The following is a 70,116-nucleotide window of genomic DNA, read 5'->3' as shown; positions in this document are numbered from 1 at the left end:
AAGAAATCAATATGTCACCAAGAAATTGACAGGTGCCTGTTGTACTTTTTCTATCAATTTTGCATCCTGCAAAATCAGCATCTGAATATCCAATTAGATCAAATCCAGAGTCTTTAGGGTACCAAATACCAAGATTTGGTGTTCCCTTAAGATATCTGAATATTCTTTTTATAGCAATAAGATGTGATTCTTTAGGATCAGATTGAAATCTAGCACAGAGACATGTAGAAAACATAATATCTGGTCTACTAGCTGTCAAATATAAAAGAGAACCAACCATGCCTCTATAATTAGAGATGTCCACAGATTTCTCATTAGGACTTAATTCTAATTTAGTGGCTGTTGGCATGGGAGTCTTAGCTTCTTTGCAATCCAATAAATCAAACTTTTTAAGTAGATCATAAATGTACTTAGTTTGATTTATGAATATACCTTCCTTTACTTGTTTAACTTGTAAACCAAGAAAGTAGGTGAGCTCTCCCATCATGCTCATCTCATACTGACTTTTCATTAGATTAGCAAACTTCTTGCAAAGTTTTTCATCTGTAGAACCAAAGATTATATCATCTACATAAATTTGAACCAGAATAAAGGCACCATTTACATTTCTGTAAAATAGTGTTTTATCCACAGTTCCTCTGGAAAAATGATTATCTAACAAGAATTGAGACAGAGTGTCATACCATGCCCTAGGTGCTTGCTTTAGTCCATAGAGAGCTTTTAATAAAAAGTAAACATACTCTGGAAATTCTGGATCTTCAAAACCAGGAGGCTGACTGACATATACCTCCTCTTCCAGTTCACCATTTAGAAAAGCACTCTTGACATCCATTTGATAAACTTTAAAGTTTGCATGAGCAGCATAGGCCAGGAAGATTCTTATTGCTTCCAGTCTTGCAACTGGTGCAAAGGTCTCATCAAAATCAATTCCTTCAGATTGAGAGTATCCTTTAGCAACAAGCCTTGCCTTGTTCCTGGTGACAACTCCATTCTCATCCACCTTGTTTCTGAATACCCACCTTGTTCCTACAATAGTTCTGTTTTTAGGTTTGGGTACCAGCTTCCATACATTGTTTCTCTCAAATTGATTTAATTCTTCTTGCATAGCAAGAACCCAATCAGCATCTTTGAGAGCATCTTCTATGACTTTAGGTTCATCCTGTGAAAGGAATGCATTGTACAAACACTCATCTTGAGTTGCTCTCCTTGTTTGTACAGATGCATTTGCATCTCCAATAATTAGCTCAAAAGGGTGATCCCTTGTCCACTTTCTTTGTGGTGGAAGTGATTGTCTTGATGATGTGGCTTCATTATTGAAGTTCAGGTTTCCATGTTGGAAAGCTCCCCCTAAATTTGACATCTCATTATTTCTAGACTGATTGAAACTTTGAGATATTCTTTCAACTGATGATCCTTGAGGTGTTTCAACTGATCCCTCCAATGTAGTTTCAACTGATGCTTCAGTTGAATTTCCAATTGCAGTTGTTTCTTGCACCAGAGAGTCATCAGTTGGAATATTAATTCCAGGATTAATTCCAACATTTTGAATAATGTCATCATCATCATCACTGTCATACAGATCACTTTCACCTTCATTTTCAAATCTGAGATTATCATGAAATCCTTCATCTGAGAATCCTTGAATCTTCTTATCATCAAAAACCACATGGATTGATTCCATAACAATGTTGGTTCTCAGATTATATACTCTAAATGATTTTCCATCAGAGTATCCAACAAAAATAGCTTCATCTGCCTTGGCCTCAAATTTTCCAAGATTTTCACCTTGATTTCTTAGAACATAACACTTGCATCCAAACACATGAAGAAAGCTAATTGTTGGCTTCTTTCCTTTGAAGAGTTGAAAGGGAGTTAGATTATGAGGTTTGGTAATTAGTGAAATGTTTTGAGTGAAACAAGCAGTGTTCACAGCTTCAGCCCAAAAATAGGTTGGAAGTTGAGCTTCATTAATCATGGTTCTTGCAGCCTCAATAAGAGTTCTATTCTTCCTTTCAACAACACCATTTTGTTGTGGAGTTCTTGGTGCAGAGAACTCATGAATAATTCCCTCTTCTTCACAAAATTCTTTCATCACAGAGTTCTTGAATTCTGTTCCATTGTCACTTCTTATCCTTCCAACTTTGACATCTGGATTGTTGTTTAATGCCTTGATATGATTGATGATGATTTTCCCAGCTTCATCCTTAGAATGCAGGAAGAAGGTCCAAGTGAATTTTGAAAAATCATCAACAATCACTAGGCAATATTTCTTCTTTGAAATAGACATGATGTTGACTGGTCCAAACAAATCCATATGCAAGAGCTGAAGGGGCTTCACAATTGATGAAAGAGTTTTGCTTTTGAAAGAGCTTCTCTTTTGCTTTCCTAGCTGACAGGCTCCACATAATCCATCTTTGGAGAATTCCAGCTTGGGTAGACCTCTTACCAAGTCCTTCTTTACTAACTCATTCAGGGTTTTGAAATTTAGATGAGACAATCTCTTATGCCATAGCCAACTGTCATCTGAGCTTGCTTTGCTGAGAAGGCAAGTGATAGATTCAGACTTTACAGAATTGAAGTCAGCTACATACACATTTCCTTTCCTTTGTCCAATCAGAACCACACTGTTGTCATCTTCTTTGGTGACAACACAGGCTGCAGGAGTGAAATTAACTTTGTAACCTTTGTCACAGAGCTGACTGATGCTAAGCAAGTTGTGCTTAAGACCAGACACCAATGCAACTTCATCAATGATGACATTCTCTTTTGCAATCAAGCCATATCCCATAGTATATCCTTTGCTGTCATCTCCAAAGGTAATGCTAGGGCCAGCTTTCTCCACAAACTTTGTGAGCAGGGAGGAATCACCAGTCATGTGCCTGGAGCATCCACTATCCAAGTACCACAAATTCTTCTTGTGGTTTCCCTGCACACATTTCACAAACAGATCAAGTTGATTTTGGTACCCAAATTGCTTTGGGTCCAGATTTGTTAGTCTTAGCAGCCTTTTCCACTTTCTCAACCTTTTCCTTGGATTGAATTGGTTCAATCTTTGGTTTTGGTTGAGAAATTGGAACATCAACTCTGTTTTCAAACACAGGCCTTTGAGACATGCATAAATTGTTCATTCCATGCAAATTTGAATGAAATTGAGGCATGTTAAAGGCATTGAAGTAAGGATTGAACATATATGGCATGTTAGGCTGAGAGTAAGGATTGTGAGGCAATAAACCAGGCATCATATTCATAGCAGATAAATTCATGTGAGGAACAGATGTCATAGGAATAGGCAAGGATAAATTAGGAGCAACCACAGTTTTACAATTAGCAGATAAATGATTTACACTACCACACTTACTGCAGGTTTTCCTAAGAGCACTAGCATTGGGAGTATAATTGGTGTGCTTGTTAACTCCTATTTTGCCATTTCTATATCCTTTCTTCTTTTTAGTCTCCTCAGATTTATGCTCACTAGTATCCAACTTCTTCTTGTTCTTGTTACTGGAATTAAGAGTGTTATTAATACTATCACTGGTCTCAGAAGAACTATTCTCACCTTTAACAAAATTCTTTTTAACAGGACCATATTTCTTGTTAAGCTTCTTGAGAACACTCTTGTCAACTGATGAGTTTTTGTTCAACTGATGACTCTCATCAGTTGAGACTTTGCCTTTCAACTGATGATCATCATCAGTATTCTCATCACCTGAACTGTTCTCAGGTATCTCAAGCACTTTCTTATTCCTCTTCCATTCATTCTCTACAAAGGTCTCTCTACCTTGCATGTTAATAATATTGGTGGAAGCATCCCTACCAGATTTCCATTTGGCAATAATCTCTTGTTCCTTATCAAGCTGCTTTCTTATGATCTCTTCTCTTTTCAGAACAACCAAGAGATCATCCTTGGCTGTCTGACACTCAATTTTTAGCTTCTCAAACTCAATAAATTGAGCTTCTAAAACACTGTTTCTATCACTAAGAAAGGTGTTAGCTTCCTTAATTCTACTATTTTCCTTAGTGAGAGATTTTAAAGAAACATGCAAATGATACAATTCTGTAGACATTTCATTAATGGTAGCATTGCATTCATCTTTAGTTAACTCAACTAGGTTTGTAGTGAATACCTGACTACTGCTTCCAGTGTTTTCTTCTTGATCTGTGGAGTTGGCCATTAGAGCTAGATTGACAAACTCCTCCTCTTCATCAGAATCATCTCCAGCTGCCCAATCATCCTTTGTGATGAATGCTCTTTCCTTTTGTTTGAGAAGATCATAATATTTCTTTTTGTAGTCAATGTTTTCACTTGACTTCTTCTCAACTTTAGGCTTTCTGCACTCATTTGCAAAGTGACCTGCATTCCCACAGTTGAAGCACTTGAATTTTGATCTGTCTACCATGCTTCTATCAGACTTGGGATTGCCTTTAAAAGATTTTGCAGAATTAAAATTCTTTTTGAATTTCAGTTTGGAGAATCTTCTTGACAGGAAGGCTAGATGCTCATCAATTCCATCACTTTCTTCACCAGAATCAGCTACTTCTTTCTCCTTTCTTCTTCCTTTGCTTGACTCTGAGCTCTCCTCTTTGACCAACTTTTCAGTTTCTTCAACTTGAGACTTTCCCTTGTCCTTGACAGTATCCTCCAGAGATGCAACTAGAGCCACAGATGAATGCCCTTTCTTTTGGCTTTTCTCAATTTCTTCATCTTGCTCCATTTCAAGCTCATAAGTTTTTAAGGTTCCATACAGTCTCTCTAGAGTATAGTCTTTAAACTCTTGTGTATTTCTGAGAGAGACTGTCATGGGCTTCCATTCTTTAGGAAGAGCTCTTAAGAATTTCAAGTTTGAATCCTTAACTTGATATACTCTTCCAAAGAGCTTTAGACCATTTAACAGTTTTTGAAATCTGTTAAATGTATCACTCAAACTTTCACCAGCCTTGAAATGGAATGACTCATATTGTTGAATCAGAAGCTGCATCTTGTTCTCTCTCACTTGCTCATTCCCTTCACAGATGGTCCTGATGGTGTCCCAAACTTCTTTGGCACTTGTGCAGCTAATAACACTATCAATCATTTCTTGATCCAAACCATTGAACAGAAGATTCATGGTTTTCTTGTCCTTGTGCACTTCTTCAGTATCTTCTTGAGAATATTCATGGATAGGTTTTGGAATCATCTTACCTACCATGTCTTCACCATCAGCTCCCATACTTGTGCAGACCTTCATGGGGACATGAGGTCCTTTTTCAATACAGTTCACATAGCTTTCATCAATGGACAACAGATGCAGATGCATTCTCACTTTCTAGTGAAAATAGTTGTCTTTGTCAAGAACAGGAATCTTCACTCCAGCATCCTTCTTTCCCATCTTTCTCTAGCAGTGTTGATCTTTTTCCCTGTTTGTTGGGAACCTCGCTCTGATACCAATTGTTATTTTACACCAACTATGAGAAAGATTGTAGAAGGGGGGGGTTGAATACAATCTTTTACAAATTTAAAAGATTCAAGAACAATACACTAAGAACACAATAAACAGAAAAACACCAAGTATTAAAAATACGGGTGGATTGAATGATCCACCCGTGAGATTTTATATAGAAGAATCTGTGGATTGTTTTACAATTCGCACAGCTGCTGGTTCATCACTCAAAACAAGTTCTAACTCTCAGATTTTTCTCTCAAGTAATTTGAACAAGTTCAACTGATGCTACTAACTTGGTTATATACTCCAAGTTTTTACAAAGCTTTTAGCTAGATTACAAAATGCACTCTAATCTAAAAACAATGCTGCACAACTTTGTCTTATGCATGCTTTCTGAGATGTCTTCATCTTTGACCATCATCTTGATTTGATCCAGATTGCACTGCATGAGATAAGTATGTTTCTGCTTCTTCTTTATTTTCCTAATTAGGCTTCCATGTCTATTTTAGTGTAATTCGATCCATGTGATTTGTCAGACTTAAGCTCTAGTCACTTTCAACTGCTCTTTGCTTCATCAGTTGAAAGTTCTGGTTTCTTTCAACTGCTCTTGACTTTATCAGTTGAATGCCCGGCTCATCAGTTGAATGAATTACAAACTCCATCAGTTGAATGTTGTTCCAGTCTTATCAGTTGAATTTCTCAGCATCATCAGTTGAACACTTTGTCTTCAGTTGAATGCTTGATTTTCATCAGTTGAAACATCATCCAGTCTTCATCAGTTGAATAGTTACATTTCATCAGTTGAATATCCTTCACTTAGATAAAATTACATGGCATTGGATATTTACAATTAGCCATCCTATTCTACCCATCCGTTGATAATTCCCAAAGACAAGAAATATAACAATTACAACTGAAATTTGATAAAGATTCTAAGTAAGACATGTTACAAAATGTTTATGTTATCATCAAAAATTATTGATTCCTAACACGTGGGCTCTTGAATCACCTGATTTGGACTTACAGATCTCCAGATTTGGCCCAAACAGTTAATGTTGCGTAGCTGGCCTTAAAATCCGAATTTTATTCGAATTAAACTCCAATTCTTGCTATTTAAACTCCAAGCCATATTTAATTAGAATTCCTTGTATCCTACAATAAAACATTAATATTTATTAAATAAAAATCCAATTAAGTACAAAACAACTAAAATACAGGGACAATATTAAGATAAAATGCACGCTTATCAGCTATCCAATCGTGCTAGTTGTCAAACTATTGTATTTTTTTAGATATACTAACATAATCAGTATGTAATAAATGGCATAGAGGTGGAATATTTGATACTGTTTGGATATGAATAACGGTCTTTGTGATTTCATGTTATTTAGGATATCATATAGATATTAAATATGAAATAATATCTAATGTATTAAATAGATTTTTCACATAGCCTATAAATATCGTAAAAGACTATGTCATATTCACACCAACTAGAAAAGTCATCTCATATAATACACGAAAAAATTGAATAGAGATAGTAGTAACAATGGCAATAAACAGTGTCATGAAAATGATTACTATCTTTATAGTTTTGAAGTCTATGATGATTGCATCAGCTGATTATAGTAATGTTAGTTTATACGAGTCAAAAAACTTTTCACCAACATGCATCATCACTTGCACAGCAATGTGCAAGGGAAAAGGATGGCAAACACCTATTTGTTTAGCTAAATGTCTTTTAAACTGTAAAGACACCCCGACTGTATCGAATGATGTTCGTGTATGCACCTCCACTTGTGCTCAATCTACATGCTCCAAATTTATTGACTCGGGTAACAAAAAAATCTATTCAATCATTTTCAGTATTAATATGTGTGTGTGTGTGTACTGTTAATTTATTTTGAATAGGATTAACTTATATATATGTGTGTGTAATATTTTATGTATTGATGAAATCATTGTAAAAAAATGACTGATAATTTTTTTCTTTGTATTTTGCAGATTGGGATATGCTACAAAAATGTGTTATTGATCATTGCGGTCAAGAATGCATCACTCAGTCTAGATATTAAGTTTGGTTATTTTTAAAGTCTTTAATAATGTTCAAGTTTTTAAATGATGAAGTGGAAACAATTTATATTCTTTTTATGTGCTCGAACAAGTATATGTGAATCAATTAAGTAATCCTATATACTTTTGTTATGAATTATCGATTTATTTTAAATCGGTTATGATTTAATTGAGATATGGACCATAACACATAATGATGAAGGTGAAAGGCCACGAACAATACAACTTTAAATTATAATCTTTTAAAGCAGACAAAACTTGTAGTTCTAGTTTCTTCCATCAATTGATAAATCTATTTTTTCATGCAAATCATAGACTTTTTGTACGTTATCTTTGTAGGCACGCCCACATGCTTTTTTAAGAGGACCCACTTTATAATGCATCAATTGTGTAAGACGTAAATAATAAAATGTAAGCCGCACATGTATTTCTAGAAAATTATAACTAAATAGGATTATTTTCCTTCTCAAAGAACTTATATATTTAAAAATGTGTAACATAAGTTTACTTTTGTGGTTTATAAATATGGAATAAAAATATAATATTTCAATGCCATAAAAACCCACATTACAAAATTTTGATATTTTGGATAAGTTAACAGTTGTACACAATGAAGAACACCATGTATGGTTTTACTACCATAAAAGTATTATCATTCTTTTAGATACTAGAATAAATTTTTAAATTTTATTAAATATGAAAAATAAAATTAATGGATACCACAAAATTTATACATCCAATATCTATAAACTATAATTATAACACACGGGATAAAATCCAACTGCAAACTAAAACGATTAGAACTGCAATACGAACCAACACTAGAAGATTATCAATCCACTCACAAATCCAAAAAGCTCTCTGGAAGCGGATAAGAACAAAAATCAAAAGTTTCGGTGATATAGATCTAAGAATTGTCCAGAGAGGGAGATTTATTAAGAAAATCAATGAAACAAGCAAGAGCACTCAAAGAAAATGATAGTATTTTTAAAAGTGGCATAACAATCTACTTTCTACTTCTATATATAATAGCACTCGTGCTAAACCTCCCACCTGAGCAAATAAATTACCTAATTTCAAACCCGAGCCTAACTCCGAACCTACCTCCTCATCATTTATATTTTTTAAAAGTGGCATAACAATCTACTTTCTACTTCTATATATAATAGCACTCGTGCTAAACCTCCCACCTGAGCAAATAAATTACCTAATTTCAAACCCGAGCCTAACTCCGAACCTACCTCCTCATCATTTATATAAAAAATATGTTAGTGACAAGAATTGAACCCAAGACCTCTCTAATTCATGTGCACCACTTAAACCACTTGAGCTACACAAGCAATCAACATGTTATTCAAAAGCATTAACCACATACATTAAAACTGTTGTATTTATATTCTTTTCAATATCTTATTTATTTAAGATAAGTTATTATTTCAGGTAATTCTTATTAACCTCATACATTAAAGCTGTTGTATTTATATTTTTTTCAATATCTTATTTATTTAAGATAAGTTATTATTTCAGGTAATTCTCATATATTGAAAAAGAATCTGAATAATAGGGCTCGAAACCTCCCTCTTGAGCAAATAAATTACCTTATTCCGAACCCGAACCTAACTCCGAACCTACCTCCTCCTCATTTATATAAAAAAATGTTATTGACAAGAATTGAACCCAAGACCTCTCTAATTCATGTGCACCACTTACACCACTTAGCTACACAAGCAATCAACATGTTATTCAAAAGCATTAACAACATACATTAAAACTGTTGTATTTATATTCTTTTCAATATCTTATTTATTTAAGATAAGTTTTTATTTCAGGTAATTCTCATATATTGAAAAAGAATATGAATAATAGGGCTCGAATCATGATTCCACTTTCCAAAAAATGGATATAATTTATATCCGAATAAAAATGAACAAACAAATCTAACTTAATAGTTTAAACGAGTACTAATACGATATTATAGAAATTTTAAGTAATGAATGTGAGAAATAAGCTCAAAAACTAAGATTTCTATGAGCATCTCTGAAACAAAACGTTGATGGGCTTTCCACATGGACTATGTCATATTAAAATTTATTATCATAAAAGGCAATTTATAAAGAGATTACAATATTTTGGAGAAGGCTAAATAAGGTAATTAATAGAATATTCTTATTTAGAATATTTTTTATTTTAAACTTATGAATTCAGAATTGGACGTGTAACTAAATCTATTTTAAAAAAAATATAGATATAAGAATAATGTCAAAGACATCAAATTTGGTGTCAGAATATATATCTAAATGATGTAATTTTAATGATATATGATATTGAAATATTATAACTTGTGATATAAAATTGATTTTAGGGAAATTCTATATTGGTAATCAAAAGTCAATCAGATAATAATAAAAAGCGTTTACGGGACCTACTAAAAAGAATTGAGTTATAAATTTTCCTTGATTTATTTTCAAAAAAAATTACTTGGTTAAAATGAAATAACACAGAGAAATATGCTATATATATTAAAGTCCTAAAACTATAATTTTTAATATGCCATCGATCAATATATAACATACCAGTTAAAAAAATAATTCAAACTACAATTAGATTAATTAATCATTTACAAATTAATCCAAAAAATATAATTAATTTTGAATCGGATAATCTGACGCGATACGGTGAAAACTACTCCCTCCGTCCCAAAATACATGTCGATTGACTTTTTGCACGTAATTTGATGTGCAAATAAAACATGCTTCTATACATTATTTTTCAAATTTTCTTTTTCTGAATAAAAGTATAACATCCATATATTTATATAGAAAAAGAAAATTTAAAAAATAATATATAGACATATGTTTTATTTGCACATCAAATTACGTGAAAAAAGTCAAAGTGACATGTATTGTGGGACGGAGTGAGTAATATCTAATTAACAGAACTAGAATAAGAATAGTTTTTTTTCTTCATAATCCAGGATATTGGATATCAAATATTTGAATTAATCTTTAACAAATGAACATGATATGCTATATTGCTCACCCCTAAGAAATATGGGTATCAAAATATTTAAAAATTTAAATTTGCTCAAAGCTAAAAAAATAAATACACAATTAACTGAGCTAAATATTGCATGTCTTTGTGAACTTTATGGAATGTGATTTATATCTACTCTGTTTTAGCTATTTCAAATTTTAGAAAATCATTGTTTGAGATCTGGTTTATAACATTACATGAAAAATCATCAAAAGTCTTAATCATCAAGCTTAGAAAACTATTTATAAAAAATTAAAATTTAACAACAAGCCGATATTATAACAGATTGTATCAGTAATAATATTCTAAAATTTTAAATTAACAATAAAAATCTAAGACATTAAAGTACTTTACTGTTGATATGAAATTTAAAAGGTTAAACCACATTAAAGGTGTCAGAATTTTTTTGGGCACAGTTATAAGGTTATTAGTTGAAATTATACTTTTATAATAAAATCAATTCAGTTGTAGTTTTTGATGCATAAATTTTTTTTAAAAATAGTACTTATTATTATTATTATTATTATTATTATTATTATTATTATTATTATTATTATTATTATTATTATTATTATTATTATTAATGCTATTAGGTTGCTAATATAACATTTTCATATCTTACTTATTTTGTCAAAAAATAATAAATTCGTCAATATTATTTAATTTTCATATTTGCTATTAGGTTGCTCGAAACAATACGATGGCACGTCAATATTATTTAAAACACGACATAAACTAGAGGCCCAACACAACATGTTCGTGTTAAGCCTCCCTCCTCAGCAAATGTGCACCACTTAAACTAGTTGATCTACACTAGCAATCAACATGTTATTCAAAAGTATTAACCACATAAATTAAAACTGTTGTATTTATATTCTTTTCGGTATCTTATTTATTTATGATAAGTTATTATTTTAGCATTAATCATGATTCCAATTTCTATAAATAGATATAATTCATAACCGAATAAAAATGAACAAATTCAAATCTAACTTAATAGTTTAAACGAGTACCAATACGATATTATAGAAATGTTGAGTAATGAATGTGAGAAATAAGCTCAAAAACTAAGATTTCAGTGAGCATCTCTGAAACAAAAAGTTATTGGGCTTTTAACATAGACTATGTCATATTAAAAAAAATTATTATAAAAGATAATTTATAAAGAGATTACAATATTTTGGGAGAACACTAAATAAGCTAACTAAAAGTGAATATTCTTATTTAGAATATTTTTTATTTTAAACTTATGAATTCAGAATTGGACGTGTAACTAAATCTGTTTTAAAAAATATAGATATAAGAATAATGTCAAAGACATCAAATTTGGTGTCAGAATATATATCTAAATGATGTAATTTTAATGATATATAAATTTGAAATATTATAACTTCTGATATATTTACTTGATTTATTTTCAAAAAACAAATACTTGGTTAAAATAAAATAACACAGAGAAATAAGCTATATATATATATATATATTAAAGTCTTAAAACTATAATTTTTATTATGCCATCGATAATATATAACATACCGGTTAAATAAAATGATTCAAACTACAATTAAATTAATTAATCATTTACAAATTAATCTAAAAAAATATAATTAATTTTGAACTTGATAATCTGACGCGTACGGTGAAAACTAATATCTGATTAAACGGAAATTGAACAAGAATAGTTTTTTTTCATAATCCAGAATATTGGATATCGAATATATTTTTTTATTTTTTCTTTAACGTAGTAACCCGCAGCCGCTACCCTTCGGGTGCGCACAGGTAAACCCACGAGCTCACGCAATGACCTGCAAACTAACAAATAAACATGATATGCTACATTGCTCCCCCCCCCCCCCCCCTAAAAAATACGAGTATCAAAATATTTAGAAATTTAAGTTTACACGAAGCTAAAAAAATAAATACACAAATAATTGAGCTATATATTTCATGTCTTTGTGAACTTCATGGGGTGTGACTTATATCTACTATGTTTTTTCTATTTAAAATTCCTGGAAATCATTGTTTGAGATCGGGTTTATAACAATTACATGAAAAATCATTAAAAATCTTAATCATCAAGCTTAGAAAATTAATTATAAAAAATTAAAATTTAACAACAAGCCGATATTATAACAGATTGTATCAAAGTAATAATATTCTAATATTTTAAATTAACAATAAAAATCTAAGACATTAAAGTACTTTAATGTTGGTATGAAAATTAAAAGGTTAAACCACATTAAAGGTGTCAGAAATTTTTTGGGCACACTTATAAGGTTATTAGTTGAAATTATACTTTTATAATAAACTAAGGTATTGGTCTTTTTAGTTGTTACAATTTCTATTTATGCAAAATGTGTGCAGCATATGCTAAAAATGATTGTGTTAATGATCTGCCCTATCATGTGTCACTTAACTATGACGCCAAATCTACGTTCAAAAAAGAAGAAATAAATGTAAAACAATGCACGCCACACATCTTCTTCTAATGACGATTTAGGATATCGTAATTCAACATATCAAGAACAAGTTTTCATCAAAATCATGTTATGTTAGGTGAAATAATTTAATAATTTTCAAAAATAAATTACAGATACTTTTAATGAGGAATAATATATTTAAAATCTAAAATTTTCAGTATTCATGTCGAATGTAATTTTGAACATATTGATGATGATGACCTCTATATCATCATGAATTTGAATATAGAACAATTAATTCAGTTGTAGTTTTTGATACATAATTTTTTTAAAATATAGTACTTATTGTTATTGTTATTATTATTAATGTTATTAGGTTGCAAATATAACATTTTCATATTTACCTATTTTGTCAAAAAATAAAAAATTCGTCAATATTATTTAATTTTCAAATTTACTATTAGGTTGCTCGAAACAGTACAATGACACGTCAATATTATTTAAAACACGACATAAACTAGAGGCTCGTGCCTCGCACGGGCTTTTATGCTAGTTAAATTAAATTATAATGCAAATTTTGTAAGATAGATGAGAATGTTTCTTTAAATTGAGTAGATTAAAAATACTACTATCTGCTCTCCAAAGCCCCAAATGCCTCCGCGGAACTCTTCTTCAGGGGTTCTCGCACTTCATCCAACTCTTTTTCAAGCACCACCTCTTCTCTTGCTTCAGGTCATCAACAACAGCGGCATGTTCTAGCTTGAGCTTCAATATGGCAGCATTATGATCAGCTTCCATAGAGTTGAAAGAGGCCACCAAAGCGTTCAAGGATTTCTTATTAGTAGTCAAGCTCGCAACCTGTTTTTACAGTTTGGCAACCAGCTTGGCCGAATCATCATTCCTCTTTGCCAGGCCAGCAACACGCTTCTCAGCCTCTCCCTTGAGCCTCACAGCGTCCTCAACATCAAAACGCAGACGGGATATCTCCGCCTCCAAGCATTCACGAGCACTTATAGCAACAAGTCGATCATACTCTACCACAAACTGGAGAAAAAAAAAATAAACAGAAAAAAGGGGGGGCAATCAGCAAGACAAGACCAGCAAAGATTTTACACATTCACAAAAACTATGAGATTTAAAACAAAGATAAGGATGAACCTAATCAAGGTAACCCTTTACCGCAGAGCCCGCCTTTGAAATGGAAAACACCTCTTCACCTACAGGGTTCTCCGATTCCACCAAAGTTTGATGAGGTTTCAGCGCTTCACCACTGACCGACTTCATCACCAACTTAATCTTCTTGTGAGGTACAGATGAATCTTCCACTATTTCCTTCCCTAAGCACCTCCGGGTAAGTGGCTTCACAGGTACACCAACCGTAGCCTTCTTAGAACTTTCTTCAATAATCTCCAGCGACTTACCCTTGCTAGTCACAACATCATGGAGTTTGGAGGTCTCCTCAAAATCCTTATCTCCAGTCACTTCAATCCCTTTTCCCCATCATTGAAAAAGCACCTCTTTGCACTAACATTGACAGTAGAGTGTCACTTATCATCTTGCGCAGTGACTTGATCAATGCCAGCAGCTCTAGCCACCACAAGAAATAAACAAACAATCAGTCACGAGATATAACCAGTACAAGACAAATAAGAAACAAGTTCTTACAACATGAGTTTCTAAAAATTCTTCCTTAAGAAAGATCCTTAAAAGAGAATCTCTCAGCAGTTCCATGGAAAGATTTTAAGTATTATTCGGTAAAAGGTGAAGACATATGATTCAGAGAACGAAGCCAAGACTTGGAAACATCTCCCCAAGGGCCAACAGAGTTAATGTCAACCCAACCAAGGAAGACCTTTTCTCGTGCCAGCCAGTATGAGATGGCCGCACATCAACCAACCGAACACGGTTGGGCTTCTTGTTCAAGTAAAGTTGACTTCCCACATTCTTCACCCGGAAAATCGGCAACAACAAATCAACAGTCGGGACCTTTTCTAGCTCATGACAACGCACAATAACACCAGATATTTGTGTAACAACGTTTGGAGCAAGCTGAGCAACCCCACAACCCAACACCCCGAATATGGCTGCAAACTAGGGATTCATAGGAAGCCAAAAATCCAATTCAAAAAATAAAAGAGGGGATCACCCTTCCCTGACAAATGGTACTCATATTCACCATCCACATCACAGTAACCTTCAAGTTCAATTAAATTAGGAGAATTACGCTCCGACAGTTAAAAGTGGGCTTTGAACGAAACAGCTTTAACAAGTCCTTAGACATACCTACAGTCGGAGTGGAAGACGGCTCCTTCAAATTACTGACCACCCACAACACATTCTTTACAAAACTAACCACCTTTTTTTTCACTTCACAAAACTAACCACCCTAATTCATAATCACCAAGGGCGAACACCACACAAAGGTAATTTGCTGCAGGCCCCCACCAGGGGCGAACAACAAAGAAGAGAACATATATGTTCGCCCCCCACAGGGGCGAACATAGAAGGGGAATTTTAGTTCTGCAATCTTCACTTCACTTCAGTTCAATTCGAGGGAAATTGTGATATATTATTTATATTATTATATTTTATAATATTATATTATATATTACAAAATTATTTTATATAAAAATGTAATATTATTGTATATTGTAGTATTTTAATACTTAAGGTCATATTTAAGCTCATAAAAGATAAATAATATTATTATTGTTTTGTTTTTGTTAATCCGAAAACGTCCTGTAATATCTTGTCCCGAATGCATTTGATCAAACACAGCAATTTTATTCATAGAAGATATTAAAACAAACAACGATAACACAACTTAAATTGAAAAGCAGAAAACAAATCACGACGAAACTACAGACCACTTAATCGTCCTCGGACGACATTACACTATCAGAATAATAATCCGGAGTGGTGACCAATGCAAGGTATTGTTGTTCCTTAAACCGGTCCCCTTCTTCCCGAAACATCCTAGCATCATCGTATAGACTCTGACGATGCAGTCGCAGATTCATGCGATTCTCCTCTTCTCTCGCTCTGAAGAGGGCGGCCTCCAGCTGCTGCGGCGTTTCTCGAGGCATAGTACGAGCCCTTTGTTTAGGAATCGGAATCCCAGCTAGTGCACAACGTTCCATGCACACTTCATGCCTACGCACACGCCACTCCCACTCATTCAACATGGTGGTAATCGACTGAGGGGAGTATCGTAAATTAGGGTTTAAAGAGTAGGTAAAGTCATCATCACACCACCATTTTCTACCCATGGCAACAAACAGATCACCTGGTGTGTAACTCATGATTTATGATGAACTATATCTTCTGTGAGGTCTATGGTTGTGTGTGCATTGTGCATATTGTATGTGAACCTATTTATAGGCACAGCATAACATTGCAACGAAATAATGCTGATATTCACATGATCAACAGTTGTATCCCATAATGCTGATATTCACATGATCAACAGTAGTATCTCATAATGCAGAGGTTCACATGATGAACAGTATGTCATAAAGTAAAGGTTCTGCAGAAAGTAAGGCTGCATTAGACTTAAAGCCAAAGGACTTGTAAAATCCAAAATTATAATCAGATCCGGAAAGATTTTTAGCCACTTGTAAATGCATTATTTTGAAGGGGAATAACTGCATCCTTCAATAACATATCAAACTGCAAGGACTTGTCATATCAAACTTTAATTATGAGTTGTCTACTCACCCCTTTAAATTGCAGCTACTGTTCTACTGCATTACAAGTTTGACTCAAAAAGATACAAGAACTGCAGAGACTTGTCATTTCAAATATTTTAATTATTTTAATCAAATGTAATTTTATTTTCACTTTATGTAATGCTTGTGTTTCCTTTAATTTTATGTAATGCTTGTGTTCTTTTAATTTTATGTAATGCTTGTGTTTCCTTTAAATTACACATCCCTCAGTTTATGTAATGCTTGGATTAACAATAATAAAAAATAAGCACTAAAATATGTGGTTTTTTCGGTAATATGAATAATTTTGTTTAGGTTAATATAAATAGATATTGCTCATATCATTCCGATTTGCAAAAATAAAAACTGCAAATAAAAGTACATTTGATAAGTTCGAGGTCTTTAATATTCTCAATCCTGAGTTATGTCGACATAATAGTCGGAATCATAATCTTCATCATCATCTTCAGCATCAGCGGCCACCGAGGTATGCTTTTCATTGCAATCATAAAGAAAATTTGGCACATCTCCCCATACTTCCCAAAATTCAGCTTCTTCACGTGCATCAAGTTTCTTCTGCAGTGCATCACATTCTTTCGTAATTCCAGCCATGTATCGATTGTAGCGAGCATCAGAAAATGGGATACCCAACCGACGAAGTCTGTCAAAATAAAGTTGTTGAACTTCAGGATAACGTTCGGACTCGTCTAATACCTCCTGATATGTCGGCACCCAATCTTTGCCCTTTCTGATTCTCCTAGTAGTAAACTTGCGGCAAGAGTTGTTGAATTTCATCTGGGCCAGCTCTCGAGCGTGCTCTTCGGCCTGGCGACGTTTCTCCTGTAAGATCTCCTCTTTAAGGCTCATTGGAGCCCCCCCTGGATGCTGATTCGTCGCCATCCGTCCCATTGGTGGGCGACGCTTTTGTTGCACGACCGGTTGTTGGTTGTTCTGGTTGCTGCGCATTCCTCCCAACAATAGCTCCGGTTGTCTTCTCTCTTGTTTTTTTAGGTGTTTTTCATAGCCGGGGGTCATTGGTGCCTTGCCCTTATCCATTTTGGGGTGATTGAAGTGATTAAAAGAAGAAGTGTTGCAATGACAAACAATAAAATGAGTGAAGTGTATGTGTTGAATGTATGGGGAAGAACATATTTATAGGACAGCTCCACATTGAATTATTGTTGTAATATTATGTATATTCAAAAGTAGTTGCAGTTATGACATAATTCAAAATTTGTATTATGGCAACTCCCTGCACTGCTCTTCTTGCATGTTTAAAATTTCGAAATGACAAGTCTCTGCTGCATTTTTGTCTAGGGTATCTTAAAATTTTCTTCAGCTTTCTTTTGCAGGTACTTTATACAAAGCATGCATATTACTGTAGAGTTGGAGTGTGTTGTCAAGCTATCATGTCATGCTTATTGCTGTACACATGTGAACCATGTCTTTTTGCAGAACCTCTTGTATCTTTTTCAGTCAAACTTGTAATGCATGCACAGAAGAACAGTAACTGCAATTTAAAGGGGCGAGTAGACTACTCATATTTAAAGTTTGATATGACAAGTCCTTGCAGTTTGATATGTTATTGAAGGATTCATTGATTCCCTTGAAAATAATGCATTACTAGTGAACTGCAGCTTTTCTTTTTGCAGAACCTTTAATTTATGCCCTACTGTTGATCATGTGAACCTCTGCATTATCAGATACGACTGTTCTCATTAGAAAAATTTGTATCAAAAATATTACTCTATCGTTAGTGGAAATTTTGAAAATATTATATATTGAGTTTCACACATTTTTTATGAATGGTATTACATCCAAATGGAAGATTCCGAGTCCTACTATTTTTGCTAATATTTTTAGATTTTTAAAATTTTATCAACTATTTATTTTTAATTTTTTGATTGTTTTATTTGATTTAAATAAAAATAAATAGGAGAAGTTTTTATTCCGTTTATTTATCCCGTTTATTTATTGCTTTAACACCATAAGCAATAAGTTTATGTAAATGCTTCTGTTTCGTACAAGTGGTTAAAACCCCTTTTATCAAAGGAGCAATTATAACTCCTCCTGCTCATGCACAGTATACGTATAGTCACCTCCTATGCATTATTACACATGTGAAGCACCAATTATTCAACTAGCTAGCCTACTATTCATGCACAGTATGTTTCTCTTTATATGTTGCAGCTCTCCATGCACCAATTACTAAGAATTTTTGCCTAACATTAATTCCTTGGCCAGTTGCCTTATAAATTGAACTCAATTTCAACATTTCAACTACGAAAATACATCGAAAACAATATTTCTTTCATTACTTCAACTGCACCAAGATGGAAAAGGGTAAAAGGCCAATGTCCCCCGGATACGAAAAACGCCTGCAACAGCAACAACAGAGAAGACAACAACCGGAGCTATTGTTGGGAGGGATGCGCAGCAACCTAAACAACCAACGACCTGCATTAGCTCCTAAAAGCAAACCACCACAGACGTTGGAGATCAAGCGGGATCATGCGTACTATTTGCAACGTAAGTTTTCTACTAGGAGAGCTCGAAACGGCAAAGATTGGGTGCCGACAGAGCAGGAGGTTGAGGATGAGGGCAGACGTTATCCTGAAGTTGATAAACTTTTAGAAGACAGACTTCGTCCGTTGGGTGTTGCATTTTCTGATGATCGCTACAATCGATACATGGCTGGAATTGAGCAAGAATGCGATGCATTGCAGGCTAAACTTGATGCACGTGATGAAGCTGATTATTGGGCAATTTGGGGAGATGTTGACGCTGAGGACGATGATGATGAAACCGAAGAATATGGTTCCGACTATATTGTGGACATCACCAAGGATTGAGAACTTATGTCATGTTCTCATTTGAAAACAATATGTAATTTTCTTTAAGTTTATGTAAATTCAGTTTATGTAATGCTTTTGTTTCGTTTAAGTTTATGTAATGCTTCTGTTGCTTTAAGTTTATTTATGGGATAAATATCACGTTGGTGACTCGTTTCGTCCAAATGTATCAATTGAGTGACTCATTTCCAAATTGACTCAAATTGAGTGAAGTGTATGTGTTGAATGTATGGGGGAGAACATATTTATAGGACAGCTCCACATTGAATTATTGTTGTAATATTATGTATATTCAAAAGTAGTTGCAGTTATGACATAATTCAAAATTTGTATTATGGCAACTCCCTGCACTGCTCTTCTTGCATGTTTAAAATTTCGAAATGACAAGTCTCTGCTGCATTTTTGTCTAGGGTATCTTAAAATTTTCTTCAGCTTTCTTTTGCAGGTATTTTATACAAAGCATGCATATTACTGTAGAGTTGGAGTGTGTTGTCAAGCTATCATGTCATGCTTATTGCTGTACACATGTGAACCATGTATTTTTGCAGAACCTCTTGTATCTTTTTCAGTCAAACTTGTAATGCATGCACAGAAGAACAGTAACTGCAATTTAAAGGGGCGAGTAGACTACTCATATTTAAAGTTTGATATGACAAGTCCTTGCAGTTTGATATGTTATTGAAGGATTCATTGATTCCCCTTGAAAATAATGCATTACTAGTGAACTGCAGCTTTTCTTTTTGCAGAACCTTTAATTTATGCCCTACTGTTGATCATATGAACCTCTGCATTATCAGATACGACTGTTCTCATTAGAAAAATATTTGCTAATATTATTAGATTTTTAAAATTTTATCAACTATTTATTTTTAATTTTTTGATTGTTTTATTTGATTTAAATAAAAATAAATAGGAGAAGTTTTTATTCCGTTTATTTATCCCGTTTATTTATTGCTTTAACACCATAAGCAATAAGTTTATGTAAATGCTTCTGTTTCGTACGAGTGCTTGAAACCCCTTTTATCAAAGGAGCAATTATAACTCCTCCTGCTCATGCACAGTATACGTATAGTCACCTCCTATGCATTATTACACTTGTGAAGCACCAATTATTCAACTAGCTAGCCTACTATTCATGCACAGTATGTTTCTCTTTATATGTTGCAGCTCTCCATGCATATTGAATCACATCTAAACACAGCAAACCCAGTTTGAAACTCTTCAAAAATTAGAGAAGCACACAAACACCCAAAAACACACAACCACAAAAATGGCAAGCTACGTAAACGTGAACATCTTTTGGGGCGGTGAAATCGTGAAGCAAGATAACGATGTTATCTATACGGCTGATCCAAAAGAGATGAGGTTTATCGAATTCGGCACTACATTGGAAGAGTTACACGATATTGTGTATGAGGTTATGAACATAAGTAGGCATCACTGGAATTTGAAACTCAGTTTCAAATATCCTAGACTTGGTGTCGGTAACCTCGTAACAGGATATTTTGCAAAGTCCATTAGGTCGGACGACGATGTGAGGAGGATGCTAAGCATCCCCGGACGATTTTTGTATGGGATGGGAGACGTATGGATGTTTGTTGAAGCTGAGAGTGTTGCTCAGCAAAGCCAACCCTATGAAGCCCCATGGACCCAACAATCTGGGCAGTCGCATACATTTCTTGATAGCCAACAATATGATGGGAACTATGCAGGAAACTGTGGTGGGGGTTACGGTGGCGACTATGGAGGAAGCGAGTTGGGGTCTATGGCCGGATGGTCAAATAGCGTATTCCAAAGTGGCTACAACTACGGGACCGTAGGGCATACAGAAGTTGCTGAGGAGGACATACAATTGTCGCAGCCTCGTCAAACGCGAGACAGAAGTGCAGCTGTGAATCTTGCACTTCACGGGGACGAAGAAGATGAAGAAAATGCCACGGAAAGAGCATTAACTACAAGTGACGATTCGGATTGGAATCTGTCAGACGAAGAGGTTGAGGAAGAATCTGAAGACTTTTCAGAAGCCGACTCGGATGAAGTCCGAGAGGGGAATACCTCGTTGCAGACGCGCGATATGTCTGTTTATGTACCAAGGGCTGCATGGTTTGGATCTCAGCAGTACGAGACTGAGATAGTGTCCAATGTGGACACTATCATGTCCCACGGGTTCAATCCATCCGTTGATGAGTTAGGCGTCGGAGCCATGTTTCGTAACAAAGAGGTTCTAATCTCGGCGGTTAAGGAGGCACATATTAAAATGAATCGGAACTTTGTTGTGCAAAAAAGCACTACGCAAAAATACAAAGTCAAGTGTACAGTCTATGATTGTAAGTGGAAGTTAAGGGCGGCGAAGAAAAAGCAGCACGGTATGTTTGAAATCACAGAATGTCCTGAGACACACACGTGCTTGTTGGATAGGCCGACACAGGATCATAAGAAGATTTCAGCAAAAATGATAGGGTCATTGGTTGCTCCACACGTAAGTCGCACAACCTATTGTCTCTTATTGACACTGATTTTTTGTCCTTTTGATTGTTAATACTTGTTCGTTTCAACAGATTTCACAAACCCCAAATCTTAGGGTAACAAACATTATAACAATGGTGAACGATGAGTTCCAGCACATTGTTAGTTACAGCAAAGCGTGGAGGGGGAAGATGGCGGCAATGGAGACCCTTTATGGCAATTGGCAGACTACCTATAATGAGTTACCACAGTTCCTCTCTGTCATGGCAAGTACAAATCCAGGGAGCGTAATGGAGATTGATGCGGTTCCACATCAAACTGAGATTGGCAAATCTGTATTTGTTCGCGCATTCTGGTGTCTAAAGGCGATGATTGATGGATGGCAGCACGCTCGCCCAGTCATTTCAATTGATGGTACATTCCTCAAGGGAAAGTACAATGGAAAGTTGCTGGTTGCGGTGGGAGTGGACGCTAACAACCACCAATATCCAATCTGTTTTGCCCTCGTGGATGAGGAGACTACGGAGAACTGGTCCTGGTTCCTACGTCTTCTACGAATACATGTATGCCGAGAGAGACTTGGCGTTTGTATTATATCGGACCGTGCCCCCGGGATCCTCGCTGCAGTGAATGATGAGCGCAACGGCTTCACTGAACCTTTTGGTGTTCACAGATACTGCCTCCACCATGTGAGAAGCAACTTCTCCAAACATCACCCGGGAAATGACTTGAAGATGTTCATGTGGCTAGCAGGCCGAACACCACAAATAAGAAAGCACGAGGCTTACATGAAACATATTGCCCGCATTTCTCCCCAAGCGGTGACATATTTGCGGGAGATAAATCCTGCCTTGTGGACCATCTGTCATGACACAGGCCACGCTCGTTACGGCCAAGCCACTACCAACGTGACGGAGAGTTTCAATGGCAACATTCGACAAGCTCGCTTCCTACCGGTCACCGCAATGATGGAATTCCTCTTTTACAAAACTGTAAGGACGGTGAACAAGGAGAGAAACGCTGCTCTAGAAAGCATGCAAGAAGGTCATGAACTCTGCCTGCGAGCTAGGAGAATGTTGGAAACCAATACTGAGAGGGCTAACGCCCACCACGTTGAAACATTTAACCGGCAAAGTGGTTTATTCTCCGTAAAGACGCGTAGGTACAGGTTGAAAGGTGTGGAAAAGGGCGGAAACACACAAGTCGTGGACATCAGAAGGGGTACTTGCACGTGCGGGAAATGGGCCTGTCATCGCCTTCCATGTTCTCATCTGATTGCTGGGTGTAATCGTAATTCCATAAACTGGAAACAGTGGATCGGCCCTTACCACTACACTCCCGTTTTGCAAAATATGTGGGAGCCTATGATATATCCGTTACCAGCAACCGGCTATTGGGATGTGCAACTCCCATTAGCATGGCAAGGTATGGAACCGTGGTGCCGAACGAGGCCATGCGAAAGAGAAGAGCAAAGCGAGGCCAAAGGGGGCAGTCGGTGAGAATACGGACCGAGATGGACGGTTCCCGAACGGGACACAAATGTAGTCGGTGCAAGCAAGAAGGTCATACGAAGCGGAACAAGAAGTGCCCCATGTACAATGCATAATACATTGTACACATATTAGATGTTACTATGTATTATTTTGCCTCAGTGACTTAGTAAGGCAAGAAAAAGTCTTGTAACATTTCTAGTTGATTTAATGAATTTTCCCGGCTTTAAACATTTAAATCGCATTATATTATAGTTCCCAATTTTCCAACCAAATATGACTTTTATTACCAGTTTATGGGTTCGAAAAATCATAATTTGGAGTGCTTTCACCCCCAATTTTGTTGGTTAACAAAAATCAACGTAAACAAGTGTAGTTTTGTAATCATGTTTTGGAACATAATTTGATCGTTTTTTAATAGAATAAGGGCATTTTTTGAAATTCTTCAAAATGCAAAGAACTACCATTTTCCACGAATATATTGATTTTTCAGACCACTTTCACGAGTCAAAAAAACATATTTTCGGATACCATTTCTTCATGAAATTTTTTCCTACCAAAGTCTTCACACCCTATTTTGATGGGAAGCAAAAAATTTAATCAAAAAATATAGGGAAGGGAGTTTTGTAAATGCGTCAAAACGCCAAAAAATAAGCTAATTTGAGTCGAAAAATGACTTTTATGACCATTTTCTGGGGTCGAAAAATCAAGTGTAGTTTTGTAATCATGTTTTGGAACATAATCAGATCGTTTTTTAATAGAATAAGGGCATTTTTTGAAATTCTTGAAAATGCAAAGAACTACCATTTTCCACGAATATATTGATTTTTCAGACCACTTTCACGAGTCAAAAAAACATATTTTCGGATACCATTTCTTCATGAAATTTTTTCCTACCAAAGTCTTCACACCCTATTTTGATGGGAAGCAAAAAATTTAATCAAAAAATATAGGGAAGGGAGTTTTGTAAATGCGTCAAAACGCCAAAAAATAAGCTAATTTGAGTCGAAAAATGACTTTTATGACCATTTTCTGGGGTCGAAAAATCAAGTGTAGTTTTGTAATCATGTTTTGGAACATAATCAGATCGTTTTTTAATAGAATAAGGGCATTTTTTGAAATTCTTGAAAATGCAAAGAACTACCATTTTCCACGAATATATTGATTTTTCAGACCACTTTCACGAGTCAAAAAAACATATTTTCGGATACCATTTCTTCATGAAATTTTTTCCTACCAAAGTCTTCACACCCTATTTTGATGGGAAGCAAAAAATTTCATCAAAAAATATAGGGAAGGGAGTTTTGTAAATGCGTCAAAACGCCAAAAAATAAGCTAATTTGAGTCGAAAAATGACTTTTATGACCATTTTCTGGGGTCGAAAAATCATAATTTGGAGTGCTTTCACCCCCAATTTTGTTGGTTAACAAAAATCAACGTAGACAAGTGTACTTTTGTAATGCGTGAAAATGACCAAAATATGCCAGTTTTACTAAGAATGACTTTCCGGACCCGGTTTTCGGGGCCTAAAAACCATTTTTGGAACATAATTTGATCGCATAATTTGAAAGAAGCTAATTAGTTATGTTCGCCCGAAGAGAGGGCGAACATATAATGGGTTGTTTTGTAAATATTGAATTGATATTATTTTATTGATTAGTCATCAGTTGAAGTGATAATTGAGTAAATTTGTTTATATATAGTTAGAACTAAGGCCATACACATACTCGAACTTCTCATCTGCTCATACTAAAAACATCTCATGGACAAGCAGAAACAATCTAGAAAGCTTGACGACGGGATGGAAGAATGGAGTTGTACAAAAACGAGAAGACTTGTTTCAATTGCCATGGAAAGGGATGCGGAGAAGATGAAGTTTGCTACGGAGATGCGGTTGTTGGAGTATCGAGAAGCGAGACAGGGCAAACACTGGGTGCCGACTAAGGATGAGACCCATATTGAAGTTCTGCATGGAGTCGGTCGCCCGCTACGTGAATATCACTACAGAAAAGACCGGGATATAAATGATGCCTTCTTGAAAGGAAAGATCACGGATGAGGAAAGGATAGGTTTGCTGAGAGAAAGCTCGGCAGAATACGCTGCGAAGGAGAGGATTAGAGAGAGGCATGATGAAGAACTTAAATCTGTGAAGGGGAAAAAAATGGGGGAGGGTTGTTCAAAAAAGGGATAAAAGTTGATGTCCTGGCAACGTGCATGTACTGTTGTTTTTCTTATTATGTTAATCAATAATACATTGTCCATGTCCTTTCCTACTTTGCGAACTCAGTCTTATTTATTAAGTTATTTACATTTTAATATTTTAAAGTGACCTCTATGTAATTTTCGCCTATAAATAAGTTCTCCCTCATCATCTCACTTTCATCACTAGCTCAAACACATTATATCATTTATGGATTCCGCTGCTGCCGATAAGTGCTACTGTGACAAAGCCCTTGTTAAGAGGGTTTGTCGGGACAACGGTCCCGACGTTGGTAGACGGATGTTGCAATGTCCTGACGGCGCAACTGGTTGTGGTTACTTACTATGGCTAGATGATCGACTAGACAACCGTTCAACTGTGGTCATCAACAAACTTGCTGAGGAAATAAGTGACCTCAAATGGTCGCAGGCAGCGGAAGTGGCAGAAATGGAGACGAAGCATGCCGAAAGAGTAAGAAGAATGAGGAAGACCATGAAAGGTGATGGATCTCGATGGGATGCTGAGGATGTGTGATGTTATTCATGTTATGTGTTTGGCTTCCAATGCTGTTTAACTTATGCACATCTGTCTATCTATCTTTATAACTGTTCCAATTGTTGTTTGCTCGTGTTACGTTTGTAAGTGCCCACTCGTATGTTTTAGTGGAATTTTAAGTGGTATGTTGATGCGTACTATGTTTGTGTGGCTTTGTTAGCAATGACAAACAATAAAATTCATGTTCGCCCCCCAGTCGGGCGAACATACAAGGGCTTGCCTCGTATCACTTGCGTTTACACTCCTCGCTTTTTTAATTACCACAAACTCAATTATCATACTACTTGACTTGCCCATTTGGATCTTGTGACTCACCGTTTTGGATGTTTAACACGCAACTACCTGTTCTATACGCTCGATTATCTGTTTTTTCTATCGTGATTATTTTGCTAGTATTTTAAAAAAAATTCAATTTTTTTTTCAAATTTTATTTAATTGAAAATTTTAATTTATTATTTATAAATTAAATTTTTCCACACCATTTAAAATATATTTAAAAAATTTCTAAATAATTAAAAAGCTCTCGTGCCTTGCACGGGCTATAAGCTAGTATTTTAAAAAAAGGTGGTTAGTTTTGTAAAGAAGTTGTTTAGGGTGGTTAGAAATTTGAAGGAGCCTCATTTATTATGTTATGTCATTTGTTATGTTATCATGTAAACGGAAAGTGCTAACATTATACAACAATATGAGTGAACAAAAAACATAAACATAATAAAAGTACATAAACCGTTCTACCCGAATAAAAGTACATAAAGATAAACATAATGCATTATCAAATGCATAATAAAAGTGCATACACATAAACAAAGTACATACGAGGGGAAGCCAAAAAGCCTACTTCTTCGTATGCCCGAAGAAGTGACTTCCAGTGTGACATCTACGACCCTTCCCCTTCGCAGCTCTAGGTGGCTGCTGTCTCTGCTCATGCTCGGATGGCTCCTCATGGTCAGACTCATCCTCAACCTCCGACGGCTGTGCTGCTGCTCTCGGTGGACGCACAGGTGCGTACGCCCAGGGGCTACTATCCCCCGCAAATGAAGCAAAAGCGGGTAAAGGTGTGGTAAAACCCTGGCCGCTGGTGGACATCATCGGCGTGAACGTGACAGGTGGACTCCCGAATCTGTATGTACTGCTCCCAAAGGACGGCTCCTGGGTGAATGGGGGAGGTGTGTGATCCTCTAAGAATGACATGTCAGGACGATATACATATGACTCTGACAAGTGATCCTGTGACGGACCCTCATCGTCCTGTGCCTCATCATCCCCTAATCTGCTCCTTTGGGGCCATGGAACCCCCTCAGATGTAGAAGGCTGAATGAATGGAGACCAACCACCAGCCTCAAAAGTACCTGCTCCATCATGACCTGCAGAATGTGAGGTGCCTGCAAGGTGTGAGCTACCCACATGGGTGTAGTAAGTGCCCTCTTCGGGCACTACCGGTGTGACTGGTGGTCGTCCCCTACGCCCTGCAGGAGCCCGTGCCCTAGGTCTGGCAGGGGCCTGTTCCGTAGGTCGACGCTGTACACGAGTAACCATATCCTGTAAAATATGGTTTGCCAGACCCAAATCAGGAGCATAAGGGTCAATGGCACGCTGCATAGCGGATAACTGCTCCTCCTGTTTACAAACATGTATATTTAAGTCAGAACAGTGTACAAAACAAGCTGAGAACATGTATATTTAAGCATGTATATTTAAGCATGTATATTTAAGCTGTATATTTACCAGTTCCTGTGTCGAGAGCTGTGTTCCCTGGAAGGCACCCTCCTGCTGTGGCCAGTGTAAGGGGTTAATGATGATTCGACGTGTCACCCTGTGGAACCATGGCAGGTATGAGGCAGTGCAACCCTCGCCATGCATAAGTGGAGGAGATGCGAGGGCACGCTCCATGCGCGTATCCCAAAGATCAACAAATGGCTCCCTCGCGTACATCCAATCAACCTGCTCGTTGTAGTGGTTGTGCAGCTCCTGATGATTAGGGTAGGGAGAGGAATATGGTACACCCTGCATAAAACCAAACTGCCTCGTCACCCTGTCCGTGTAGCACCACTCGACGTAGGACATGTACATCATGGGGGCGGGAGCCGTCCAACGCAAGTACACAGTGGCCTCCGGGTGATGCTCTGCAGGTAAATCAGCATATGGCCTCCATCGAAACTGTCGGGGTGTCAACGCATCCAACTCATACTGTGTCATGCGGCTCTGCGCATGCGGCACCTGACAACGCCTAAGTGGCGCCTTCCACCTACAGTGGAAGTTGGCATAAGTGGTCAGAGGTTATACATGCAACAAATATGAATTGAAGTTAATCAACAGAAGGAGTGACAACATACCTCAGCGCCAGCGGGTACTCGAACAAGGGTTGACCCCTGTGCCTAGGCGCTAGTGACGGAAAGCGCTCGTAAATCCACACCTAGCGGCAAGGTTAGTATAAGTGCACATGATGAATAAATAATGCAACAATAAAGACGAGAAAGAAAGTTGTGGTTGGTTTAGTATTACCTGTACCAATGTGGCGTAGCCACAGAAATCAGTACAGTTATCCCGGCTAGAAGAACATAGCTTCTGGTATAGGAAGCCAAGAACAGCACTACCCCAGCTATACCGACGCAGCTGGTCCATGTCCCTCATTAACCATAGAAGGTCAAGCTGCACGCGGTTCCCGCTGCTGTGGGGGAACAATGATCCAATAACGCATAGTAGGTGCGCCCGAATATGGTAGGTAAGCTGTACACCATAACCTATATCCTCTGGATCCAACTGCTCCAACCGCTCACAAGACCCGAAGTTATCCACAAGCCATTTGATCTTTAAACCACCTCGGTTAACATCGTCCTTGGCTTCTGGTAATAGCCCAAGAAATTCGCGTACTAGCACGCGCCTTTCCTCCACGCTGGTACTCGCTCCACGGAGGATGAGTGGATCACCCTCAGTGGGTAACCCGAGAATGTGATGAACATCCTCAAGAGTGATAGTGGCCTCTCCGAACGGCAGGTGGAAGGTGTGCGTCTCTCCACGCCATCTCTCGATAAAGGCTGTAATCAAACCCCTGTCGTGCTTGAACTGTCCCAGCCTAAATATGCAATCAAATCCTAAATCCCTGATTGCATCCATGATCATCTGATGCGGTCTGTGGGCTCGAACTTGCTTCCAATACTCCCCAAAATTTGTCCTCAATCTGAAATCAGGGGGTGGCTGAAATAATTGTAGTGCACAAAATATTAGTCCCTATAGGCTACAGACTCATACAAATGTAAAAAAAATTGCACTAAAGAAGGAGTTTACCTCTATGTTGTCCCACACAACCTGAGACCTGTGCACAGACTGTAATGTCAACAAACTCCCGTCTAAAGGTCCGGGACCAGAACGACCGACATCCATCTGCAAAATTAAATTCAAAATATTTGTTATTAAATTTGAAATTGTTTCATTAAATCCAATATTCGAAAAAATTTTCATTTTAATTGTAATAATATAACATTGTGATTTTAATTTTAATTGTAATTATGTCTAACTAATTTTACAAATCTTGTGATATAATTCGAATTAATTTAATTTAATTAAATTTATAAAAACTCAAATTATGTTGATTATATTTATAATATTAATTGTAATCCAAAAGATTGTACTATATTTATTATTTTACATTATTACTTAATTTTAAATTCGAAATAATTATCTCTAACTATTTTTACAAATCTTATTTTTTTTATTTATTGGAATAATATAACATTGTATAATTTAAATTTTTATTCTAATCAAAAAAACGTATTTCCTAAATTTAAGGGAGTCGTTGAGTTTTATTCAAAGTCTTTCTTATCGAACTAACCCATGATTAAAGCTAACCAAGGCCAACTAACCTATTTAATTTAATGGTGTCAAGTTTACTTTACTTCGATTTAATTTAATTTCATTTAATTCGATTTAATTTAATTTAATTTAATTCGATTTAATTCGATTTAATTTAATTTAATTTAATTCAATAAAAGCTAAAATTAAATTTATTATATTTAATCTACTCCTAACGTAAATAATACAACAATCATCACCAACTACTAATCCCATGCTTAAAGCTAACCAAGGCCAACTAACCTATTTAATTTAATGGTGTCAAGTTTACTTTACTTCGATTTAATTTAATTTCATTTAATTCGATTTAATTTAATTTAATTTAATTCGATTTAATTCGATTTAATTTAATTTAATTTAATTCAATAAAAGCTAAAATTAAATTTATTATATTTAATCTACTCCTAACGTAAATAATACAACAATCATCACCAACTACTAATCCCATGCTTAAAGCTAACCAAGGCCAACTAACCTATTTAATTTAATGGTGTCAAGTTTACTTTACTTCGATTTAATTTAATTTCATTTAATTCGATTTAATTTAATTTAATTTAATTCGATTTAATTCGATTTAATTTAATTTAATTTAATTCAATTAAAGCTAAAATTAAATTTATTATATTTAATCTACTCCTAACGTAAATAATACAACAATCATCACCAACTACTTATCCCATGCTTAAAGCTAACCAAGGCCAACTAACCTATTTAATTTAATGGTGTCAAGTTTACTTTACTTCGATTTAATTTAATTTCATTTAATTCGATTTAATTTAATTTAATTTAATTCGATTTAATTCGATTTAATTTAATTTAATTTAATTCAATAAAAGCTAAAATTAAATTGATTATATTTAATCTACTCCTAACGTAAATAATACAACAATCATCACCAACTACTAATCTAAACTAAAATTATCACTAGCACTACTAATCAACAACAATCATCACCAACTACTAATCTAAACTAAAATTATCACTAACAAATACCAACTAACAAAACCCATTATAAATTATCAAACAAATTACTAATCAAGCTTGTCATATAATTTGTATCTACTAGCAACTAAGATCAATCATTATCAAATTTATAAAAATACATGCATGCATTTTAATCAGATTGAGAATGGTGGAAAAACCTCGAAAATGGGTGAAATTGATGAATTGATCCGGTGAAAGTAGCAAAGCAAGCTCCTTTTTCCCTCTTTTCTCCCTTTCTTCTACAAATTGCAGCTTGTGGTTTGTGTGTATATAAAATCTTGAAATACAAAGCTTGTGGTGTAAAATCTGAAAATGGGTGCTGCGGCGAAGTGAAGAAGAAACAGGGGGGGTGGGTTTAAGGGTTATGTTGGACACGTGGCCGCCCCTGACTGGGCCGGACACGTCAGATGTGCACAACTATGTTCGCCCGTGGCAGGGGCGAACACAGTTGCCTGAGTTCTTCCTGTTCGCCCTTCGCAGAATCTCGGCTGAAAAAAATGTTTTCTTCTGTGTTCGCCCGAGGGGTGTTGAATTAGGGTGGTTAGTTTTGTGAAACGAAAATTTGGGTGGTTAGTTTTGTAAAGAATGTGTTCCGGGTGGTCAGTAATTTGAAGGAGCCGTGGAAGACTCCATCCTTAAAGGGGTACGCTCAGACATCTCCAAGATCTCAGGATCAACTGGCTCGAGAGCATTGTAATCACTCTCCAAAGTAGCAATATTGTGAGAAGAAGAATGCAGGACTTGAACGGACTGCAAAGGGGCGAGTTCATCGAAGACAGTGTTGCCGATAGTGTCAATGATCGTTTGAGAAGAGGAAGACTGATTCATTCGCGAATGAGACATAAAATACAAGATTCAAGAAAAAAGAGATGAATACGCTACAATTGTGGGGGACATGTTGGGCCTCAACCCAGTCAAAGGAGAAAAACTCAACAAGTCCGGCCCAAATCAAAGACTTATAAACAGGGGAAAGAAAGACTAAACAGGGTTTGAAAAATTAAGAAAGGAAAAAGGACTTGTACAATGAGGGATAATTGTAACTCTCAACAAGGAGAAGTGAGTAGATCCAAAATTGGGGAAAAGTGAAGCAAACAAAAAATAAACCACCAAATTCGTCTCATAATAAGTTACGAATCAAATTATCTAACTAATCAATCGTTTCTCCCTCGCTACTCATCTCTCTCTCTCTCTCTCTCCTCGGCATGAGAAGAAGGAGAAGTGCCGCCACTCTCACGTGATTCCTCCCCACTCTCACGTGCCTCTTCTCCCCCTCATCCCTTTCACCATTCACATCTCAAACTCTTCACGTTTCAGATCCACATCACAAATTTATAGGTACGCTTCATATCGAAATTCGATACAGATCTTATTTTAATTAGTTTCCCAGCCCTAATCTTACTCTATTTCTCTACTTATATTGATTCGATTCAATCCTTGTAATGGAGGTCTCTAGTGGACCAAGCCCTAGACTCAATTCAATTTCTATAAATAATGACACACACGCTGATTTAGATCTTCAATCTCACAAAGACTTTGATCACCATCACCATTTTGCATCCAAGAGCGCGCTTGAGATTTTACGAGAAACTGTGAGGATTCTTCGGTACAATTTATCGGGTTTTATGGCGATTACAGGCGTCTTAATTTGCCCTGTTTCAGCATTGCTGTTGTCGAATTTCTTAGTGGATCATCGTCTGGTGAAGCGCATTACGATTAGGCTTTTGTTAGTTGTTAAGTCTAGTGGCCTCCCGTTGAGGCCTTTCGTTAGACAGTCGTGTCAGAAGTTCTCGGAAATGGCGATTTCGTCTACAATGTGCTTCCCTTTGTTCATCACTTTGTTGTTGATGTCGAAAGCTGCTGTCGTTTATTCGGTGGATTGTACATATGCGAGAAGAATGTTTGATGCCAACAAGTGTTATGTAATTGTTACCAAGATTTGGAAGAGAATTGTTTCTACTTACTTGTGGGCTTGTACCGTGATGGTTGGTTGCCTCATGTTGTTCCTTGTGTTTCTTGTTACTGTCAGCAGCTTGCTGTCTTTGATCGGGTTTCCCCCTGATTTCAATGTGTATTTCGCAATTTTAATCGGGCTTTTCTTTTCCATCTTTTTGGCTAATGCTATAATAATTTGTAATATTGCCACTGTGATTTCGGTTTTGGAGGATGTAGCAGGGCCTCAGGCATTGATGAGATCGAGTATACTTATTAGGGGCCAGACGCAAGTTGGACTCTTGATATTTCTTGGTTCCACCATTGGGATGTCATTTGTGGAGGGTTTGTTTGAGCATAGAGTGAAGACGCTAAGTTATGGAGACGGTTCTTCAAGGATATGGGAAGGACCACTTTTGGTGCTTATGTATTCATTTGTAGTGCTCATCGATATCATGATGAGTACAGTTTTTTACTTTAGTTGCAAATCCTACAGTTTGGAATCTTCACATGAAGAATGTCAGCCAGTTTTAGAAGCCCGGAATATTTCCCCAGCAGCACCTGAAGTTCAATAATATCAACAACGATTTGGCTAAGATTATTTATACAAGTAGAAGGCCAGGAGCTGCTTCTCTTGTTTGCAGCTCAGTGTTGAGAAGGAAGAAGTGTGGTGTTCAAACATACTTTTTATTGGCTGGTTTGAGTAGTGAATTGGAGGCTTATATTGCCCTCAAGTTTTCATTTAGCTTGACATTATGTGTTTTTGCCCCAAGTCCAAGAATGAGGAGAACGCTGGTGAGTAACTGAGACACTGATGAAAGATATTTCATTTTTTAGGAACTGGTTGAGATATCACAGCTCAATACCTTGTAGCATATTTATTATTAATAGCAATACAAATGAATCAAAGTCGATGTCTTTTTTTGTCTCTTTTATCTTTATATGGCTTACCTATGGAAATTGGCCCTTGATACGTATATGAATTGGCAATCAATGGGAACATAGATTATAATTCACAACTGCATGCTTTAAACTTGTAGATTGTATCAATTTTTATATTCAGTTGTTGAAAGCATTTTTTGTCATAAGGATTCTGATTTGGTTATTTGATTGTTTAAGCTAAAGTACCCTTGTGAGTAGCAGTACATCCGCAGACGATTGTATGTTGTTAGTATCGTAATACTTTCCTTCTCAATCCTAAACCCTAACCGTCGGCCAATTTAATTATTAAAACTTTAACGCTATACTAAAACAGAAACATACGACATGAAATTAAAATATTTACAAGATCCGTGCTATCATATATCACAAGTTCAGCATCCTATAACTAGAATGTCATCAAAAACCTACAAATATCATCATCCCCTATGTGAACCAGTACCACAGTCAGGAACCTTCTTAGCCCTCTTTGACCGTCGAACATAAAAGACGTCAAAAGGGGGTACACTAGGCTGCGTAGCAGGCTGACTAGGTTGCGTAGACGTAGCAGGCTGACTAGGCTGCGTAGACTGTGTAGACTGTGAAGAGCTGCCCAAGTCAAAAGGGGGTACCTCTGGTGTACCATGCCAAGGCCGAATCCTGTGCTGACGCTGCACAACAGGAGGAGGCTGCTCTGTACTGGTATCTGGCATCTGAGAAGTCTGCTGCTCAGGTACTGGCTGTGAAGGCAAACTTAGGCCTAGAGAAAAACTAGGCCACCAGTCACCGGCACCGGTAGTAGTAGCTGCAGCGGCAGCAGCAGCAGGGCGAATAGAAGCTTCGGCTACAGTAGCAGTAGCTGTGGCAGCAGCAGCAGAAGCATCAGCAACAGTAGCTGTAGCAGCAGTAGCAGAAGACTCTGGGCCTCGATCCTCGCCTGTACCTATATGATCCGCATGATCAGCATCATCATCCGGCTCATCAACTAATCGTCCACCGCCTCGGCCTCCATTGCCACGAGCACGGCCTCCTCTGCCACGAGCACGGCCTCTCCCGGCACCAGCACGGCCTCTCCTGCCACCACCACGGCCTCCTCTATCACCTGCATCCTCCCCTCCCCCATCCTGTCTAGCATCCTGCTCCTCAACTTGACGTGGATCAAACTTGTATGCATTCCGATCTCGGAGATGGTGCAGACTCTGAGTGTCTAGTTTGGACATATCCGGGAGGACGTCTGCTGTCCTGGCTGCTATAGTCTCTAGCACAACTCCCTGAAATACAACGAATACAAATGCAATATCAACTACTAGAACCCATCAAATAAAGCATGACGACTAATACAACTAATACCCCAACTACAGATAACGAAAACACACGACACATATCACAGAAAGTGCAGATATAATAGTCAAAAAATACTTACCAGGTGGGTATGCAGTGCACCCAACTGACTAATGAACCTCACAGTCCGAGGCAAGTACCAATCCATGTACTCTGGGACTGTAGCATGACCATCAATCAAGTCATCAGTCCAAATATGCTCCAGACGATGCTGCAAGTGTATCATACTCGGCTGATGTACGACTGCATAATCCAAGACCTTCTGGCCCCTCAGCGTCATAACGTGATGCTCATGGGAGTAGTGTGGCTGATCCGGAATACGCTGTATCATGCCAAACTGTCTAGCAACTCTGTCCGGCTGATGTGGCTCGACTATGTAAACACATATCATGGGGCCGCGAAAGCGTCAGAGATGACGGCCGGCTAAACAATAGTCTGGCAGTGTATCAAGAATCCCAGCATAAGGCTCCCAAATAAACTCATGTGGAGCAAGCGCATCCAATGCCGCCCGAGACGTAGTCACAGTGCTTCCATCACTCTCAACGAATGAATGTCCAACAAGCCACCTATAGACATCATAGGAATACAAAAAAACACATTAGTCAATTTAAAAAGACAATTCACAACTTGAAATGTACAAACCAGTAAAAACACAGTTACTATGTACCTGGCTCCATGTGGTCCTGGAAGCTGATGCTCCCAAAAAGCAACATCCTCTAATGGAACAGTGGTCCGAACAGGGGCAAGAGTGGGCAACCTCTCCCATGCCCATAGCTGCAGTAATAGAAGGCATCCAGCTACCTCCTTAATACTCGCTTTGCAACCATTGCAAAGCTCCCTGTATAGACGAGCTAGAACAGCTGGACCCCATGCATAACCTCCGAGCGCCTCCAGGTCACGAACAAAATGAACCCACGAGGAGTGTATAAGTCCACCAGAATGGTCGGTGAACAGTGACCCCCCAAACAACTGTAGCAAGTAACACTTGGCGTGAAGCCTGATCTCCTCAACGCCTGCATCATCATGTAATCTCGCTGGAGTGAGACTCTCTACCCATGTGAGCCGTAGCCTCGAGTTATTGAAAGCCTCGGGTGGAGGAATCTGTCCAAATATCTCACCAACGATGGTCTCCCATCTCTGTCCAGGTGGAGGGCCTACAGGACACATAACGGGCTCTCCGTCAATGGGTAACCCAAGCACGACACCAACATCCTGCAGTGTAATAGTACACTCTCCCATCGGCAGGTGGAATGAATGTGTCTCTGGTCGCCATCTCTCTACCAGAGCACCAAGCAAACTCCAATCAAGCTGAAGAGTGGATACACGAGCTACCCCATAAAAATCGGCTGCCTGCAGAATGGGGATCAATCGAACATCAATGTTCAAATCAGACTGGTTGGCATCACGACGCCTGAAATACTGCAAGGGCGCAGCACCAGTTCTCCAGACAGAACGAGACCTATGAGTGGCCTGTAGGTGAAGAAGGCTAGGATCACGAGGTCCCTGGTCTCTAATAATAGCCTGTGAACAAAAACAAGGAAATACAAAGTCAGCACATCATACTAACTTTAGAGAGAAACTAACTAAATTAACACAATATAAATACTACGATTCCCGCAGAATGGTATATAATAGTATCATGTAAATCCAATAACCAATAATATGATAAAATAGCATGTATATTATTCACCGATAAATCATGTCTTAATATGCTAATGTCAATTTTCATAATTAATTAGCCAGCCAAAGACATATAATAATACATAATAAAGAGAGTCATATCCTATCAATATTAATCATGCTAATAACAAAAGCAATGTATGTGTGCGCGGAAATAAGTTCCAAATAGCTAACCAATCCTAGGCCGCTAAAATGCAACAAGTACAAACGCTCGGCTCATATTACTCCTTGACCATTACTCAACAGCCCATGTGTCCATTTTACTCACCTAGCCTTACCAACCTCTCCAAGCAAAACCACAAGAATGTATACTGAATTTCAAAGCCCTCCTCACTACAAGACAGTGTGTTTGATACATGTAAATTTACGGGATTCTAGTCAATATCAGTTTTAAGAACCGTAATATTATGTATATTTGTGTGTTTCGTATTACCCTAGCCCTCGCTCTTTTTCCCCTACAAGACAGTGTGTTTCGTAATATCAGTTTTAAGAATCGCAGTAGCTCAGAGCAAACCAGGTTACCGCAGTAAGATCACTACTAATTTATAACATTTTAATATAAACAACTGTTTTGCCCCTGGATATATTATTAATTTTATTATTTTGTGTGAGAACAATAACTGTTTTATATTGTCATGCATTTTTGGAGGAGCAGTTCCAGTTCCTGCAGGGCCAACATGTGATACGGTGTTCGGAGTGAGGAAAGGGGACACTTGTTTCGACATCGCTCAGAACTTCAAGCTCTCGGCTCATGATTTTAATTGTATCAATCCTAATGTCAATTGCGCTGCATTGTTTGTGGGGCAATGGGTTTGTATTAGCTCTTGTCTGCCTATAGCCTGGAGGGGAGACCGTCTTGATTTTATGTGTGGGTCATTGCCAGCTTATAATATGCTGGGAAACTTCCTCTAATCATGCAAGTGTTATGCACATATAAATACCATCACATCCATTCTGCTGCTTATAGTGTGGTAAGCAAGATGGGGTTTCAAGGGGAGAAGGTTGCGGTGGCTGGAGGTTTAAAGGGGAGAAGGCAATCATATGAAACCTTAAAAATACACATCCATCAACAATTAATCTAGCCTATGTGAGCTGAAAGTTAGAGTAACTAACACAGAAGTTTAACACAGGAATTTAATCAAGCACATAGCAAGCATATCAAAACAGTGAAGATTAACACAGCTATGACATTAAAATCGCTCAAAGATTAAAGAACATACACTGAAATCCATGGGTAGTTGCTTCAACTCGTTGAATAATCTCGCCTCACTCGATGGTATATATCAGCTGCTTCACCTCTGCTTCACCTCTTTATAAACACTACACTCGATGGTTAGCCGTTGAGGTTAAAGTGCAGTATATATATAAAGGGAAAACGCTACAGCGTGTAGCGTTTTCATCTTTATTAAAAAAGAGTAAAACGCTACACGACGTAGCGTCTTACTATTAAACATAAACGCTACTTAGTCTGCGTCTCTAATGGTTATTATGGGCCATTTTATCAAATTCGGTTATTATGGGCATTAACACTAAAAATATGGTTATTAAGGGCCTTTTTTCTGTATGTGCGATGGTTAGATGATAAATTTTTTTAATGAAAGGAACTCTTCAGTCAAGATCTCGCCGGAGCTACCCGCTGAGATTTATTTTCATTTAAAAAAAAAAAAAACACCAACCAAATGAGCTATCATCTGCATATAGATAAATAATTTGATAACTGTTTGGAAGTTTAAATTGATAATGACCCTGTTTAGTAATTAGAAGTTAGCGGTTAGCGGATTGAATAAGATGTTTTGACTAACTGATTGAAATAGATGTTTTGATTAGCAGATTGAATTAGCAGTTTCTCGTAAAACTGTTTGGTAAATAGCTAAATGAATAATTTTTTCAGACACAAACCAAAACCTCTGACTCAAAACTCTTCAAAGTAGTTTTTTTAAAATTAACTTTTTAATCAAAAATTCTATTTCAATCCGCTAACTACTAAATAATAATATTAGCGGATTCTAGTAGTCAAACCTCTAAAACACCTCAAAACCCTAATTTTGTCCAAAACCTTTAACTTTCAAACATGGCGAATATAATATTAGCAATTATATTAATAACTAATTTTCAAAACTAATTAAGTTTTAAAAATATATATATTTTTAAATGCAACTCGTTAGCTGTTCATTTTTATCACTCTTATTATAACTATTTTTTAATTAACCCCAGCTAATATTTTTTAAAATATTTTTTAGTTCAATCGACAATTTTTGATGGCATGATTAATATAACTAGCAATCTGGCCCGTGCTTCGCACACGGGTGACTTTTATATTTTTATATTTAAATAATTGATTGTAATATATTTTAAATTATAAGTGTAGACCACACTTAATATACCTTGACCATATTTTAACATTTAGCTTTCAATGATTCTGATCAGAATTCATTGAAATTCAAATAAATAAAAAATATGATTTTCATTAATATATTTTATATTAAAATGATGAAAACGGTTCGAGATTGTGATGAGGAGATTAACATGTTCTTAATCTTATACTTTAGTTGTATTTTAACAACAAAAATATGATTAACTTGCAGATTTATAAAAAATTTATTTATTACAATTGCAATAAGAATAAACTTATGTATTTTGGAAGAAAAAAAATATTGCATTATAAAATCAAACTAAAGATATAAAGACAAATAATAACAATAAAACATATCTCAACTTTTTCCAATGAAGCCAATACATATATTGTCCTGAATAATAATTTTACATTTAAAATCAATTACAAATTTTATATTATTTTTTGAGAAACTACAAATTTATATTATTAGTTCAAATAGTGAAGAAATTTATTTATTTCGAACAGAAGCATCTGTGCATTGTTCCACTTAGTTTTTGGTATCAATCAACATTTCCTTTCTTCTTGCTAGTCAACGTGCCACTGTTCTACTTGAGAGATACAGAGATGATATAGGATGGAAGCAAGCCCTTGGATTTCTTACCACCTTAGCTGCCTCAATAATTTAGTGTATTTTGTTATATATTTTGCATCTTTCATTTCAAAAGATTGACATCAAGACCTGTGAGTAAAAGTAATCATAAACTTACCTGTTAACCTATCAAATACCAGCTAATTTTATATTAAGATGCTAATTGAAATCTAAACTTGTGAGAAAGGAATTAACTTCGCACGCGGAAATTGTTGATGTTCCATTTAATTTTTATATTTTCAACCGATTTTCGATGGTGACAAAAAAAGATATTATGATTCGAAATTACTTCTCATAAAATCCTGTAGATAATTAATATTTAAACGGGTATTAGAATTACAAACTATTTATCATAACAGTTTGCAAAAATTTAATTTGCAAATATGAAATGAATATGACTCGATGCATTATGACCTTCAGAGATCATTATATTTATGGATAGAACAATGTATAACAAACAGTGAAAATATTTTCTGAAACAAACTTTGTCGAAAATCTTTACACACACATGAATAACAAAAAAGAACGAAAATTTTGTCCATGTGACTACCCGAAGCATTAATCCAAACAATCCTGGCCTTATTGAAATGCAAAAACGATTAGAAAATATATCAAAAAAAGCGCATGACAGTTTATCCCTCACTTAGTTGAGAACTCAAATACGGATAATTGCAATCTTCCTCAATTTTTTTAAAATATAATTGGCGGTCGACGATGACAAAAAATTATATTAATTAGAGACAGAGACATATAACTCAATGATACTGTTAACTTCACAAAACACATTAAAAGTTTTATTAGGAGTAAGTTTCATATGAATAATTATAGTAATTTTTATTTTCTTTTGGTGGTAGAATAACAATTAGCAATGTTAACTGTAATTCTATTTTGTTATTGGTAAAAAATGTCAAAAATTAAGATAACTTGAAAGCTCAAGATAATAATGCTTGGCTAATATTTATCAACAATGTTTTGTTTGCAGCATTACAATTGTCCAAATTCTAAAAAATATAATGGGCCAATTCACCCACACATGTATATAATTCTTTTCACCTAAATTAAGGATAACTACTTTTTTTAAAAAAAAATATGTTTGATTAGTAAAAATTTGTGATTTTTTTTAAAAAAATTACTTTTATTATTGTTATAAATATTTGGTATTGAATTTCTCAATCACCCTGTCATAAATATAAAAATTGGTTTATGTGCAAGTTTATTGAAAACAAATATTCTGCTGTCCCTTTTACATGTTCATTTTGATTTTTAAGAAGTAAAATTCATCAATTTTTGACTAAATGTTATAAATCATCTATTCATTATTTTTAAAATCTGAAAATTTCTTATTAAAATAGCATAAATATACTTTGTAATGATATAATTTTTGTTATTATTTTCAATATATAATACACGTAAACTTTAGTCAAAATATAGTCAATTTGGCTGGTTAAAAGTAAAAACGGAGTATTTAAAACAGAGCTGCATATAGTTTTCAGTTTAAAGTATAATATTATCTTTTATATTTATCTGTGTTTTTTTAGTTCATTTATGTTTATATCTTATTTCTTTTTTTTATATTTATATCTTTGTGTGTTCACCTTTTTATGTACAATAACTTTTTAACTCTATAAGAACATTTATCTTTATATCTTTTTCTTGTTCAAAATTATATATGTTTCCTTTTTGAGAACTTTTTTTTATCCGGCCTATTTGAAACTTTTGTATACCTTTTTGTTCAGAATTTTTAGTTTTCTTCCTCTTTTTTATATTCTATAATATTTGTTTTTAATTTTTGTGCTCCTTAAGTCCTTATACATTTTTAGTTTTCTTCCTCTTTTTTATATTCTATAATATTGGTTTCTGTGATTTATTCTTTTGTTCTTTAATTTTTGTGCTCCTTAAGTCTTTATACTTCTTATATTCTTTAAATATTTAATATTTATTTTCTAATTTGTTTAATGTTATGTTCATCTCCCATAATTTCATTTGCTTAATGAAATTTTAATGAAAATGTATTAGATTCATAATTTCCTTGAAAAAAGTAATATTCCTTTATTTAGTGATTTAAAATCTTTATTACAATTCCTCCGTCCACCCTTTAGGTAAAATTGTGGAAGCAATTAATATTTAATTATTAAAATAAAAAAGTGGATAAAAAGTATTGAGTGATTAGTATTTATATCATAAAATGGCGCTAAAATTTTGAAAGATAACAGAGAGCCAACATTCAAACAGGAAACTTGATAGACTGAATGGAGTATTATAAACTTTAACCAACAGTACTCTTGCAACTTTTACACTTTCTGCTTCGCTACGGCAACAGCAAAAAAGAGACCACCAGTAGCGTAAACTAAATCTCGCAAAACAGCATAATTGTCTGTCCAAACTCTGTGTGTTCAACTCCCTCCACTTTAAGTCTTTAACCATCCACTCAAAGAATGATAAGAAACTTAGAGTCGAGCTAGAAGCGTCACAATTATGCTGTGTAGTTGTATGCATCCTGAGCAATCCTAGCAAAAAATTCTGCTTCATATGTCCTGCAATCTAAATAAATATGTCAATTTTAATTTAATCAAAGTGGAAAGAAAACAAAATATACATACATATGAAAGTGATATAGTCTCCCAGATTAAAAATTCCGGCCTAAATGAATTACATAACTAAAAAAATATATATATAACTGGTTTCTTGAATTCTCAACAAAGAATTAGGCCTTGTCCCTTCTCAGCTTACAACCAAGTGGAGTATACTTTTACAATTTATGATTAATACCAACTAAGATCATATCTACAGAACCGACAACCTAAATTTGACATCTCATTATTTGGTACCTTTCATGCCAGACATGCTCATGATATGTCTCAAGGGATGTGTTTGGGTCGATGCTGCACCACTTATGCGAACATTTCTCAGCTTGGCCGGAGGCACCATCGGATTCCCACCAGGCCACCAATTCTCCTGCCATTCACTTCCCTCACAGTTCTTTCCCCATTTGTCTGCAGTTTTCTCAAAATGCACAGATCCATCTTTCTGTAGGAAAACAAAACAGAATTGCATCAGCCATATAAATATCTGGTACATGGACTCCTTCCAAAATTTACGCCAAACATTTCCAGCAGAATCACGTCCTGATTTCTCTGAACCAAGTTCCTTGTGATCAAATTCATCAGCAGCCTCCCAATACTTCTCTTCCCATTCAACAGACCCTTCAAATATGTCAGACTCTTCCCATTCAACACCCTGGTACATCCAAGCATGTTGTAAAACCAAACTCATCTATTCTATCAAAATCATTAACATCCTAAATTAAAGTAGAGACAGAATATCATATATGCACCATGTTTTATACGCACTGCTATTTACACCATGTTTTATATGCACTGCTATTTGATTAATATACATCTAACATAATAACAATAGTGATGCCAATAAATGATGGTTCAACAGTAAAATTAAATGCTTCAACCGTTTCCATCCATGCTGCTTCATCTTGAGTACACGGATATTAGTACCCGTCGCTGGAAGCTTAAAAGTGAAACTGAAAATACACCCACAATATGTAATTGTATCGGCGGACAAATATTTAAAAACTGCAAATTTATAAGTTCCTATCACCTAATGGACCATGGCCAATGTAAAGCGCAGAAGTTTTGCATTCTAGAAAAGATATATTTTAAATCAAAAAGAATATTGTTCAGGCATGAAAAGAATAAAAAAAATGACCCAAGCTAGAATTAGTGCTGTCACAGCTACGCAAAGCTCAGGCAGTCCTTTGTCACAAAAGTTGTGGAGAAAAAAATTACACATAAACACCATACAGGGGGAAATGATGTTGAGAACATACTCTGTGCCGCAACTGATTTGTTGTTTCCAATATGGCCAGAAGCATATGATGAGTGCTATAGTCCGTGATTTACCTAAATTTACCAGTGCTTTACCTGCGGTCAAAAAATGTATACAAATCAATGTCTCTCACTATTTTGGGAATAGAAGCGCAGAACTTTACCTATATCATGTAAATCATTACCATGTCCATTGAAAAAACACCTTGGAATGTGTTCCCCGTCCAAATGTAATTGAACACATCTACTAAATATTTTAAACAACAATAAAACGCACAACCTTGTTAAATATGAACAGTTAAACACAGAAATGTTATGGAGGTGCATGGGCTACTTCATCTTATGCATTGATGTATTTAGTTTACCTGAAACTTTCTGGCTTCCTGAACCACTCGTTTTCCCAGCCTTGTTTAAAGCATGTATCAAATATTTTGGTCTGGTACTTGCTTCATCAGAATACCATGCTACAGTGGCACGAAAAAGTGAATTCAGGACGCACTTGCAACCTTTGTTAATTAAGAATACTCAAATATTATTAGCATATTTTATGGCTGTTACTAACAGATCAAATTATTAGCATATTTTACCTGTTGGTTGCGTTGACACGGCCAATTTTATTGTTGACGCTGGCATCTGGAATGGCATGCCATGATCAGCACATGTTGTACTTAATTTATGAGCCTAGAAGCCTAAAAACGATGGCTTGTACCTGTAATTTCATTCACATGTTAAGAATGTTCTATTGAGGAAATGTAATGGCCTAATGCTTTATATATGCTGTATTTCGTTGTATGCGACAATTATTAAGATGCGGACTTCACAGAGCAGATAACTTGACCTGAAGCTTGTCTTGAGTGAGAGAGTTTCTGGTTTGTTTTATCAGCAGGAGTTGGAGTCGTTAACCGTGAACCTGGATCATCTTGGCTACATGAAACAAATGAAACAAATAAGTAAAGATTGCCTGTAAAAGTTGACTGAGAAATTCTTGGAGAATCTGGATATTATGTATAAAAATATAATATAGCATGAAAAAAAGAGGCACATGCTACAAAAACAGGAGCATGGCTCAGTCAAGATGGTAGGAGAGCTTGAAGAAATAATCCAAATTGACACCCTTAATGTGAAAATTCAAAAAAATAAAACATTATAAAACGTAATAACAGATCAATGTCATTGCCTCACCTTCCAAGCATTATTAATACTCTGATCTTTGTTCTCTGCATCAAATTTGAGTGCGAGTGAACTGAGTATTTCTGCTTGTTGCATTAGTGCTATAATATTTGGGTCATCCTGCTTGAGATATATACTTTGAATCAAGTCGGTGCTGGCTGAAAATGAATTTACAAAGATAGATAATAAGCCATTATATCATGATTTTGTTCCGTCTTTGCCTATTTCCCAGTTGTTTGCATTACATTGTGTTTCCAGGTCCGTCAAAATGTTAAAAGTCTTGGACCATTACCACGAATGGTGGTCTAATTTGTTCGTCCATTTCTCTGAATTCCTCTCGCGATATTTCAGTCATATCAGAGCTGTCATTTGTTTTGAGTGACAAAAGTTGACTGTTAACAATAACAGGACCATCCTATCCTATTTTCTTAAGAAGCGGAAATACACAGGACCAGCAATACCTTATCTTCTTATGGACTCAAGTCAGTCTCAGATTTACCTGCTCCTTTACGATCAACTTTCAAATTCAAGTGTTTATTATTGTTTTCCTTAGTTAAACTCTTTCACATATCTATGAATACAGTTGCAGATTTTTATCTAAAATTACAAAGTACTCTCTATATTTGTTTCAAGTAGACACATATTTTATACCTGCACCAGGCCTTGGAGATGAAGGAACTGCAACATCACCTTGTTTATATGTCCACTTGCACTCATTTGTTGGTAAAAAATTCAAACAAATTACATATGGTGAAGATAGGATGACAAAACATATCAAGCAGCCAGCCTAAACGAACAGAAAAGTTTGAGATTTGTACTAAAAATTCAAGCAAAATTAATAAATACCATCCTTCATTCTGCGTATAAAATCAACTTCAGATTTTGGTTATAAATCAGGTCATACACTTGACCTACTTCTATTCTAGGACAAAACACGAAAAGTTAATAAAAAATTCTCTGAGAACTTATATCAAATAGTAGGTATGCAAAATCAAAATATAAACTGTAAATCAAAATATAAACTGTAAATCAGCAATAACACATCGGTCAAACACAATATCGGCATACGAAACATATGCACCAAGTGGGGTGATGCCATCACCCGAACGATCTTCACTACAAAAAACGCAGCCTGAATGTAATAAAAGAAGGTGCATACCATTAGGCGTGACAGACGTCCTCTGTGTATTTGGGTGTACGTTCTCCATGTTAAATCCTCACCATTCCCATTAGAGGGTTCTTCATTGAAGCGGCGTCACCGGATAGTGGTTAGTTTGCGTCTTCTCGGATGTGTTTTCAAGCTGATCGAAATAACTAACCATTTCAAAACTAAGCAGTTGCTTTTTGAAATGGAAGGAAGAACTGTACCCTGAAATTGTGGGTTGTCACAACTGAACAACCATTTCGAAAATAAGACTGGATCCTCCGCTGGATTTCGGATCCTCCAGCAAAACACGAAGGAAACAATTGTTTTGGTAATGGGTCAGTACCCGTTTTCACTTGGTTGCCCCATTAAGCTTGTGCAATTACGGATAAGACCTTGAAAAGTATAATGAATAGAAATTGAAAAGGGCAGAAAAGGTCATTTGTCAATTTGTTTGTATTCACAAATTAGGATTATATAGATATAGATATAGATTATTTCAGTTTTGTAATTTATTACTAGTAGTTTTTTTTTTGTCAGGCAATTTATTACTCCCTCTGTCCCATTTTAACTGATGTTTGACTTTTTAACACGTATATTGAGATGCAAAAAATCTATATCTACACTTAATAAAAAAATTCAATTTTTATATCAAATTAAAGTTTAGATTCTAAACTTTCATTTGATATACATTTTATAAAGAATGATTATGTTTAGATATGATTTTTTTAATACCTTAAAATACGTGTAAAAAAATCAAAAGCAGTTAAAATGGGACGGAGGGAGTAGTAGTTTGTTTCACCACAAAAAGATCTAGCTTGGATGTTCTGAATCACGGAAAGAGAGAGGCGAGATAGTGTGGGGAGAGAGAGAGAGGATATAGAGAGAGAATCCTCCTCTACCTCTTGATCTATTCTTCTTCTGCAATGCTTCTTCCACCATTTCTGTAAGTTGTTCACTTGAATTTATATTTATCATTGTTGTTTTCATTTCATTTTGATTTTGCATTTGTTCTTCGACTCCTCCGCATCTGCTTCATTTCTGCAACTGCTAACCATCTGTGTGAAATGCAATCCGATCATATTATTTTCAATTTATGTTTCCACTGTTTGTTTAACTGTCACTCAGAATTATATTTTAATATTTTATAGTCTAGAAAAAATGTCATGAATCTGGATTATGTATGAAGTTATAAACCTGTATGAATGTAAAACTGTGGAAAGATATTGAATCGGGTAGGGTCGGGGAAGGCGAATTTGAGATAGACTCATTAGATATGAATTTTATATAGTACTATGAATTTCAGTAGGTAGATAGTTTGGGGCACAATTTTTCATATAATGGTGCGGCTAACGATCCTGAAAGAATTATACAAAACTTGAATTGATCCCTCATTTTTGAAACTTCTATGAGACTTCCAATGCCTAAAAGAGAAAGTATTACGCGTTCCAAAAGTTTTTAATTATAGTATGAGCTTCTAGGGCTTACTACTTCTGATTAGAGGCTTAAGAAGACACTTTGGTAGATGATATTACAGTGCTTACTGCATTAAGAGCTATTTTTTGAACAATGCATAACTTATCTTTTTCACTTCCGGTCTGGCTCTTGGGTTGAGAGAGGAGGGACGCTGGGACGGAGGGTGGTAATGGCAAAAATCCATTTGTTCTTAATTTATAGAAGATAATCATAGAATTACAAGTATTAAACCCTTTCTGTCAATGACGGAGAGCTGTTTCACTGAAACAGTTACAATACTAATATCTTTTATACTTGACGAAACAATGTAATTTAATGATAAATCAATTTACTAGCGAGTCCATATATATAGGCTAATAAATTACTGAGAAAGAAATATGTGGATTGTACTTGAAACCTAAAGAAAGTAAAATATTTAGTGTTCTTTTATAATATACTCTACTCATGTGCGCATCTAGCTCTATTTAGATACCACTATATATAATTTTGGCACTTTTATTTTATATGATCTACTTACTAAATTCTACAGAAGCATATCTGTACTTTTACCTATTATCTGTTTAGGTTATGTGTCACTGTTTCTTCGTCTGTGAGTGTGAGACATTTGAAATTTACTTCTAACTACGCAACACTGCTCCAGGTTCAGTTGGAGGAATCTAAAGACCCATGGAAGTCAGAATTTCAGCTGTAGAGATTGTGGGGACCAACTGTGTATTTGATAAATTAATAAAATTTACGAGTCAGAAATTTTCAAAATACTTCAGTTGACCAATTTCTATTGATTGACGTCTTCTCTGTCACCATGTGGGGTTTCATCACAAAAGCTATTGGAAGCATTGGAGGGATCAACAAAAATTCTTTGGACCAAAGTCAAGCTTCTTTAGATATCTCAGATGATGAAACCTGCTCAAATGACAGTTCTGATGATGGACTCGAATGTCCAATATGTTGTGAATCTTTTAATATTGTGGAGAACGTGCCCTATGTCTTATGGTGTGGCCACACACTCTGCAAAAATTGTGTCCTAGGGCTTCAGTTAGCTGTTTATAAGTTCTCGAACCAAAAAGTCCAGATTCCATTCTTCATCTCATGCCCTTGGTGCCACTTGTTAACTTTACGACTGGTTTACAAAGGTAACCTCAAATTTCCTTGCAAGAACTACTTTCTCCTTTGGATGGTAGAGAGCTTAAATGGTGACAGGCTGAAGTCCCCTTCCTTAACTGTTGGGGACTCTCAACCACTCTGGTCTGCAAAAAGTGCTTCATGTACTGTAAATCATTCCACTGGTGTAAGTTTGAGGAGGTCCCATCCATCAGGACACTCGGGGTCAAATAGTGATAATGGTAATGGTATCGGTGGTTCTGTTAGTCCAGAGAGGACCCATTCCTTCCATAAATCCTTGGATTTCTTCATCAACTTAACAGCCAAGATCCCATTGGTAATCTTAGTTCTTCTGATTGTTATTTTCGCAATCCCTGCAAGTGTTGCCATCTTAGCCTTGTATTTACTTATTACTGTTCTGTTTGCGCTCCCATCTTTCCTGGTATTGTATTTCACATATCCTGCATTGGAGTGGCTCGCAAGAGAACTGGCCACATGACTGGAATTTTTTCAAGTTTGTTGGAAGTTGTAGCCCCATCACACTACTTGTGGTGATGATGTATTTTGATTGCTTTATCCTCTTGTAACAAGTCATTGTGGTTCTCTTCGAATAAATTATATTTGATAACGATTAAGTATTAGTTACTTATGTTTATTTGCTATTAATGTTAGTTTTGGAATGGTGGAAATTGTATTGTGTATATGAGTTGCATAAAGTTATGATTTCTAATTTTTTAGGCTTCGATGTCAAGACTTTGTCTGCATCAAGCACGAACTCTTACCAGTGCTAATTTAGAGGTCCTGTTATCTTTGCAACTTTGATTGTTTCCGTTTTGTCCTCTTCCAGTGAGATAGTTCTTATGTAAAGGCAGTGCATGTACTCCTATTCTTTAGACCATTGGTTAAGGGAAGAGTCGAGTCTATAAGAGCCGAGTTACATATATTTCTAAACTATTGATAACAGAATACTGTAAAATTGGTCATGTAACCTATATCTATCAGTCTTATGTAAGGTAGTGCATGTGCTCCTATTCTTTAGACCACTGGTAAAGGAAAGAGTCGTGTAGCTAAGTTACATATATTCCTAAACCATTGATAACAGGATACCGTAAAATTGTTCATGTAAACCTCAGACTTATCCAAACCTGGACAGACCATGCTTAAAGTAAACTGGCAAAATTGTAAATGCAAATGACTATAACCTATAACGTAATTACTCTGCTGAAGTCTTCCTATACTAATCATATGAAAACCGCAGTCTCTTCTGCTACTTATGAAGAAGAACAAGCAGGAGCGTCAAAACCTCTTAGGACTGCAAAGACAAAAGAATCAGGTGCAACTTTGATAGGATCAAGTGGAGAAGCAAATGCTGGGTTCAGATTTGGGATATCCATCGACTTTGTAAGCTTCAATGGTGTATCGTTCAATAACACTACTTCGCTTTGAATGTTGCCGTCTTCTGGTGTCAGATGGTACTCTTCTCTTGGTGGGAGCCTCACGGTACGTTCACTTGGGTAAAGATTTAGATCATTCCTAGTATTTACTATAAAAGTGGTAGAGTTTGACATATTTATCAGAAGCACCGTTATGTCACCTCTTTTCTGCATACATAAGTAATAACACATATCAAATTTCCCGCAAACATTGCCTTTTACCAAAAATTTGTAAAAAAATGTACCAAGCTAAGAATAAACTCACAGAATGTTTGGAACAATGCGCGTATGAACGTAGATAAGGAGATCCATCATGACTAACTTGAAGAACTCTAGTTCCCATGAGGCGATGCCACAACAACGCGCTGTTAAAAAAAAGAGAGATTGCAATTAAACATTGTCAGGATGAAGACTGAAACATATTTGTATATAAGGACTGCTTACCCATAGTAATCGGGGTTAGGGGCAAATGTAGTTGTATTAAGAAGACCATAGTTTCCTCCGATCAAAGCTTGTCTGCAGTACACCTTATGATCGAAAGTGGAGGACATTCCCAGCTGATCCAAATACCAAAAACCATTAGCAAAGGTATTGGAGACATGTTTGCCACCGCTATTGTAAGCACCTCCAGATTCCCCAACCCATGCGCCACTCCATGGCCCATATAGCTTAACTGATTCCGAAACATCTTTGAATGTTTGTGCTATTTCGTCTAGGAAATAGGGGTCTTGAACTTTATTTATAAGGTTTGCATCAACACCTGAATCCATTACTACACAGTTAGATTTCGGAATGGACAAACTTTACTATTATACATCTAAAATCATGTCTGACATGTATAGATTGTATACCTGGACCAAGATTGTAGATATGGTGAGTTAAACCATGAACAATTCCTGGTCCCGAAACCTGGAGGAATTCATTGAACCAGTCCTGATCGTAGAAGCCAGCAGGACCCAATAGCTTTGGCTGATAAGAAGAGTTGGCATACAGCCTTTTTACAAGGTTGCTAAGAACAATCATGTCTTTTCCATATTGTCGAGCCTTAACCTTTGCAGAAACCCCAGATGCAGATAGCTCATTTCCTGTATACAAGTTGCATTGATTTACACTATCAAACGTGCTAAAAACTAATCACAAATATATGTATGCACCCGGCATGTAAATACGAAGTTTGCTTTTACTGACCAAGTTCATACGAATCAATCTTGTAACCTTTGGAGATGGTGTACTTCATGAATTCCTGGGCATTTATTTTGTTCCAATCACCTACCCAAAGTGTGCTGTTCTTCTTTTCTAATTTCCTTCCACGAAGAGCATTCAGACTGAACGTCACTTTAGCCCTGCAACGATTACCAATTAAACCAGTCACTGGTATATACCAGATTTCATATATTACCAGAAAATCACACACAGAAGAAACTTACCCAGTTTCGTTGAACAAGTGGTTGAGCTCATCCCATCTTTCCATGGTGATGCAACCGTTGGAAAATCCAAAACGTCTCACATTCATCTTGTTTTTGAAATGCGGACATTTGGTGACCAATCCAATCTTGTAAACAGTCTGATCTTCCAGTGACCCTCCAATTCTTATTCTCAAGGGGTCGAATGCTTCGCGTGATTCAATTTTCATAAGTTAGACAAGCCAACAAAACAATTGTTCACCACAAGTACAAGTAAACTTCAACATCTATTCCTCACTCAAAACTCAAAGCTTGATATTTAAAATTGTTAAATTGCATGGAGAATAACAGAGTAAGGACTTACCTTTGATGGCATTAGCAAAAACCTTATTCTTCAAATCCTGAAAATCATCCACAGATTAATACAAGATATTTCAGTTATTACAGAACAGAAAAATTTGTTAATAACAAATCGAACACAAAAAGAAAGTGAAATTTACCAACTCAAGAAGGCCAACTTTAGGCCATGGACACTGATTGTAATCACACTTGGTTGAAGGCCATAAATCAATAGTTGCACAGATAAAATCTTCATCAGTTTTTGCTACAGATGTAACACTTCTTATGTTAAGTTCCACTCTCTCACTCATACAAAAGCTAGCCCATGTGAAGAAAACACACAATGCAAATGTCTTCATGGAACTCATTTTCACCCAACTCTCTAGCTGTCTCTGCAGAGCTAGGAGTATATCATTCCATGTCTTTATATATACACAAGACTTCGACTTGATAATTACTACCTTGAGATAACTATGTGACAAGTTGTTGCTGACAACTATGTGACAAATTGCTGCTATCCTGCTTTCATGCCAAGTGTTTTTCTCGCAAATGTCTTTATTTTTGTTTGTCTTTTATATATTATTCTTTTAAATTTAAATGACTAATTAATTTAATATGAGGATGCTCTTTTAACAATTAAAAGTTGAGCATATGAGGATGCTCTTTTTTTCTTTTCTTTTTTTTGTTGTTGCTAAATATGAGGATGCTCTTTTAACAATTAACAGTTGAGCATCAGCTATCAGGGCAACAAAAAATTAAGATTTCATAATATGAATATTTAGAATGTGGGATTCAATTATTCTTCATTATATTGATGAATATTTTGTATTTCTATTCCTTTTTTAAAAGCTTATTTATTTTTCTTAATCTTCTAACTTAACAAAATCACATATTAAGCACAACTCAATACTAAGTAGAACTCAATTATGACAAGAATCACATATTAAGCACAATTCATGCTAAGCAGAACTCAATTATGCAAGAATCACGTATTAAGTACAACTCAAAACCAAGCAGAACTCAATTTTGGTAAAAACTGTATCAAACACTAAATTTTCTTTCTATTATCCTGTCCTAGATCCATATAATTATACTTTAAACAAATTTTTTTTTTTTTTTGGAACGCTCTTTAAACAAAATTTAATTATAAGAAGAAGTTTATATAAATATTTCCTTAGGCATCTATGTGTTTTTAATTTTTTCTTATGAAGATTTTTTTATAATTCTGATCCTACAATTTCCAGCTATCAATTTATAATGATCAAGGATCATCGTGATTGCTTGAGTTTATCAATTTTATTAATTGAAATATTCACTAGGAATTAAGGTTATGAAAATTACATAAAATAACTTATATTCATTTTTTTGTAAAGATTAAATACTTTTTTTTGGACTAATATGCCTTATAGTCTTATAATTTGAGTATTTGTTTAAAAATATTCTTAAAGGTGGTCTGAGCATCCAATTGTGCTCAAGGATTACATAATAATCATCTCTTAAAAAGATTACAATTAAATCATCTCTTTAGTTAATCAATCAAATTATGCAAGTAAATTTAAATTAAAATAATTTAATATTTTCCTAAATATAAATCTGAATTGTAAATATAATTTTAGGTAAAATCATAAATTATATGATTTAGTTACAAATTTAATTAACGAACGAAATTTGTCCTGATTTTTTTTTTCAAGAGTGTCAATTGTAAATAAACTCAAGTATGAGTAATCAAGTGTATTTTGATCAAGTTCAAGGAAACTACATAATATATTTTTGATTTAAATTTAAATGGCTGATTTAATATAGAAAATCTCTTTTAAAAATTCACATTGCATAAAAAAGTTATGATTTTTTATAATAATTTTTTATTATCTGAAGAGTGGGGCTATATTTGATATTGTATTCTTTGTTTTTATGAAGTTGTTTTATTTTTCTTTCTCCTTGTTTTTTTTATTATTTAAAGTGTGGAGCTATATTTGATATTGTATTCTTTATTTTTATGAAGTTGTTTTATTTTTCTTTCTGCCTGTAAAAGTTTGTCCTTTATTCTCGTAACAACTCCCCAACTTAAGTCTATAAAAGGACACAACAAAAAATAGAACTAAAATAAGTCAAAAAAAATGGAGCCACATTTTAATTATATTGTCTCATTGTTTTCGTACCATCTACCAGATAAATAAAATTATATATCTTACAGAATTCAATTGAGATAAAGAGTGTACTCGAACCTAATTTTCTTTTTTTTTTTACAATTATAACTTTTTTTAATTTTTTTTGTCAGGACATTTTATTAATTATAATTATATAATTTGCCGGTTTGTAACAATCATGAATCATCGAGAAAAAATACATATAATGATCGATTTGTAAATGGGAAAATCAATTTAAACATCCTTAGACTATATAAAATTTTAATCTAAGTCCTTAAATAAAAATGATTTTTAAATCAAGTCCTTGAAACAATTATTTGTTGAAATGGTGTCCTCTTTACAATTCTTAAAAGACTACTCATTAGTTTTTGTTATGTCGCCAGAAGTTCTAGTTTGATCAAGGGGTACTGAAAATTAATGTTTACAACAAGACCTGGAACAGCCTCTCCAGTCTTCAATTCAGGTAGTATGTTCTCCTTTTGGTTTGAGTTCATTTGTGTAAAATTGGAGTGATAGCTTTACCAGCTGTTCTGCTTGGTCCAGCAAATTAGTGTTTATGGTTCTATATCTAATATGAGTCCTGGTCCCGCCCAGGATTATAACAAAATTTTAACAGGCCTAACGTTTTTTAATCGTTAAACGGGGAAACTATATGTTACTTAACCCCTTCTTGGCGATCATATGTCTGGGACCAGTACCCATCTAATATTTGTAAATAAGAGGGAACTTTGGTTCCATATAACATTATTATAGTCCCCTTGATTATGATAAATATTGTTCCATTTCAAGAACTACAACTAGAACCTGTGAACTTTGGTACGTTCCAGTTGTCCCTTGAATCAGTGGTTGGATTCCTAGCATCGTAGTTTAGTGGATATACTTCTCTCGGTAAGAAGCAGGGGTGAGCCTTCACCGAATTATGTGCATGTTAATTTACCGAATCCAAACAAAAAAAATGAACTCTTATTGAGGCTTATTACTTTAGTTACGATTATGATATTATCTCTTTCTAGAGATGAAACTATATTATCTCTTGATTTGATTTTGCAAATTTCCTAGATAATTAATCTATGTTATTGCAACGTCTTTAGAGAACTTTTGTCGGGGTCGATTTCTTCAATGTTTTCCAAGAGATATCTTCAAACATCAGAGAATTTGACAATGTTGGAGACATTGTCAAATTCTCTGATGCAACTGGCGAGCTGAAAGTAGAGTTATGACTTCTTGATTAGTAGTTGCTGCAGCATCAGTCAAAGATGGAAAGTTCATCCTTTTTTGGTTTGACAAAGCAGCCTTTTCTTTCAAGTTCCTACCTTCCAGGGTTCCATATGCCGTGCCTTTTAAAGTTCTAGGAGATGAAGCTAAGGGTTGGTTAGACACAACTAATCTTTCAAAATCTGGAAATCTTCGTATTTCAAAAGGAAACAAGGTAAATGTGCAACTAGTCAGCTGAGTATGTTGTAATGCTCTTCAGGTGACTGTGACAGACCAGTGGCAGCTTACGATGTAGGTGCTTAAGATTGGCATACACGCACTAGCTTTAAAGCGACAGTAGTGAACCACTGATCAGACTCTGATTATTCACGCACCCACAAAATGATGCTGAAAGTGTACTGAAAATGGGCAAGGGCCAGTTAGAGGGAAACCATGTGGTATGCCTACAAAATTTCACATATATTGTCCTGGAAGTAAAGAGATGAGGCTAGAGGTACATGGAATGATTCGATCAGGATATTCATAATTATTCAATCCTTTGCAGAACCCCGCCAAATTGTGCAACGTTTTTCATATTAAGTTCGTTAAAGTTTATCACAGAAAAGAAAATGGGTATGCAGAAGTGTAGATTACATGAGAACCTCTTTACTGATGAGAGTAATGTATCTAAAGCAATTGGTAGGCATATGACTGGGCATTTAAGGAGGCTAAAGAAGATAGACCGGAACAGAACTATTCTGAAAATTGGTAGATGCATGGAAATTGGTTGATTAGTTCGGTCAATAAGATGCGTGAAATGTATAACAGACCCAGAAAAAAGAGTTTTCTTAGTTCGAGAGGTTTCCTTTTTTCTGTAGCTACTGTAAACCTGCAGAAAGGTTTCCAACATTGTTTACGTGTTCATCAAACTCATAATATTAATGATCAGAGGAGATGAAAAATATGTACCTTTGCTTCCCTACTGAATTCTTGTAAAGATTATCTAGTTTGTAAACATTTACAGTAAATACAGATTTTTGCAGGTGTAGAATCACAGTTCACTCTCAGCCAAACATCTATGAAGTTTTCTCTTAACACAAAAATAATCATTTTTTGGGTCCTTATAGATAGCAAGTAAAAATACATTAAATACAAACCATAGCAGTGCATTAAGAGCACAACAAGAAATCTGAATGTCATACCACAGGTTTCAGTTCAAAAATGATTAATGGACTTGAAAACATGTAAACATATTCTAAAAAAAACGAATAGAAAAGGAAAAATTGGCAAACCGTTAACATAAGCAACAGTTGCTTATTATTGCCTTCTTAATCTCCCTTGGTTGTAGCAGAACTCATGAGTGCATGTCAAGAGACAAGTTATCAGATGATTGTTCTCCGGGTAGGAACCGTCAACCAACTATGCTGACAAGCAACTCATGCCTGATTCAATTTTAGTTATTGAACTGGTTGTCGTCATAAAACTCACCATCCACTTCGGGAGCTGGAAGATTAAGATCAATTAGACTACGTGCAGTTGGAGGTGAACTGCCAAAGTCTTCAGGAGGATCATACGTGGAATGAGTTCTTTTGTGACTACCTAAAGCCTGACCAGACTTGAAAATTTTGGAACAAAATGGACATTGATGTGCCTTAGATTTCTTTGCTCTGTCTTTCTTTTTTGCAGCAACTGGAAAATCTCTGGAAACTGGTTTCTTGTCATCAAAACGCTGACCAAGCTTCCGAATGGGTGTGGAGATGGGAGTTATGTCGTTCTCCAGGCTGTTGTCACCACTGTCGTACTCATACTGAATGGAAGGATCAGCCTTTTTGTGGCATGGTCTATGTCCTCCAAGTGCTTGGAATGAATCAAAGCTTCTGTTGCAGTTTACACACTCATATTTTTTTCTGCTGTGAACTTTCTTATCTGGTTCTACACCATCATACCGATCTCTAGCTCTTTTCTTTGAGTCCAGTTTCAGTAGCTTTCGACTTATACCAACATCATCGTACTCATTTCCCTTCAAACCCTTACTCTCATCGGTTTTATAATGTTTTACCCTGTTGTAAAATGTTGACAATTCAGCATCTTTATATCCACCATGATTAAAAAGCTCTTCAATTGATATGTCAGAATCCGCTTTTCTCACATAACCAGAAGCAGAAACACTCTCTGTAACCAAACCACTAGACTTCAGCTTCCTACTGACAACTTTCTTCCTCTGAGGAATCTCATCAGCTAAGTAGGTACCATCATCTCTAGGGTTCTTCATCTCAACCGAAGATGATTTAGTCTCAAAAACCATCGACTGATTATCTGAAGATTTCACAATCGAATTGACACCACTCCATTTCCTAGAATCCCTGGACAACATCATCAAACACGCAGCAACATCTTCGGTGTCTTCAATATCACAAACAGACGAAGAATTATTATCATTCCCATAATCAAAAGTCTCATCAACAGTTTTCTTGTACCTCTCGGCTCTGGATCTTGTTCGCCTCGTGGGATTCTCCTCCAAATCAAACCGATCATCGACTGGCTCAGACTTTTCACTCTTCCAGTAACATCTGTACTCCCTCAAAACCCTCCCTTTCTCAGAATGACAAGCCATATGACCACACAATGCCTTGAGTGATTGAAACCCTTTACCACATTGCTTGCAGACTCTTGCTTCTGATGCACCAGAACTCGAATCAACAGCTCTCGACATCTTCTTGGAAATCCGGCCATCCAAAGATCCAAACTCCTTCATAATTCCAAATGTCTTTTGTATTGATCTCCCAAAAATTTAAGAACCAAGTAAAAGAAAAAGATCAAACACCTTGTGCAACAAGCAAAAAAAAACCCACAGAACAGTGCTAGCTCAATATTCTATAAAGAAAAACCTAGATTAGGGAGAAAAACTAGCATCTGAAAAATGGGCTAGGCTGAAATCAGATCAGAGGACACAGAGATGAGAAGATGATTCTGGTTTTTAAAAGAAATCAAAGTAGAGATAAGACTGTTTTGGTAAAAATGTAGGCTTTAAATACATATCTAAGATTGCATGCAAATCTGAGCAGCAAATAGTAAAAGACTTATGCACTTACCAAAAGAAATAAAAGATTTATGACAGAGAAAGATGAGAGTTTTGGGAAAAATGGAGTCAAAAATTTCAACAGAATAATAGGGGCAGGGTGAGTATGAATTTGAAGATAAACAATAAAAACAGACACCAAGACTCTTTCCGCTATCTGTATCTGTTTCCTAGGAAGACAAATATCCATGCATGAATTATGGATATCAAAATTACACCTTGATTTGATATATCTATTTAATACTGTAAATAATTTATCTATTTTTTTGTCATAAGACTTTCACCTAAGCGGTATCGAAATATAATACCGAAAATATAAGAAGAATTTCTTTTGTATAAAAAATATTTCATCTAACTAGAAGATGGCAAGTCGAAATGTCCAAAAAAAAATTATATAAAAAATTTGATATACGAAAAAAATACCAGAATGAAAAATTAAAATCCGCGGAAGTAGAAAGAAAGGAGAGTTTTCATTTAAAAAAGTCCACTGACTCATCAAAGGTCATGCGGAGATGGTGCCAAAAATTTAGTCAATAAATTTTAATGACGGGAAAAAAATCTCGATGAAAGACAAAAATTCGCGGAAAAAAAGAAAATAAAGAGATGAAATAAAGTAAGAATCAAACCCAAAAGATATAGGGTGAAAGACATAGATAACCAATTATCACTTAAACATGTCCAAAATAACAAAAACCGGGAATGGTGCCAAAAATAACCAGAGTTACGCGCATGCATGACATGCGCACCTTGACATACGCATACGAAGGTTGCGTGTATTAACCACCTTTCATTTTTTAATCTTTTCCTTTTTAAATCTATTCATTCCTATAAGTATATCGTTGATGCCAAATCAGCCACGCATACAGCGCTTGCGTGGGGTAAACAAATCTGGCAGTATATGCATCCTCGGAATGCGAATCCAAATTATAAAGTTCCACTTTTGGAGCTCTTCTCTGGTGTCTCTATTCAACCCTAAAATGTTATTTAAGTATAAATTAATTATTTTAAAACTCAAATATGAATCCTAATATATTAACGACTGTTAATTTACGTTTCAATTATTAATTTATTAAACTGGTTACTCGGCTTTAGGGCGTCACGGCCCTGAAGTCTCGAATTAATTAGGTTTAGGCTCGAGGGTTTAGGGTCTAAGATTTCCATCCTAAACCCTAACCGTTAGTCAATTTAATTTCAAGTATAAATTAAACATTTTAAAACCCAAATATGAACCCCAAAATATTAACTCCTATTAATTTACATGAACAAAGTTCCATGTAGTCCACATATTTACTGTAGTACCGCAGACCACGTATGTTCTGCAACTTTAGAATGGAATAAAAACATTGCAAAATGGTGTTATTTTGCAAATCATGTTCTATAAACATCATTATGTTGTTAAAAATTTTGACAATCCTAAACATTCTATAAGTTAAATAGTGAAAAACACATTATTCTGCAAAACATGTTAAGTTTGCAGAACATATGTACATATTATAGAACATATGTGTTCTACTTGTCGAACATAAATGATTTTCAATATTTTTCATGAAATAGTGATATTTATAGAATGTATTTCACAAAATAACAAATTTCATACATTTTGCAATGTTTTTATGTCATTCTATAGTTGCAGAACATACGTGGTCTACGGTACTACAGTAAATATGTGGATTACATGGAACTTAACTCTAATTTACATTATCATAATTATTTTATTAAATCTAAATTATAATATTGTGGCCTTTCTTCGTTGTTTGCAGGCATATATTGAATCTTCATAAAAAAAGGGACTACGATTAATATGGATTGATCAGTATTGACTTGATGTTTGTAGACGCATTTAGAATATGCGTGAACTATTGGTTATTTTGGGCATAAATATTGACAAATGACATTTCAGGCAGATTGACTAGCAGAATATGTTGTTCTGGGCATTTTCTCAAAGATATACCAGCTACCAAAACAAAGTGATCAAAATAACACAATCATGAATTAACGATAAACAAAAACGCATTATACGATCAAAAAACCATTAACTATGACACTTTCTCAAAAGAAACACAATAATTAAAACTAAAGATACAACAATTCTAACACACAATTTGCACTATACAATCTTATAAATCTGATTATAAACGAATCACTTGTTAGCTAAAATATCATTAGTTATAGTTTAATTAAACATGTAAGGATTAATTCTCTAGTATTCGCTATAATCATTAATTATATTTTCAATATTATTATTTTTATTTAAAAATATAATATTAAATAAAATTAACTAATTTTGTTCTATATTAGAGAAACAAAATTACAAATTTAATAAAAAAAATATTTAATGATAATATTATAACATCTTTATATTTATTTCAATATTTTAAAGTAAACTTTATAAAATAAAAAATTGTTATAATTAAAACACATCTTATTATATTAGAATTTTATAAATTTAGTTTAAAATAAAATAACATTTTTGCACTCAATATATTAAACAGTATTATAATTATATAAATTAAAAATATAAATAGTACAATTAGGAACATATTTGTATGTTATAATATTATGGTTCTAAAAGGTATTTTAAATATTTTAAGTTAAATATTAAAAAATAATTTAAATTTGTATGTTATATGTCATAAATAAAATATAATATTTAGTATAAGGTTTGGTCTTAGGTTATATAAGTTCAATTTGACGGGCATAAATTTAGATTTAGATGATGACTGAAAGATTAGATGATGACTGAAAGATCATGTCTAAAATATAATTAACAGGATTTTTTGAGAGACCCATATTATTGAGAAAAGGCTTTCAGTGTCATGATTTTGACACTGAATGTTTTAGTTGTCACGATCTAAAAAAACGCCACACCGTCACTCTAAAATCAAACTTAAAACTGCATTTTGTAAAAAAACTAAAAATGAGACATGAAGTCACGTTTTAGGCTTTTAAAAGGAACAGGTAGCAGTATGTAGTATGCTTTGCTTTCCATGAAAAAAGAATAAACGTGAGTTTAACTAACGTTTCAATGATGGAAACGCCAGTTTAACACCCGTCTTCATGGAAACACACATGCGTGTGACGTTTATCTAATAAATAAATAAATATTTTTAACTGTAAACGTAAGGAGAACTTGCGTTTTATTTAAGCTGTGTTTTATAAACATACCAAAACGTGTCAGGAATTCACGTTTTACCCTAAATTGAAGTGACGCGGCCATTTTAATGGATCGTGTCTAAGAGGGCCTTAGTTATAGTCATTGTGACTAACTGGGCCAACACCCTATTTTACATGTCAGCTTCGTTTTTTTTTTATATAATGTCAGCTTTTTTTTAAAAAACTAACATGTGAGTTAAGTTATAAGTTATAGTAAGACACGTGGATATCAAATTTAGCAACAATCTTGCATTCTCACCCTCTCATATTTATCATTTCTAATGTACCACTAGTTAATATACAAAATAAGTCAACACAATAAATATGGGTAAAGATGGAAAAAAGAACAACCATCTAATACTCCTTAATACATGTGAAATGAGCAAAAGGCTCTAATTTGGGAGGGAGGGAGTGTAAGTTACAGTATGACACGTGGATATCAAATTTATATAAAAGTTTGCAAACTACAGCATTGTGCTTTTGTGTGAAGAAATTACACGTGTTGAAATGTCTGCCATTGGCAAGTACCTGCCACTCCGAAATAACATCAACTCCTCCATCTTCTTCTCCTCCTCCTCCTGTTCTCACCACACTCCCCACTCCCACCCACCACCCTGACTCCAACCAAAATGGCTTCACGCCACCTCCTCTCTCTCCCCCACCGCTCCCTCAAATCCCTCCGCCCCTTCTCCCACCACCTCCCCCGCTCCATCCACCTCTCCACCCACCCTAACTCCGACTCCCTCCCCTCGCCACCCCCTCCCAACTACATGCTCTACGACCGCCTCGCCGAACAAATCAAATCCAAGCTCGCCCGTCTCGACCACCCTGACCAAAGATTCCTCCAGCACAACTCCCCTGTCCCGTGCCGTGCTGATCACGCTTCCGCATTGTCATTCCCCGAGACAAAGATCACTACTCTGCCTAGCGGCATTCGTGTGGCTACCGAGTCGAATCTTGCTTCCCCGACTGCTACCGTTGGGGTGTGGATCGATGCGGGGAGCAGGTACGAGACGGATGAGGCCAATGGGGTGGCGCATTTTCTGGAACATATGATTTTTAAGGGGACGAAGAGTAGGAGTGTGAGGAAATTGGAGGAGGAGATTGAGAATATGGGGGGGCATTTGAATGCGTATACGACGAGAGAGCAGACGACTTATTTTACCAGGGTTATGGGGAAAGATGTGGCGAAGGCTCTGCAGATTCTGGCGGATGTTCTGCAGAACTCTGTTTTTGATGAGAATCAGATTGATCATGAACGGAATGTTATTCTACGTGAAATGGATGAGGTATTTTGGGAGTGTTGTCAAAAATTGATAAAAAAGATTTTGTTGTATAAATCAGATAACTGTTTGGTAATTTTTTATTGTTGAGGTTTGATAATGAAATATGTAACAGTTTCGCGTTTAAAAGCAGTTTTTTCCAAAAATATGGGAGGGCATGGTTTTTCAAAAAGCTACTGTAACAAATTTTTACATGTTTTTCAGTAAAAAACTATTATTGTCTGTAACAGCAATGCCAAACAGTACATAAATCGCCAAACAGTACCTAAATCAATAGAGATGTTTGTGTTTGTAGGTGGAGAAGAGCCCAGAAGAAGTTGTTTTCGACCAATTGCATGCGACTGCTTTCCAGCATAGTCCATTGGGTAGACCAATTCTTGGCCCTGTTGACAACATTAAGAAAATAACGAAAGGAGATATTCAGAAGTACATTTCAGACCACTATGCTCCTCACAGAATGGTACTCAGTATATATATTCCTTTGATGCTCTACAAATAAAGTTCTCATAATTCTCATGTCATCCCAATAAACAAAAATTTCGGTTCCTTTGTTCAGGTTGTATCTGCATCCGGGGCTGTTAAGCACGAAGAAGTTGTTCAGCAAGTAAAACAACTGTTCAATAAGCTATCAAGCAATGCTGACACCACTTGTCAGTTGGTTGCTAAGGAGCCTTCCAGATTTACTGGTTCCGAGGTGTCAGCACTGCCTTAGTTCTGTTCATGTTTATGCATATCAGACAAGTAAAATATGTTGAGGCTCCCGAAAGGGGCAACCCTGTGTCTTTATTTGTGGATACTAATCTGCTGAACATTATCTTGGTACAAAATCAGGTTCGGATTCACGATCTTGAGGATCCCCTTATACGATTTGCAGTTGCAGTCGAGGGGGCATCATGGACAGATCCCGATTCTATTGCTCTTATGGTAATGCAGAGCATGTTGGGGTCATGGAACAAAAATGCGGGAGGAGGAAAACACGTCGGGTTGGTGTTTTTTCCATGTACTTCTTACGGATCATTATAACTTTTCGTGCTGCTACTGAGTTGAATTTTACAATCAAATGTCCAATTCTTATCTGACTGAAGCTATTGTTGCAATTATTAATGACTGCAGTTCACAACTTGTAGAAAGGATAGCTATAGATGAAATTGCAGAAAGCATGATGGCTTTCAACACCAATTACAAAGATACTGGATTATTCGGCATCTATGCTGCTGCAGAGGTGAGATGATTCATATTTTTCAGGAAAATGCTTGGTGTACAGAATTGTGTACAAAATTTTGTAGTGGTGGGTTTTAATTGGAATGAGCCCTCTGTATTCATATCAACCCCAATTAAAACATTCCACATCAATTGTCATGTCATTATGTAAAAAATTTCTGTACACAATTCTGTGCACCTAGCACTTTTTGATTTTAGTACAAGGAGATGAGAGATTTTAAATACATTTCCTAATTGGTTACTCACTCTTTTTTCCAGCCAGAAAGCTGTGATGATTTAGCTTATTCGATTATGCATGCAATGACGAAATTATGCTACAAAGTTTCAGATGATGATGTTATTCGTGCATCTAATCAGGTAAAATAGTTTTATTCGCTAATTACTAACTTAGTGATGATCTGAGGTTCTTCTATGCGTATTTCTACTGATTATTCCTCACTAATCTTGCTACTTTACAGCTGAAATCATCTTTGCTTCTCCACCTTGATGGTACTAGTGGGACTGCTGAAGACATTGGCCGTCAGGTTCGTTCTTGTTTCGAATTCTCAAGCTAAAGATGGTCATGGACTAATCTGTTGCTTCATGGTACAAAAAACTACCAAATCAAGAACCGGGACCTGGTTTAATTTTTAGATATAGTTTCTTATGTAGTGCTTTTACGTGCAGCTAATTACATATGGCAGAAGAATTCCATATGCTGAATTATTTGCCAGGATTGATGCAGTGGATTCAAGCAGAGTCAAACGCGTCGCAAAACGTTTTATTGAGGACAAGGTAATCCCTCATCTGTTCTGGACTCTTGAATAAATATGTTCTTATGGGCAAATTTTGAGAGTATGCGGTGAGCCTTCCCAAGTAAATGTTTGCTATCAGTGTTAGTCCTTAAACGTGGGCACTAACCGGACCGAGTTGGAACTTGAGTTCTAATAACAAAAATTATTTGATAAGCTTATCAAGTCAAACCGAGTTTTATAATTGTTCTACTCAAACTTGAACTCGGCAAAACTCGACTCGGCTTGGTTAAGGCTAGCCTAGTTACTCTTCTACAAGATAAAAGGAGTTGTTGCAGTTCCAGCAAAGTATATAGTATGTGTTAAAAGGTCATCCAGAAGTCAAAAACTGGTTTTGTTAGTAATCTTGAGTGTTCTTTTGTTTGTTTGTTTTCTTTTTGCTAATTTTATCGTGTCTTCATATTCTTTTTGTTTGAAATTCCGTTGCTAGAAAATATTGCAATTCATCGGTGAAGAGAACTTCGTTTTGGATGTGCAGGATATCGTAATAGCAGCCACTGGGGATCCCCAGAACACTATATTACCTGATTACAACTGGTTCCGTCGCAGGACTTACTGGACACGCTATTAGTTTCCTATTTTTGGCTTGCACTTTGCCACTTTTGGCCATTCTATTCCATCAGAGGATCTGTGCATCTTTTAAATGCCTCTTACTTTTAAGCAGAGTGCATAGTGTCCTTTGGATGTGCAGGAAAAAATAAATCTTCAGTCATGGTATTCCTATAACCCTTATGAGTTTTATATATAGATAATCAAGCAACATAATCCTTTACAAAGAGCAGGATTTTATTCCCTGAGTTGTTAGAAAACAAACCAAATCATCGAATGATTTTGGCTATTTCCATCTGGTTCACCCCTGTAAACTTTTTCCAATACCAACGAGCTGTTTAATTTGTCATTATCAATATGATTTTGATTTTGATATAAGTTGCAACAATATCGATGTTTTTTCAATATAACCCTCTAATTCATGTTATCTGATATTAGGTCAAGATTTATGTAACACTGGTTTGTTTTAGATTTTAAGGATAGTTTCAGAACAGATTATGCCTTGCCAATGTTTATCAATGCGGAGAAGCACATTATATTGCAAGTTCCCGAAAAGATGGTTTTTACAATCTTTGAATGAGTGAATTTACTGATGTTTTAGGCTCAGTTGCACTAATTCGGGGCCAAGAATTTCTGGAACCAATGAACTGAGTCCTTTGCATATCTTCTAAGCTTGTCATTGTAATCAACATAGTACAGACCAAACCTTGAACTGAATCCAGCTGCCCATTCCCAGTTATCTAATAGAGACCAGGCAAAGTATCCCTTCACGTTGCATCCATCTTCTCTGCAAATTTTTAGGCGTAATCATATATATTAAGTATCCTCGTTCACGAATAACATTTAGCAGATATTACGTGTGCAGTAAGTAGTGGTAATATGTAAACTGGAAGCCTTACTTGATAGCTGCAAGCACGTTTGTCAAGTAATCATTATGGTATTTGATCCTTTTTTCATCCTTCAACGCGTCGCTAATAGAAGTAAATGGGCTATTTGCATCATCCATACCTAACAGGAACACGTGCAAAAGAGGAAGAAAATTGAAGGTAAGATTGAATGCCGCTGTGTTTTTCCAGATTGGATCTTGTTCTGCAAGTTTATCTAGCAACCACTATTACCATTTTCAGTTATTATGACCAAGGGATTCCCATATTTTGTCTTGACGTAATTCAGAAGACTTCTCATTCCCTGAGGTACTATGTACAACCATATAGAATTGGCCTGCAGTTCAAGATGATAAACACTGAAGCTAAATATTTCATTACACATATATGAACTGTAAGCTGATAAAGACAGCATAGTCTTATTGAGTTATTCATGTTCTGATGATGGAGTACTTACGCGGTCACCAATAGGTATTCCATCTTTAAATGCTGGAAAACAACATAGAACGTACTTGAGTTAATGTGTAGTCATTATAATCCGATTAAGGAAGAGATTACGTCAGTGTAGAAGTAAAAAATTAACCAACATACGTAGAGTAAGGACACCGATGTCTGCAATGGAATCATTGAGAATGCTTTCCACGGAACTGTTTGAAGCATACCATGTTGTGTAGTGATTAATGCCCAAAAAATCAAGGCTACCCTTAAGAAGAGTGGATTCAGCTTCAGAAAATTTTGGTAAGCGACTTCCTACTCTGCTTCTCATTGAACTTGGATAATCCCCAAACATCAATGGGTCGACAAACCTGCACTTTTTCAAGAGAACTTTACCACCAGATATCCACAAGATAATTTAAAGAGGTGCTTTGTGAGAATTATCTGGCCTATGCACTCCAAAATCCCTAATTCAAATTGAAATTTATAACTATCCGGTAAATACAATTTTTCTTTAACACCCTTTCCCTGGTAGCCCCTGAGACGAAAGAAGTACAAGTAAAAATTCTCACCAGCCCAAGTTGAAGTCCATTGCACGCAGGGCAGCCTCTATGTCCGCTGTATAGTTTGTTGTTGGTTCATACCAAAAAGTATCAAATGCTATTCCCACTATTCCATTTTGTTTTTTCTATCAAACAAGAGAACTCAATGTTTAGAATATTTGTATTCACACCAGAGAATCATGGATTTAATTATAAACATTGAAGGAGAGCAGAAGTGCAGAACTATTGCACTTTATTTTTGTGTCAAGCAGAATGAACTTATCACTGCACTAAAAAAGGGTTATCAGCTAATATACCTTGTACGTTTTTCTGTATATATCGGTGGCAGTTCCATGCGCAAGTAGAACATTGTGACCAACAATATAAGGCTCAGTTGCAGAATTTCCTTCCTTGCAGTACAAATGGCCAAGAAGGGAACATCTTCCTGGTGCCTCGAAACCTAAATCATAGCCTTGTATGGCAAAAGTATGGGGCTCGTTAAAAGTCATCCAGTGCTTCACCCTGTCACCAAATTCTCGGAAGCATGTCTCAGCATATGCAGCAAAGTCATTACTGCAAAAAAAAAAAAAAAAATTGTGCTCACTCCTCTGAGAGTAACACACCAGGCAAATTTGTACATGTGTTCACACTTGATGCATCATGCATGAACATCATGCTGAAATAATATAAGTTATGTACACTATTTGGGAGCTGAGCCATCCTTGGTATTTGTCATCCAGTGCTTGAGGAAGATCCCAGTGGTAGAGGGTAACATATGGTTCAATTCCTAGAAGAGAACAAGATGAGAACGAAACACTGGAATTTGTCAGTGATTGTCAATCAGAAGAGCTTTTTCTGACAATAATTGACAATAAAGCGTACCACTGGCTACTAAAGCATTGATGAAATGATTATAATGATCGACGCCAGATTGACTAATTTTGCCAGTTCCATCTGATAGACAGAAACACAGAGTAAAAAACTTTACCAGAGAACTTCCAGGGAAAATGCTTTGAACATCTGCGATGCAAATATTCACATATTGTGGAGAGAAGCTGTTAAAGATAGCTTACTGGGGAAAATTCTAGACCAGGAGATGGAAAACCTATAAGCATCCATTCCCATATTTTTCATAAGTTTAATATCTTCCTGTTGCAAGCACATCAGTATCAGTTTATTGTTCCGTTCTGCTGAAAAAAAAATTAGAGTATAAATAAACCCTTACATTGTACAGATGATACTGGTTCACAGCCACATCAGCAGTACTTCCATCACTTATCTTTCCTGCAGCAGCATTACTATCATTGTCACTTCAAGTTAGAGACATTGAACATCACAGTGTGTTATCAAAGAGCAAGAAGTCGTAGAAGAGACCAAAACCAAAGGAGATATACCAGTTAGCCTTGTACGAACTTACAAAATTATGAAAAGAAACATTTTTGAGCAGTATGCAAACTTGATCTACCAAGTGCATAAATTTACCAGGTGTATGTGCAAATTTGTCCCAGATGGTTTGTCCCCTTCCACCCTCCTTGACTGCCCCTTCATACTGAAAAGAGATAAAAACTTGGGACTTGTATAAATAAAATAAGTTCCTTAAATTCATTAAATGCTACAAGTAGTAATTATTTTCCACTGAACAGAATTATAAGCATGACAATTATACTAAACTCTCAAGTAAAATAAACAACAACAATCATGTTAAAAACATAGCCATGAATAGTCTGTCGCAGCACCACGGGCATAGTAGTCATATCCCTATTTGAACTAATATATGCATGTCAGGTGACCAGTTCCTCTAAAACCTCAAGATATTAGGAGAACGTTTGGAGTTTGTGGCTCCTCGACGAGCACAAACTCGGGTCAAAATTCATATGAACAAGAACACAAGAAAAAGGATATGTTTGAGGCAGCTAACCTGGTAGGCTGCAGAGGCAGTTCCAAAAGTAAAGCCCTTAGGAAAACTTGCTCTACCATAGATACAAGGAAACGGGTACGCTGCCACGAACCGCGATCTAGATCGTTCGTACCCGATACGGTCGGAAACGCGAACGGAAACGTTCAGGGTCGCGACCCAGATCGCCGGAAGTGACGACCCGCAAGAACACACTTCATTCTTGTTTTGAACAATAGATCCATGTCTATGTCATATGATAAGTAATTTATTTTATCAATAAATGTGTACTTTTATTTGTTATTCAATATCTTTTTCTTTATAAAAAATTATAAATGTATAAATTATCAACTAAAATTGTATATTATAATGGAATTTATATATATGATTATAGAATTCTTTTTAAAAGGACCAATCGTACCCATACGTTCCATCGTACCTATACGTTCCATCGTACCAGATTCACTAAAACTAATGTTCCACGTACCCGATTTCGTTCCCCGTTTCGAATCGAACCCAGTCCTATGTAACTATGTGCTCTACTAATATTACCAGTAGCATCACTCTTGACATGCAGTAACTGCAGATGTATGATGAGCACCAGAACTAAACCAAGTTGAACGCAACTTCTCATTCTTGCCATACTTCAGATTTCAGTGTGTAAGAATATTGGATTTTAAATGAAGAAAGTAGAAATGTTTATGAAAACTAAGTGTATGTGTATGCATGTTGTTTAGAATATACTCCTATGCAAATGTCTCGATCTTTCCCATGCGCCACCAAAATATATTAATTCACTTATTCGGCCTTACATTATTATGACTTGAGAAACTTTATATTAAGACAAAATTCTGGATTTTGGATGACAATTTTTCGTCTTATTTATTATTAATGAAAAGAATGTTCTCTCTGATTTAAAGTTTCATATTATCTTTTTTTAATGCACGTTGATTCCTCTATTTAACAATAAACTATGACTAGGATTTTAAGATAATTTGCAATTTCTATTTTTTATGCTTATTTTATCCCAAATCCTGATATCTATTCTTGGATTCCAAACAAGAACAAGAAAACAGAGTAAATATAGCAGGGACAGTTCCTAAGCATCGCTTTGTGGCATTTTATGGATGCCATCACT

The 70,116-nt window shown here is 35.6% G+C and overlaps 9 protein-coding genes across 25 annotated transcripts; 3 read left to right on the top strand and 6 right to left on the bottom strand.

Moving 5' to 3' along the window:
• Positions 1-26,924: 26,924 nt before the first annotated feature.
• On the bottom strand, positions 26,925-29,393 carry LOC135147744 (protein MAINTENANCE OF MERISTEMS-like). Its single transcript, XM_064081072.1, has 4 exons — positions 28,719-29,393; positions 28,550-28,629; positions 27,942-28,461; positions 26,925-27,833 (listed from the first exon to the last, which is right to left on the bottom strand). Exons 1-4 carry the CDS (start codon positions 29,334-29,336, stop codon positions 27,051-27,053), a joined length of 2,001 nt encoding a protein of 666 aa, XP_063937142.1. The 5' UTR covers positions 29,337-29,393; the 3' UTR covers positions 26,925-27,050.
• Positions 29,394-32,073: 2,680 nt separating this feature from the next.
• On the top strand, positions 32,074-33,906 carry LOC108193798 (uncharacterized). Its single transcript, XM_017360617.2, has one exon. It carries the CDS (start codon positions 32,489-32,491, stop codon positions 33,551-33,553), a length of 1,065 nt encoding a protein of 354 aa, XP_017216106.1. The 5' UTR covers positions 32,074-32,488; the 3' UTR covers positions 33,554-33,906.
• Positions 33,907-35,557: 1,651 nt separating this feature from the next.
• Positions 35,558-37,642, bottom strand: LOC135147869 (serine/threonine-protein phosphatase 7 long form homolog). Its single transcript, XM_064081898.1, has 4 exons — positions 37,539-37,642; positions 37,351-37,372; positions 35,905-36,758; positions 35,558-35,803 (listed from the first exon to the last, which is right to left on the bottom strand). Exons 1-4 carry the CDS (start codon positions 37,640-37,642, stop codon positions 35,644-35,646), a joined length of 1,140 nt encoding a protein of 379 aa, XP_063937968.1. The 3' UTR covers positions 35,558-35,643.
• Positions 37,643-42,059: 4,417 nt separating this feature from the next.
• LOC108193350 (uncharacterized) lies at positions 42,060-46,490 on the bottom strand. Of its 17 annotated transcripts, none has more exons than XM_064081778.1 (8): positions 46,070-46,490; positions 44,923-45,068; positions 44,579-44,664; positions 44,328-44,449; positions 44,106-44,204; positions 43,743-43,987; positions 42,730-43,138; positions 42,060-42,435 (listed from the first exon to the last, which is right to left on the bottom strand). In XM_064081778.1, exons 6-8 carry the CDS (start codon positions 43,785-43,787, stop codon positions 42,080-42,082), a joined length of 810 nt encoding a protein of 269 aa, XP_063937848.1. In that variant the 5' UTR covers positions 43,788-43,987; positions 44,106-44,204; positions 44,328-44,449; positions 44,579-44,664; positions 44,923-45,068; positions 46,070-46,490; the 3' UTR covers positions 42,060-42,079. The 17 variants fall into 17 exon arrangements, 15 of the variants coding, with proteins under 15 accessions (XP_063937848.1, XP_063937853.1, XP_063937847.1 ...); XM_064081783.1 differs by having other exon boundaries at positions 44,923-45,030; XM_064081777.1 differs by lacking the exon at positions 46,070-46,490 and adding an exon at positions 45,562-46,051.
• Positions 46,491-46,839: 349 nt separating this feature from the next.
• LOC108193769 (uncharacterized) lies at positions 46,840-49,259 on the top strand. Its single transcript, XM_017360584.2, has 2 exons — positions 46,840-47,000; positions 48,171-49,259. The coding sequence occupies exon 2, from the start codon at positions 48,333-48,335 to the stop codon at positions 49,128-49,130; it is 798 nt and encodes a 265-aa protein (XP_017216073.1). The 5' UTR covers positions 46,840-47,000; positions 48,171-48,332; the 3' UTR covers positions 49,131-49,259.
• Positions 49,260-49,693: 434 nt separating this feature from the next.
• On the bottom strand, positions 49,694-52,213 carry LOC108194272 (heparanase-like protein 2). The gene is made up of 8 exons (XM_064081759.1): positions 51,968-52,213; positions 51,832-51,868; positions 51,492-51,675; positions 51,253-51,407; positions 50,916-51,149; positions 50,509-50,824; positions 50,330-50,429; positions 49,694-50,232 (listed from the first exon to the last, which is right to left on the bottom strand). The coding sequence occupies exons 1-8, from the start codon at positions 52,172-52,174 to the stop codon at positions 49,903-49,905; spliced, it is 1,563 nt and encodes a 520-aa protein (XP_063937829.1). The 5' UTR covers positions 52,175-52,213; the 3' UTR covers positions 49,694-49,902.
• A 4,108-nt stretch (positions 52,214-56,321) lies between these two features.
• LOC108194531 (zinc finger protein ZAT4) lies at positions 56,322-58,294 on the bottom strand. Its single transcript, XM_017361492.2, has one exon. It carries the CDS (start codon positions 57,900-57,902, stop codon positions 56,601-56,603), a length of 1,302 nt encoding a protein of 433 aa, XP_017216981.1. The 5' UTR covers positions 57,903-58,294; the 3' UTR covers positions 56,322-56,600.
• A 3,694-nt stretch (positions 58,295-61,988) lies between these two features.
• Positions 61,989-65,650, top strand: LOC108193933 (probable mitochondrial-processing peptidase subunit beta, mitochondrial). The gene is made up of 9 exons (XM_017360788.2): positions 61,989-62,668; positions 62,958-63,122; positions 63,219-63,356; positions 63,494-63,645; positions 63,776-63,884; positions 64,142-64,240; positions 64,342-64,407; positions 64,550-64,657; positions 65,153-65,650. The coding sequence occupies exons 1-9, from the start codon at positions 62,009-62,011 to the stop codon at positions 65,243-65,245; spliced, it is 1,590 nt and encodes a 529-aa protein (XP_017216277.1). The 5' UTR covers positions 61,989-62,008; the 3' UTR covers positions 65,246-65,650.
• Positions 65,651-65,734: 84 nt separating this feature from the next.
• On the bottom strand, positions 65,735-69,669 carry LOC108194530 (beta-glucosidase 40). Its single transcript, XM_064082318.1, has 14 exons — positions 69,522-69,669; positions 69,003-69,058; positions 68,567-68,633; positions 68,310-68,368; positions 68,158-68,233; positions 67,967-68,038; positions 67,784-67,871; positions 67,402-67,657; positions 67,115-67,230; positions 66,699-66,913; positions 66,565-66,596; positions 66,342-66,444; positions 66,123-66,231; positions 65,735-66,010 (listed from the first exon to the last, which is right to left on the bottom strand). The coding sequence occupies exons 1-14, from the start codon at positions 69,619-69,621 to the stop codon at positions 65,836-65,838; spliced, it is 1,524 nt and encodes a 507-aa protein (XP_063938388.1). The 5' UTR covers positions 69,622-69,669; the 3' UTR covers positions 65,735-65,835.
• Positions 69,670-70,116: the final 447 nt, after the last annotated feature.

Source organism: Daucus carota, chromosome 7, assembly GCF_001625215.2.
Source record: "Daucus carota subsp. sativus chromosome 7, DH1 v3.0, whole genome shotgun sequence".
Lineage (NCBI taxonomy): Eukaryota > Viridiplantae > Streptophyta > Magnoliopsida > Apiales > Apiaceae > Daucus > Daucus carota.
This window is presented reverse-complemented; position numbering and strand designations above follow the sequence as displayed.

What these genes read in the sequence shown, in the direction of transcription:
- LOC135147744 (XM_064081072.1), bottom strand. Translation starts at nt 29,336, where the DNA reads ATGATCATGGATGCAATCAGGGATTTAGGATTTGATTGCATATTTAGG. An exon ending in GCTACGCCACATTGGTACAG is followed by an intron (nt 28,630 to 28,718) that starts GTAATACTAAAC and finishes CCTTGCCGCTAG; the next exon opens with GTGTGGATTTACGAGCGCTT. An exon ending in GAGTACCCGCTGGCGCTGAG is followed by an intron (nt 28,462 to 28,549) that starts GTATGTTGTCAC and finishes CTTCCACTGTAG; the next exon opens with GTGGAAGGCGCCACTTAGGC.
- LOC108193798 (XM_017360617.2), top strand. Translation starts at nt 32,489, where the DNA reads ATGGAGGTCTCTAGTGGACCAAGCCCTAGACTCAATTCAATTTCTATA.
- LOC135147869 (XM_064081898.1), bottom strand. Translation starts at nt 37,642, where the DNA reads ATGTCGAAACAAGTGTCCCCTTTCCTCACTCCGAACACCGTATCACAT. An exon ending in ATGCATGACAATATAAAACA is followed by an intron (nt 37,373 to 37,538) that starts GTTATTGTTCTC and finishes ACTGTCTTGTAG; the next exon opens with GGGAAAAAGAGCGAGGGCTA. An exon ending in CCAGGACCACATGGAGCCAG is followed by an intron (nt 35,804 to 35,904) that starts GTACATAGTAAC and finishes TGATGTCTATAG; the next exon opens with GTGGCTTGTTGGACATTCAT.
- LOC108193350 (XM_064081778.1), bottom strand. Translation starts at nt 43,787, where the DNA reads ATGCTTCTGGCCATATTGGAAACAACAAATCAGTTGCGGCACAGA. An exon ending in CAAATCAGTTGCGGCACAGA is followed by an intron (nt 43,139 to 43,742) that starts GTATGTTCTCAA and finishes TGGATGTACCAG; the next exon opens with GGTGTTGAATGGGAAGAGTC. An exon ending in GAGCATGTCTGGCATGAAAG is followed by an intron (nt 42,436 to 42,729) that starts GTACCAAATAAT and finishes TTTAGATTGCAG; the next exon opens with GACATATGAAGCAGAATTTT.
- LOC108193769 (XM_017360584.2), top strand. Translation starts at nt 48,333, where the DNA reads ATGTGGGGTTTCATCACAAAAGCTATTGGAAGCATTGGAGGGATCAAC.
- LOC108194272 (XM_064081759.1), bottom strand. Translation starts at nt 52,174, where the DNA reads ATGAGTTCCATGAAGACATTTGCATTGTGTGTTTTCTTCACATGGGCT. An exon ending in TTTTGCTAATGCCATCAAAG is followed by an intron (nt 51,676 to 51,831) that starts GTAAGTCCTTAC and finishes AATCACGCGAAG; the next exon opens with CATTCGACCCCTTGAGAATA. An exon ending in CACTTGTTCAACGAAACTGG is followed by an intron (nt 51,408 to 51,491) that starts GTAAGTTTCTTC and finishes TAATCGTTGCAG; the next exon opens with GGCTAAAGTGACGTTCAGTC.
- LOC108194531 (XM_017361492.2), bottom strand. Translation starts at nt 57,902, where the DNA reads ATGAAGGAGTTTGGATCTTTGGATGGCCGGATTTCCAAGAAGATGTCG.
- LOC108193933 (XM_017360788.2), top strand. Translation starts at nt 62,009, where the DNA reads ATGGCTTCACGCCACCTCCTCTCTCTCCCCCACCGCTCCCTCAAATCC. An exon ending in ACTATGCTCCTCACAGAATG is followed by an intron (nt 63,123 to 63,218) that starts GTACTCAGTATA and finishes TCCTTTGTTCAG; the next exon opens with GTTGTATCTGCATCCGGGGC. An exon ending in CCAGATTTACTGGTTCCGAG is followed by an intron (nt 63,357 to 63,493) that starts GTGTCAGCACTG and finishes GTACAAAATCAG; the next exon opens with GTTCGGATTCACGATCTTGA.
- LOC108194530 (XM_064082318.1), bottom strand. Translation starts at nt 69,621, where the DNA reads ATGGCAAGAATGAGAAGTTGCGTTCAACTTGGTTTAGTTCTGGTGCTC. An exon ending in TGGCTCAGCTCCCAAATAGT is followed by an intron (nt 67,658 to 67,783) that starts GTACATAACTTA and finishes TTTTTTTTGCAG; the next exon opens with TAATGACTTTGCTGCATATG. An exon ending in AACGTGCTTGCAGCTATCAA is followed by an intron (nt 66,011 to 66,122) that starts GTAAGGCTTCCA and finishes AAAAATTTGCAG; the next exon opens with AGAAGATGGATGCAACGTGA.